Source organism: Pleurodeles waltl, chromosome 7 (assembly GCF_031143425.1).
Source record: "Pleurodeles waltl isolate 20211129_DDA chromosome 7, aPleWal1.hap1.20221129, whole genome shotgun sequence".
Classification (NCBI taxonomy): Eukaryota; Metazoa; Chordata; class Amphibia; order Caudata; family Salamandridae; genus Pleurodeles; species Pleurodeles waltl.
Window position 1 is genome coordinate 1,524,749,073 of NC_090446.1, and position 71,335 is coordinate 1,524,820,407.

General features: G+C 50.4%; 1 protein-coding gene across 1 annotated transcript; it reads right to left on the reverse strand.

Annotated features, from left to right (window-relative positions):
* Nucleotides 1-2,206: 2,206 nt before the first annotated feature.
* On the reverse strand, nt 2,207-59,516 carry ERFL (ETS repressor factor like). Its single transcript, XM_069202087.1, has 5 exons — nt 59,453-59,516; nt 35,757-35,991; nt 28,977-29,163; nt 7,852-7,984; nt 2,207-2,930 (listed from the first exon to the last, which is right to left on the reverse strand). Exons 1-5 carry the CDS (start codon nt 59,514-59,516, stop codon nt 2,359-2,361), a joined length of 1,191 nt encoding a protein of 396 aa, XP_069058188.1. The 3' UTR covers nt 2,207-2,358.
* Nucleotides 59,517-71,335: the final 11,819 nt, after the last annotated feature.

Below are 71,335 nucleotides of genomic sequence, written 5' to 3' on the forward strand. Positions count from 1 at the left end.
ATTTATATAGCGTTTACTACCCCTGGCGAGGCACCAAAGCGCTTTTCGGCGAGTAGCTTTCTACTGCGGAACCCAAGACAAATTAGTGGTGGATTAGTATAGGGAAATATGACTATTGGGTGTTAAACTGGTAATAATGAGGTACAACTAATTTCTGGACTGTGTTAACAAGTTTAAAAATGACAAAATATTGAAGTAATACTATCACAAAATGTGTCACATTATGCAGCATAATTTACCTTGTCCTGCAGCATAATGTACTCAACCCTGCAGCATAATTTAGCCCCCCATCACATAATTCCAGTGGCCCTGAATATACCTCTACTTTGTCCAGTCTACGCTGCTTCCCATTCAGCCACTGAGAGAACGTCTAGTGGGAAAGACTTCTGGAAACCTGAAGACAGCACAGGGAAGACCAGTGGTGGGTCTAAGCGGGGGCCATGGAGACTGATATGTAAGGGGGACACTGAGGACTGGGGTGTACTAAGCAAGGTTGGGGCTGGCACTAGAGCAGAGGCAGGCCCAGGCAATATTGTGTTGCTGGGAGAGGGATGCGGGCCATTCACTGTGGTTGATCTTAAAATGACACCATTATTGGAACTTTGGCTGAAGTTCAAGCAAATGCCCACTACATGTCACTACTGACCAGTGCCATCTACAGTGAAGGGTCTCTGTTCGTACATGTGCCTGTGAAGAGGGTGGCCAATCTTGTACAGTGTGCGTTGTTTTGCTGGTGAATTTTCTCTTTCTGTCCACTAGATGGCAACATTGCCTAAATCATTTCCCTTGGACTAGTTTGGCGGGGGTGCACCAACACGCACACACCATGACTTATCTAATTCGTATTATACTATTGTTTTGGAGGCTTTGGGAGAGGATGTGATGTTAAGGCCAGAGCTGCTGACTTTGGAACTGGGGAACCAGGCTCGAGTCCTGGTATCGGCTCAACATCTATGATTCTGGTCAAGTCACCACCCCTGTGTCTGAAAGACATGATTGTAAACTTGTGCAATGTAACTAGTGCTCATGTAACACACTCCAGTACCAGGCATGCCAATAGACCTGATTCAGGCGGGTGCACCCAACTTCTAAAGCCCAAAATGGCTTTATTTAGGCTGTCTCCTGCCTGAAAATTATTCTGGTTCAATTGGAGTCAATGGAGAAAATACTTTCTCCCTATTATTATTTTTTTTTTTAAATCTCCCACTTTTCTCTGCTGGCATATATATATAATACACATAAAACTGCAAAAAATAAGTTTTTATAATTGGCCACCAGATGTCACCATTGGCCCATGTTATCTCGGGGATGGCCTACTTTGTACACATTGTGAATGATCTTTTCATCGCTGCCATTAATAAAGGTCTATTGGGTGAAGTTTCTTAAACAGCCGCTAGATGTCACCATTGGAACATGCCCCCTTCGCTGATCACAGATTCACTCTTTATCTAAACTGTGCGGCTGAACGGTATTTGTTTTCTAGGCCAAGGGGGCTGCAGAGCCCCCCAGGCGGACCTGGGTGCAGAGCATACGCTTTGGTGATGGGAACGCAGGGGCAGGTACCAGTGCTTTAAATGGGCAGGTACTACCCGGTACCGGGTACCTGCACTTTGATTTGAAAGGGAGAGTACCTGCACTTTTTAACTCCTCTGCAATACATTTAAAAGGACAGTACCCCACGCGTCACCCTTGTTACCCTTCATAGCAAAAAGACCGTTGTGCCTAGAGGCGCCTTGGTGCACAGTGTGCGCTGTGTAAAATGACCATGTGGTAGTCTGAGAAACTATTAAGTGCCGGTAATTACACATGAACATAAAGTGCTGCGATAAAGAGAGAGCAGGTAAGGAAACTGGGAGAGAGGGACCGAAGCGCTACATTTTGGCACTTTAAAAACACATGAATAAATACAGCATTATGGAGTGTTGCGCTTTGTCTGCTCAGTGCTAGGATACTGCGGTATCTTCCGGGCTTCTAGGGGGTGCGTTTTGTGCCCTCTGATCTCTGCTCACTACTGTGTGTTGCGCTGTGCTACAGGTTGTCTACCCTTTGAGATGACACAACACAAAGGGCTGGAAGGGGAAAGGAAATTATTTGAACGGTTGAAAAGGCGCCGGCTGGGATCTGGGAAACTCTGGAAATATACAAGTGAACTTTTCTATAAAAATATACACATTTAGTGAAACCACTCATTTGGGACAGACGCACCATTTAAAATCCATAAAGGTATCTTTCTTATATATGTGTGTGGGTGTGTGTGCTATGTATATATATATGTATATATTGACAGAAAATGTCTATTTTTCAGTTCCCTTTGGAGGGGTGTCCGGCGCGCCTGGCCGGGCCCAGGCTCTGAGTTCTTTAGCTTGACTGGGTCACTTTCTTGGCCTGCGCCTTCCCTGGGAGCTGCTGTTCACTGGTTTCCAGGTTCTTGAGATTCCGCACTGTGTTCTCCAGGGAGCTGAGTTTGTCCCCCAGGCACTCTGGGCTGAAGGCCTCATTCTCGGAGCTGCTGTCGCTGAGGTCGGTGATCTCCAAGTCCGAATCTGACCCAGGATCCTCTCGGATTCCCCTGGCGGTGGGACTGGAGGCTCGCTGCGCCCCCAGATCCCTGGCTGGGTTGACGTCCCCCCTGAGGGGTAAGGAGCCGGGGTGAGGTGGCAGACAGATGCGCGGGACGGCCCCCGACGGCAGAGATGGGCGGTCCAGGGGATCCCCAGGCAGTAGGGAGACTGGGGTGGGAAGGTGTCCCAGAGAGCCGGAGAGTGGGTTGGGGTAGAAATGGGGAGGGTAGAGAGATCCTGGGAGCTTGGAGCCGCTGAGCGGGAAAGTGTTCGACAAGTAAGGGTTGAAGCTCCAGGGGTATTCTGGGAAGGCGGTGTTTCGGCCATAAGGTGTCACCAATCCAGGAGGCTTGGAGTAAGCCGACAAACCTACAAATATAAACATTGAAATTAAAATACCGTAGAGTTGGGGGAAGACCACTTTAAATGAGGCCAGGACTTGAACCCCACGCCCCCGCCGCGAACCACAGCCCTCCCGAAGCGCTCTTTAAACAGATGACAAACCTCACACTGCCCGCTACTGCACTCACGTACAACCCAAACTGATGTGTGCCCACTCAAGTGTACAGTAACAGCAGACAAGGGAGGTGCCCACCATCTTAGGATACAATAGCTAAAATAATTAATGCAAGTCCAGGATAGTGAATTTGTCTAAATTGAGATTAATTTGCATCTTAATATCCTTATCATGGGATTTATCAACCAATTGACAATATCCTAAATTATAACTTTGAAGCTGTGCAACCTAGAATTTTGTAAAACTTCTAAAGTGAGCATTCACCATGTAAGGAAAACCTTTCAAACACCACTTGCTGTTTGTAGGGGTACATTGGAAATGTTTGTTTTTTTAAATTGCAATTATTGTTTTTTTCATTTAGATTAAACAACAATACTCTCCCGAAATAAATATGGATGGTAAACGATTATGCTTATTACATAGGTTGTAAGGTAAGTGTTCATACCTTGTATGTATGTTTATTTCAGTCTGTAACCAAATAAGACCGGTTGATGCTGTGTATGACTTTAGTGGAGCAAAATAACTGAAATAACATCTAGTTTTGCTGTTTTAATAATATATGATATATGAAGCTTGAATTTTGATGTTTCTTTCTTAGTTGATGGGAAACAGCGACTAACATTTATCACAAGAACAATGTTGTGCTAAATGAGATGTTAGTTTACTGAGATGAGTTACAGCACTGAAGTTGTCACAAGTCAACTGGCTACACCAGAAGCTGTTAGTAATGTTTCTGAAAATAAAATAACAAGATTATGTTGTTTATACTAAATCTTTGTGATGTGAATTGTGTTCTGGAGCAATATCTGTAGCATTCAGAGGTGACAGGCTTTAGATTTTGGCTTCAGACTAAGAATCAATAGCTGGAACATTTTGATTTAAAATATGTGTGTGTTAATGTTTATTTGGTGTCTGATCACAATATGCGATACTTTTCCTATTGGTATTTGTACCTATTGGTTAGAAATGTATTTTTTGTTTGACTATTTTTCATTGTACGTGATTTTTCAATAATTAGGGGCATATTTAAGAGCCCCTAGCGCCATTCCAACGCCACAGTAGCATAATCTTTTGATGCTAATGTGCGTTAGAAGGCCAAAAACACTGCGCCATATTTACAAAGTAGTGTAATGCACGCATTGTGCCACTTTGTAAATCCTTGCGACGCATTATGCCTGCGCCAGACGTAATGTATGGAAGGGGGCATTCCCCCCTTAGGGGGACTGCAAAAATGGTGCAGTGGAATCTAACAGATTTGCTTGCTTCATTTTTTTCTGCACTTTTAACGCCTGCTGAGAGCAGGCGTTACAAGGGTGCATGCCATTGGTTACAATGGGCCCCTATGTACTCTGCAGGAGTAGCGCCAACATTTTGGCGCTACTCCTGCAGAGTACATCAATAGCGTAATTTTAAAAATTACGCTATTGCCCCTGCCCTGCGCCATGGTGTGCCGTATTTTAAATATGGCGCACACATGGTGGCGGTAGGGGGCGCTGAGGGGCGCAGGGAAAGTGGGCATGCACTATGTGCAGCGCCACTTTTCTTAAATATGCCCCTTAGTGTATTCATTTTCTTTTTTATTGCACTTACAGCCCTGACGAGGAGGTGACTCCATGGACACGTCTGATATCTCCTTTTTAATACGTAAAATTCTCTTCGGGATTGAACTGGATGCTACTTGGAATCTCTCCATTGATAAAGTAATTTGAAAAAATGTATTCATGGATTTTGGAAAGAATGAGATTGCTTTTGTAATCAAAATATAAAGACTGGTGTAATACATGCACTTTGTAAAAACACTCTATGATTAACCTCCTCAAAGGGAATTATTGTAATTGTAATAGTATTTATATAGCTTTTACTGCCCCTGACGAGGCGTTGAAGTGCTTTTCGGCAAGTAGCACGCTACTCCGGAACCCAAAAGGAATTAGTGGTAGATTAGTATGGGGAAATATGAGTACAGTTTTAGTATTATTATGAGTTAATTTGAGCTGTGGATATGTGAGTTTGTTAGTTGGATTGACTGGAGTAATGGAGGGGTGGAGGAGGAAAGAGATCCAGAAGTGTTAATTGGGGGTTTATGGTAATAGGATTTAGGCTTTGGATGAGTAAAGGGGGGATGGAGGAGGGAAGAGTCTGTGGAAAGGGTTAGGGAGGGGTTTTGGATGAGTTAAAGGTGAGATAAATGAGAGAGAATTTAGTAGGGTTGTTTGGGAGATCATGGTAGTAAACTGAGGTCTGGGTGAGTTAGATGTAGAAGAGAAGGAAAGAGCTTAGGCAGGGTTATTTAGGAGACGAAAGTAGTACAATGGATTTGGGATGAGTCAGAGTGGGAATGGAGGATAGATTGATAGAGACATAGGGTGATGAGGAGACAGAGTAAAGCTTACAAGAGAGTAAAAATATAATAATTTATATTTCTAATTTATATATATATATATATATACACACACACGTTTGCTCATTATTTTTATTTAATTTATTTATGCTTTATTATTATTAATATATATATATATATATTTAGATGTATTTATAATTTGAATTTCATTTATAGATTTTTTTTTCTCTAGTACAGTAGGAATAGAGCAATAAATAAATAGATATGTAAGTACATAATATGGGAATATATATCTAAGGAATTTAATAATGGGTATAATATGAGAAGGAAAGTAGTATTGTATTAAGACAGACTTGTAATATTTGAAGTTAATTAATAAGTGTACTTTTCTAACATTTATTTATCTTTACTCAATTTTTGAATAGCCAAATACCTATGATAATAAACATTTGATCAATGTGATATAAAATGAGAGCAGGGATTCATAAGTATCTAATATAAGAACTTATCTAGGAGCTATGCAATGACCTATGAACATGTTAAGCATTGAATAACACACACACACACACACACACACACATACATATATGTACATACATATACATATTTAAACCATGAGTAAATATACATTAGTTAAACAGGTTTGAAGAGTATGTCTGTAGTTTGACATAGTAGCGATACATATTTTATAAAGAACTATATATATCTAGAATATATACATAATCAGATACAAAATTATTATCAACACAGGCACATGCGGTCCATAGCTGTTTGAATATGGTGGTTATGAAGGAAAGAGCCAACTCTTGAGTAGTTTCCTGGAGACAATTATGCTTGTGTTTGATACATAAAATACCACTGGCTGGGTAGCTGAGAGCCAGGGACTATCTCTGATGCCTCTTGGACCACTCATACTCCCCGCAATGGATGAAAGAACTCAGCCGCTGTTAGTGGTGCAGGAAGGTGGCCTTGGGCCTCAGTGCGGGGAGGTGAAGTTTGTCCCCATTCACCTTTTGGGCAGGAAAGCACAGCTAGACTCCCTATTGCCAAATGCCCTCTCTGAACATGTTTACCTTTATGGGCACTCTCTAGGCCTGAGTGGTTTCTGTAGTTGGGCCAACAAGACACATTGCAGAAATGAACCACATTTTATTGATTGTTTGTTACAACGATTATTATATATTTTATGATACATAAGACATTGCCCGAAATCTTGAAGGGTGACGAATGTTCTTCTGTTTTTTTACTTGTATTTTATGTTTCATGATGTTTTGTAACAATTTTAATTAATTGAAACAAATAAAGTATTACTACTGAAGTGAAGGACAGCTGTGCCTGGGATGTGGTGGTCCCCTCAAACATCTGGGCCCTGGCGCCACCTCCCCTTCGTACTCATGATAGGTGTGTCCCTGGTACACTGCACCCGGCGTACCAACTGCACCGAAACTTCACAGAAATGGGACCTCAGTGCTCCTGACCAAGCACTGGCTCCTCCTCTCTCATAGTGCTCAGGCCGCCTTGCACACTATTCTCACTACACCTCACACTGCGTTCAAACGGAGCTTCACGCACGCACAGCAGTTACTACACGTCTTGTGCTCACTTGATCTCCCTGTGACAGTCAGCACAACACCCATTTCATCAGGAACACACCCAGGCAGATGGCCAAACACTATAACTGTCCCAGAAAACCTACAATGTCTGGCCAACACAGCTACTCTGCACAGAAAAGTGCAGATAATGCACCTATATGACTCAATGCATTCTACAGCGCCTACTTCAGACCCTGCAGTGCTACCAATGCATTCTGTGTAATTCACTCCTGATCCTTCAGCGATTCAAACCCCCATCAACCGCATTAACACTGCCCCACTTGAAACTTACACTGCAGCCTGCAGCTCTCGGAGGGTGAATACGCTGTGCACTTTGTAGAGATTTCCAGCCTAGGTCCACCCGGCACCCTGTCACTCTCACATTCCCACTGGCCTGGTGGACCCAGACAAAGGGCCTGATTTACATCTTGGTGGACCAGTTAGTTCGTCACAACAGTGACATCTATCCCCTTCAACAAAATATAAATCCCGTAAGATATAATGGGATTTATATTTTGGCGAGTGGGATATCTGTCACTGTTGTGACTGAGTAACTTGTCCGCCAAGATCTAAATCGGGCCCTAAGCCTCATATGATTGGCCCATATCTAAAGTGGCACTGAGAGCCTAAACAATGGATTGGAATGTCCTTGAGATTAATGAACAGTGGCTGAGGTTAATTCAAGCATTCCACCCATCACTTTTTTGTTTTCTTCATCAGAAGGGGCGGCATAATGAAGGGAATCCTCTTCATGTGATTGGCCGTTGCAGCCCCACCCTGACCCAAGATGGCGGTGGCATTTCTTTCTAGATAATACTAGTTGTTGCAGTGCATGCCTCTCACCTGATCCCAGGAAGGGGAAAGTTGAGTCCAGCCTCAGCTTGTCGGTCTCAGAGCCTGAGATGTGCCGCTCGAACAGGGGGTTCCGGGTCCCAGGCTCCCCCAGGCGGGGGCTCGAGAACAGGGTCTGGAGGGCCTGCGAGGAAGATGAAAGGCAGAACTTAGAGGGACTCAACTGAATGGAGAGGGAATTTCTTTGTGTTCACTTTGCCTCCATACATTAATTCTTGATTTTAGCATACATTTTCTGTAAAAGGTTCAAATAAAAATTAGAGGAGGGGAGGCAAAGCCAAACGCATTCTAAGATGAATCCACTGTCTTTGGGTTGTCACCACCCACCAGCGGACCCTGGGACAGACGCAAAGAGCTGGTGTGAGGAAGGACATGTCTTTATGAACATTTTATACATTGTAAATAGTTTCACACACTTTCTTAGTCTCTCTTATCATTACAAGAAGTTTAGACATGTTCTTGACACACACAGGCCCTGTCTCTCTCTCTCTCCACACACTACAATAACTAGTGCATTCAGTTCAGTCCTTGATGAGAGTCCATGGTGATGCCATTGTTAAAGACATCTACATCCTGCCAATTTAGCTGTTATAGACCAACCTCTCTGTTGCCGTCCCCTGCTAAGATCTAAGAAAAAGTTGAGAACAAAAATATGTCTAACTTCTTGGAGAATCACACATTTTTGGATACGGCTCAGTCGAGATTTAGCCCAGCACGTGGGCCTGAATCATCACTGATCCCGGTCTGGGACGACCAAGGATGGTGGAAGGCAAAGGGCAGTCCATTGCCTGAGTGCTACTAAATCTATCTGCTGCCTCCGATAAGGTCAATCACGACCAATGTCAGTATGAGTATTAAGCAGCCTATAATGCTGACATCCTCTCTGTAGCACAGGATCCTTAGACTCCTGTTTGGATCCAGAAGGTGTCCCGGACGAAGCAGGAGACCTGCTCGGACAAGAGACTGGATTCTCTTACGAGAGAGTCATTGGCTTCAAGGAGTACTGTGGCCTATCGGTGGTAACTCTGGTCACTGAAGGGATCTGCGTTAAGTTCTATCACAGGACTTGGGACTTAGGCCTGATTTAGAGTTTGTCAGAGATGGTACACCATCACAAACATGGCGGAGTACCCTGTCCGCTAAACCCTCGGTCCGCTCGCTCTATTTAGAGCTGTGCAGACCTTCATCTTTCCGACGGTGGTGCCCCACTGGGCTCTGTCATTGGAAGATTACCCAGAGGACTGATGGAGCAGGGCCAGTCGGAGGAAAAACATCAGATTGCCCACTTTATTTAGAGTACGTGGTCTTGCAGTACTGGGCAGAAAAATGAATTAAATGACCCAAACACCTTGGAATACAATTCTGAGGGTGTGAGGGGTTCATAGTTTTTTTGTATTATAAAAAACATAGCTGCTTTGGGAATTTTTGTATGGAAAATAAAAAAGTTTGGTGGATGGCTACCTGAAAGACTGGGGCCAGGTACAAAACTTGCACTGCCTTCAGAGGAACCGCTGTGAAGGAGTTATTCATTTTAAACCATCCAACAGCGGTTATTTATGGTAAAACAGGGCGCGCCTCACCTCTGTGTTCATAGAAATGTCTTGGACTACGAAGACCCAGATATTGCTTACTGTGACCAGGAGTGCGAAGGGAGAGGTTGTGGTCTCTTGAGACATGTGAAAAGAACTGAGACCGCAACAAACACGTTGCTGTGGTTTAAGAAAGTGCGATGGGCTCCTGCATCTGCCGTCTCATGACGTTTCGACCTCAATGTCTTCATCAGGGCTAAGTTTGACCAGTGCTGAGTCAGCGACTGATTGGGCGCCCTGACTGTTTACAGCATGGACATTTGTCATCTCAAGGTCACCGTGGAGGCAACAGCCTTCACTTTTGTGTTGTCCCTGCAAAGCTTGTTCAAAGGCCTGAGTGCTGCGCCATGGATGTCTCACGCCGCAGGTTCATCCTGTTCCAGGCTGCTCTACAAAGTCCTGAATTTAGGGGCGGGGTCTGTAAAAGTTCAAAGTTCACATCTCAGCACTGAAGTCCTGAGCTTGTGTGCAGTCCGCTGTGCAGGACTGTATCCTTGGCTTCTGCCTCCGGTTCTCATTTGTTGTCATGTCTTGCCCTGTCAGCCTGTCTCTCCGTTACTGTGTTCATGTCGTTGCATCTTCTGTTGGTCACTAAGCCTGTCTGTTGGCCTCTCCTTGTCTCTGTTACCTGGTCTCTCTGCTTTCTCTGTAGCTCAGTGCTGCTTCTCTGTGCATCCGTCACACACTGTGTCACTGTGGAGTGGTGCACGTGGCTCTGAGTGCGGCATTCGATACGGTTGACCTAAACATTCTTAAAGGTGGAATGCGGGGGATTGGAATCTCTGGAGTAGCCTTAGATTAGATCCTATCATTTACTCATGGAAGATCCTTCCAGGTGTTGGACGGATCTTGTATATCCAAACGTATCATAAGCAGCTGTGAAGTCCCACGGGGTTCTGCCCTGAGCCCTCTGCTTTTTAATATCTATATGCTGCCATTAGCGGAGATTGTTCAGTCATTTGGTCTGAACTTAGTATCATATGCAGATGATACTCAACTTATTGTCTCCCTCTCCAACACACAACCGGATCTGGGGACAGCATTAGGTCCCTGCCTAAAAGCAGTTGCTGTATGGATGTCGGGAAGTAAATTGAAGTTCAATGATGGAAAAACTGAGGTTATGTTCTTTGGGCAAACAGAAAATTAATTAACTAATCCAATTATAACAGGAGTGGCCACTCTCCCGCCCAATAAAAAGACCTTATAAAAAGTCTGGGTATGGTTGGACCCCCAACTGTCAATGTCGCAACATGCCAACAGAGTAGCTGGAACTTCCTTTGCCCTCCTTAGGACTTTGAGGAAGGTTTTAGCAATCCTGCCTTTTCTAGCCAGAAGATTGGTTATTCAGGCATTAATAGGATCGCGCCTTGATTATGGCAATGCTCTGTTTGTAGGATCACCAAGATACGTAATACAAAGACTACAGAGGGTGCAAAATGCTGCCGCACGAGTGCTTTTAAAAACACCCAAGCAACAATCCATACGGACCAGAATCTCCTCCTTACATTGGCTCCCAGTAGCCAAAAGGATTCAATTCAAGGCATTATGCCATATTCATAGAGTATTATACAATCAAGGCCCTGAAATGCTCAAAACACTGGCCTCTTTCTGCACACCAGGCAGACCTCTCAGATCCTCCTCAGCTATGTTAGTCACAGTTACAAAAAAGAAGAAAGCAAGATGGGGAGGAAGGTTGTTGTCATATCAAGGTGCTATACTCTGGAATCGGTTTCCTCTTAATATTAGATTAAGTTCTCAAGAGATCCCCTTTTAGGAAGGCCCTAAAACCTGGCTATTCAGAGCGTGATTTCCTATGCGGTTATGAACAGTGATGATTCTGCGTTGCAGTATAAGCGCTACGAGGCCCCTGGGCAGTTTAGGCGCTATATAAGCAATTTTAACATAACATAACACTCGATCAGTCAGGATTTGTAGAGCACATTTATCACCCGTGAGGGTGTCCAGGGGTTGGGATCGGCTGCTCGGGGCTTCAGTCGAAGAGCAGGTCTTGAGTTCCCCTTCTGGATTCCTGGAGGGAGGGGGATGTCCTGTGGTGGACGGGGGAGGCTGTTCCAGGGTTTTGCAGTGAGGTAGGAGAGGGAAGGGCCTCCACTGTTGCTGCGGCAGATGCGTGGGTGTGGGCGAGGGAGAGAGAGGCGGAGCGCAGGGGTCTGGGGTCACTGACCGTCTGTGTCTGTCCCTTTGGGCACCAACCAGTCCCTCTCTCTGCTGTGCTCTCTGCTGGCTTCTGTAGCTCAGTGTGGCCCCCAGTACCTGCCCCTCTGTGCCTTGGACCATCACATCGTGTGCCACAGTACACTGGGGGGGGTGACAATACTCACCGGGGGTCCCCTGTGGTGCACGGTGGAGCTGTGCACTTGACTCTGTCTCTCCGTCAGCACACACACCATTCTCTCCCTGTCTCCCCTCTGTACCTCAGTGGTCCTGTCTACACACAGCCGTCTCCTTCCCTCTCTCTGTAGGGTTTGCCTCCATTTACAGCTGTCTCTTTCCTTCTCTGTCTCACTGTCTGAGACCGTCTTCTTCTCACCGCCTCCCCCGTTTATGCACAGCGAACCCGCGGCCAGAGATTCACCCGATTAACTCGCCTCTAATCCACTGGGAGCTGCTGATCAATGCGATCGATCAACTTCAGATCAAACTCTCCCCATTAGATACAGAGTTTAAGTTGGGATGAAATGGTCTGTCCATCAGCCGCCAGCCCCGCACGCCATCCAAGGTGTCTGTCTGTCCGTCAGCTCATCCTACTGTACGTGTCACCCAAGGGAGAGGTGTCTGTCCCTCTATCCGTCCACCACCTGATCCACTGTACATGGTACCCAAGGGAGAGGTGTCTGTTCCTCTTTCCTTCCACCAGCTGATCCCACTGTACGTGTCACCCAAGGGAGAGGTGTCTGTCCCTCTGCCTACACACCAGCTGATCCCACTGTACATGGTACCCAAGGGAGAGGTGTCCGTTCCTCTATCCTTCCACCAGCTGATCCCACTGTACGTGTCACCCAAGGGAGAGGTGTCTGTCCCTCTGCCTACACACCAGCTGATCCCACTGTACGTGTCACCCAAGGGAGAGGTGTCTGTCCCTCTATCCGTCCACCAGCTGATCCCACTGTACGTGTCACCCAAGGGAGAGGTGTCTGTCCCTCTGCCTACACCCCCGGCTGATCCCACTGTACATGGTACCCAAGGGAGAGGTGTCTGTCCCTCTATCCGTCCACCACCTGATCCACTGTACATGGTACCCAAGGGAGAGGTGTCTGTTCCTCTTTCCTTCCACCAGCTGATCCCACTGTACGTGTCACCCAAGGGAGAGGTGTCTGTCCCTCTGCCTACACACCAGCTGATCCCACTGTACGTGTCACCCAAGGGAGAGGTGTCTGTCCCTCTGCCTACACCCCCGGCTGATCCCACTGTACATGGTACCTAAGGGAGAGGTGTCTGTCCCTCTATCCGTCCACCACCTGATCCACTGTACATGGTACCCAAGGGAGAGGTGTCTGTTCCTCTTTCCTTCCACCAGCTGATCCCACTGTACGTGTCACCCAAGGGAGAGGTGTCTGTCCCTCTGCCTACACACCAGCTGATCCCACTGTACGTGTCACCCAAGGGAGAGGTGTCTGTCCCTCTATCCGTCCACCACCTGATCCACTGTACATGGTACCCAAGGGAGAGGTGTCTGTTCCTCTATCCTTCCACCAGCTGATCCCACTGTACGTGTCACCCAAGGGAGAGGTGTCTGTCCCTCTATCCGCCCATCAGCTGCTCCCACTGCACAAGCTACCCAAGGGAGAGGTGTCTGTCCCTCTATCCGTCCACCACCTGATCCACTGTACATGGTACCCAAGGGAGAGGTGTCTGTCCCTCTGCCTACACCCCCGGCTGATCCCACTGTACCTGTCACCCAAGGGAGAGGTGTCTGTCCCTCTATCCGTCCACCAGCTGATCCCACTGTACATAGTACCCAAGGGAGAGGTGTCTGTCCCTCTATCCGTCCACCACCTGATCCACTGTACATGGTACCCAAGGGAGAGGTGTCTGTCCCTCTGCCTACACCCCAGGCTGATCCCACTGTACATGGTACCCAAGGGAGAGGTGTCTGTCCCTCTGCCTACACCCCCGGCTGATCCCACTGTACCTGTCACCCAAAGGAGAGGTGTCTGTCCCTCTGTCCGTCCACCAGCTGATCCCACTGTACATAGTACCCAAGGGACAGGTGTCTGTCCCTCTGCCTACACATCAGCTGATCCCACTGTACGTGTCACCCAAGGGAGAGGTGTCTGTCCCTCTGCCTACACACCAGCTGATCCCACTGTACGTGTCACCCAAGGGAGAGGTGTCTGTCCCTCTATCCGTCCACCACCTGATCCCACTGTACATGGTACCCAAGGGAGAGGTGTCTGTCCCTCTGCCTACACACCAGCTGATCCCACTGTACGTGTCACCCAAGGGAGAGGTGTCTGTCCCTCTATCCGTCCACCAGCTGATCCCACTGTACGTGTCACCCAAGGGAGAGGTGTCTGTCCCTCTGCCTACACCCCCGGCTGATCCCACTGTACATGGTACCCAAGGGAGAGGTGTCTGTCCCTCTGCCTACACCCCCGGCTGATCCCACTGTACCTGTCACCCAAAGGAGAGGTGTCTGTCCCTCTGTCCGTCCACCAGCTGATCCCACTGTACATAGTACCCAAGGGACAGGTGTCTGTCCCTCTGCCTACACATCAGCTGATCCCACTGTACGTGTCACCCAAGGGAGAGGTGTCTGTCCCTCTGCCTACACACCAGCTGATCCCACTGTACGTGTCACCCAAGGGAGAGGTGTCTGTCCCTCTATCCGTCCACCACCTGATCCCACTGTACATGGTACCCAAGGGAGAGGTGTCTGTCCCTCTGCCTACACACCAGCTGATCCCACTGTACGTGTCACCCAAGGGAGAGGTGTCTGTCCCTCTGCCTACACACCAGCTGATCCCACTGTACGTGTCACCCAAGGCAGAGGTGTCTGTCCCTCTATCCGTCCACCACCTGATCCCACTGTACATGGTACCCAAGGGAGAGGTGTCTGTCCCTCTGCCTACACACCAGCTGATCCCACTGTACGGTTCACCCAAGGGAGAGGTGTCTGTCCCTCTGCCTACACACCAGCTGATCCCACTGTACGTGTCACCCAAGGGAGAGGTGTCTGTCCCTCTATCCGTCCACCACCTGATCCCAATGTACATGGTACCCAAGGGAGAGGTGTCTGTCCCTCTGCCTACACCCCCGGCTGATCCCACTGTACATGGTACCCAAGGGAGAGGTGTCTGTCCCTCTGCCTACACCCCCGGCTGATCCCACTGTACCTGTCACCCAAAGGAGAGGTGTCTGTCCCTCTGTCCGTCCACCAGCTGATCCCACTGTACATAGTACCCAAGGGACAGGTGTCTGTCCCTCTGCCTACACATCAGCTGATCCCACTGTACGTGTCACCCAAGGGAGAGGTGTCTGTCCCTCTGCCTACACACCAGCTGATCCCACTGTACGTGTCACCCAAGGGAGAGGTGTCTGTCCCTCTATCCGTCCACCACCTGATCCCACTGTACATGGTACCCAAGGGAGAGGTGTCTGTCCCTCTGCCTACACACCAGCTGATTCCACTGTACGTGTCACCCAAGGGAGAGGTGTCTGTCCCTCTGCCTACACACCAGCTGATCCCACTGTACGTGTCACCCAAGGGAGAGGTGTCTGTCCCTCTATCCGTCCACCACCTGATCCCACTGTACATGGTACCCAAGGGAGAGGTGTCTGTCCCTCTGCCTACACACCAGCTGATCCCACTGTACGTGTCACCCAAGGGAGAGGTGTCTGTCCCTCTGCCTACACACCAGCTGATCCCACTGTACGTGTCACCCAAGGGAGAGGTGTCTGTCCCTCTATCCGTCCACCACCTGATCCACTGTACATGGTACCCAAGGGAGAGGTGTCTGTTCCTCTATCCTTCCACCAGCTGATCCCACTGTACGTGTCACCCAAGGGAGAGGTGTCTGTCCCTCTGCCTACACACCAGCTGATCCCACTGTACATGGTACCCAAGGGAGAGGTGTCTGTCCTTCTGCCTACACACCAGCTGATCCCACTGTACGTGTCACCCAATGGAGAGGTGTCTGTCCCTCTGCCTACACACCAGCTGATCCCACTGTACGTGTCACCCAAGGGAGAGGTGTCTGTCCCTCTATCCGTCCACCACCTGATCCACTGTACATGGTACCCAAGGGAGAGGTGTCTGTTCCTCTATCCTTCCACCAGCTGATCCCACTGTACGTGTCACCCAAGGGAGAGGTGTCTGTCTCTCTATCCGCCCATCAGCTGCTCCCACTGCACAAGCTACCCAAGGGAGAGGTGTCTGTCCCTCTATCCGTCCACCACCTGATCCACTGTACATGGTACCCAAGGGAGAGGTGTCTGTCCCTCTGCCTACACCCCCGGCTGATCCCACTGTACCTGTCACCCAAGGGAGAGGTGTCTGTCCCTCTGTCCGTCCACCAGCTGATCCCACTGTACATAGTACCCAAGGGAGAGGTGTCTGTCCCTCTATCCGTCCACCACCTGATCCACTGTACATGGTACCCAAGGGAGAGGTGTCTGTCCCTCTGCCTACACCCCCGGCTGATCCCACTGTACCTGTCACCCAAGGGAGAGCTGTCTGTCCCTCTGTCCGTCCACCAGCTGATCCCACTGTACATAGTACCCAAGGGAGAGGTGTCTGTCCCTCTATCCGCCCATCAGCTGCTCCCACTGCACAAACTACCCAAGGGAAAGGTGTCTGTCCCTCTATCCGACCATTAGCTGCTCACACTGCACACCATCGAAGGAAGAGGTGTCTGTCCCTCTGCCTACACATCAGCTGATCCCACTGTACGTGTCACCCAAGGGAGAGGTGTCTGTCCCTCTATCCGTCCACCATCTGATCCACTGTACATGGTACCCAAGGGAGAGGTTTCTGTCCCTCTATCCGACCATTAGCTGCTCACACTGCACACCATCGAAGGAAGAGGTGTCTGTCCCTCTGCCTACACATCAGCTGATCCCACTGTACGTGTCACCCAAGGGAGAGGTGTCTGTCCCTCTATCCGTCCACCACCTGATCCACTGTACATGGTACCCAAAGGAGAGGTGTCTGTCCCTCTATCCGTCCACCACCTGATCCCACTGTACATGGTACCCAAGGGAGAGGTGTCTGTCCCTCTATCCGTCCACCACCTGATCCCACTGTACATGGTACCCAAGGGAGAGGTGTCTGTCCCTCTATCCGTCCACCACCTGATCCCACTGTACATGGTACCCAAGGGAGAGGTGTCTGTCCCTCTATCCGTCCACCACCTGATCCCACTGTACATGGTTCCCAAGGGAGAGGTGTCTGTCACTCTATCCACCCATCAGCTGCTCACACTGCACACCATCGAAGGAAAAGGTGTCTGTCCCTCTGTCTACCCATCAGCTGATCCCACGGTACCTGTCACTCAAGGAAGAGGTGTCTGACCCTCTGTCTGTCCATATATTTTTTTTAAAGGTCCCAGTGGCGTTCGGAGTTCCATTGATAACTCGATGTCTGCACCGATTGTGTCACAGCTGGGATGTTTACACCACTTCACATCATCTCAAGTTCTGAGTGTGTTGAGAGTTCATGTTCACGGTCCCAGACCCCGCTGTTTCTGTTCTTCAGATAAGAAAAGACAGGAACATCACTGTCACATTTCTTAAACACCCCAGTGAAGCGGCAGGCCCGGCGCAAACAGTGTCTCCAACTTCTTACAGGACGCACCAGTTACAGACAGAGCAGAGGTTGTTTGTTTTCATAAAACACACGAGGGTCTGGTGAAAACACACGAGGGTCTGGTACAGGAGCTCAGGACCAGACCATAGTGTTCGGTCTCAAATCATGTCCAGAGAACAAATAAAACTTGCAGTCCCAACATCACTTGCACGTTCATGTGCACTACAAAACCAATGCCACAGCAGGCCACCACCTGGTGAGGGGGGGCTACAAAACCAATGCCACAGCAGGCCACCACCTGGTGAGGGGGGGGCTACAAAACCAATGCCACAGCAGGCCACCACCTGGTGAGGGGGGGGGCTACAAAACCAATGCCACAGCAGGCCACCACCTGGTGAGGGGGGGGGCTACAAAACCAATGCCACAGCAGGCCACCACCTGGTGAGGGGGGCACCGCAAAACCAATGCCACAGCAGGCCATCACCTGGTGAGGGGGGGCACCGCAAAACCAATGCCACAGCAGGCCATCACCTGGTGAGGGGGGGCACTGCAAAACCAATGCCACAGCAGGCCATCACCTGGTGAGGGGGGGCACTGCAAAACCAATGCCACAGCAGGCCATCACCTGGTGAGGGGGGGCACTGCAAAAGCAATGCCACAGTACGCCACCACCTGGTGAGGGGGGACACTACAAAACCAATGCCACAGCAGACCATCACCTGTGAGGGGGGACACACTACAAAACCAATGCCACAGCAGGCCATCACCTGGTTTGGCGGAGGGGGCTTTAAGGAAGGGCGGCAGACTGCGGAGTTTAGGTTAAAACATACGTACCTCCTCCTCCCAAAACACATCTAAGGTTGGGTCACAGGGGAAGAAGGCACCTTGTCTTTGTTAGATCGTGTGTACGATGATTATTGCCTGGACTTTAAAGTGTTTTTGTTGAAAGTAGAGAAGGTCCATTGATGTCAGGTACCTGTGTTTTCTCAAGGGGCCCGCCTTAATGTCTCTGCTTCCTTTTATTGTTCTGATACATTAGGTTAAACATCGTTATCGATTTCTTTCTTGATATTCAGAAATACATTTAAGTATTAAATGGCCCTGGGGAAGTTGGTATATTTAGATACTTAAGAAGGAGACCACATAATAATCCCTATAATTGTGGAGTTGTTGTAGCAGCGCCGAAGCTCGGACTGATAGAATAGAGAGATTTTTGTCTCTGAGCACAAAGGTTGCTTCATTAGCTCACAGTTGGAGGATGTTGGAAGTCACTTAGGACATCTTCTCACTGCTGGAAGCCGCAGCTTGAGGCCGGGTTCACCACAGTTGGACATGTCGTCTGGGGCTCCCTTGGGACCTCAGGTCTTCGCTGGCAGCCATGATTCAAGACCGGCTTTGCTGCAGTTCATGTTGGGTACAAAGCCTAGGGGGACCTCAGGTCTCCACTGGGAACTGCTACTTCAGACTGAGCTCACTGTGGTTGGATGTGTTGGGCATAGGGTCTTGTGGGACCTCTGATTTCAATTACAGCCGGTAGCCACGACTTGAGAAGGGTTCACTGGAGTTGGATGGGTTGTTAGATATGTTCGGTAGGGTACTCTGTGGGACCTCAGCTCTCAGTCTGTAGCCACAACTTGAGAAGGGTTCCCTGAAGTTGGATGTGGTCTCAGATATGTTGGGTAGGGCCCTCTGTGGGTCCTTGGCTCTCAGCCGGTAGCCATGACTTGAAAAGGGTTCACTGAAGTTGGATGGGTTGTTGGATATGCTGGGTAGGGCGCTCTGTGGGACCTCGGCATTCAGCCTGGTAGCCACGACTTGAGAAGGGTTCCCTGAAGGTGTATGTGGTGTTAGATATGTTGGGTAGGGCGCTCTGTGGGATCTCGGCTCTCAGCAGGTAGCCATGACTTGAGAAGGGTTCACTGAAGTTGGATGGGTTGTTGGATGTGTTCGGTAGGGCACTCTGTGGGACCTCGGCTCTCAGCAGGTAGCCATCACTTGAGAAGGGTTCACTGAAGTTGGATGGGTTGTTGGATATGTTCAGTAGGGACCTCTGTGGGTCCCTGGCTCTCAGCCGGTAGCCATGACTTGAGAAGGGTTCACTGAAGTTGGATGTGGTGTTGGATATGTTCGGTAGGGCGCTCTGTGGGACCTCGGCTCTCAGCCGGTAGCCACGATTGAGAAGGGTTCACTGAAGTTGGATGTTTTGATAGATATGTTCAGTAGGGCGCTCTGTGGGACCTCAGTTCTCAGCCGGTAGCCATGACTTGAAAAGGGTTCACTGAAGTTGGATGGGTTGTTGGATATGCTGGGTAGGGCGCTCTGTGGGACCTCGGTTCTCAGTCGGTAGCCACGACTTGAGAAGGGTTCACTGAAGTTGGATGTTTTGTTAGATATGTTCGGTAGGGCGCTCTGTGGGACCTCGGCTCTCAGCCTGGTAGCCACGACTTGAGAAGGGTTCCCTGAAGTTGGATGTGATGTTAGATATGTTGGGTAGGGCGCTCTGTGGGATCTCGGCTCTCAGCAGGTAGCCATGACTTTAGAAGGGTTCACTGAAGTTGGATGGGTTGTTGGATATGTTCGGTAGGGCACTCTGTGGGACCTCGGCTCTCAGCAGGTAGCCATGACTTGAGAAGGGTTCACTGAAGTTGGATGGGTTGTTGGATATGTTCAGTAGGGCGCTCTGTGGGATCTCGGCTCTCAGCCGGTAGCCATGACTTGAGAAGGGTTCACTGAAGTTGGATGGCTTGTTAGATATGCTGGGTATGGCGCTCTGTGGGACCTCGGCTCTCAGCCGGTAGCCACGACTTGAGAAGGGTTCACTGAAGTTGGATGTTTTGTTAGATATGTTGGGCAGGGCGCTCTGTGGGATCTCGGCTCTCAGCTGGTAGCCACGACTTGAGAAGGGTTCACTGAAGTTGGATGGCTTGTTGGATATGTTCGGTAGGGCACTCTGTGGGACCTCGGCTCTCAGCAGGTAGCCATGACTTGAGAAGGGTTCACTGAAGTTGGATGGGTTGTTGGATATGTTCAGTAGGGCCCTCTGTGGGTCCTTGGCTCTCAGCCGGTAGCCATAACTTGAGAAGGGTTCACTGAAGTTGGATGTGGTGTTGGATATGTTCGGTAGGGCGCTCTGTGGGACCTCGGCTCTCAGCCGGTAGCCACGACTTGAGAAGGGTTCACTGAAGTTGGATGTTTTGATAGATATGTTCAGTAGGACGCTCTGTGGGACCTCAGTTCTCAGCCGGTAGCCATGACTTGAAAAGGGTTCACTGAAGTTGGATGGGTTGTTGGATATGCTGGGTAGGGCGCTCTGTGGGACCTCGGCTCTCAGTCGGTAGCCATGACTTGAGAAGGGTTCACTGAAGTTGGATGTTTTGTTAGATATGTTCGGTAGGGCGCTCTGTGGGACCTCGGCTCTCAGCCTGGTAGCCACGACTTGAGAAGGGTTCCCTGAAGTTGGATGTGATGTTAGATATGTTGGGTAGGGCGCTCTGTGGGATCTCGGCTCTCAGCAGGTAGCCATGACTTTAGAAGGGTTCACTGAAGTTGGATGGGTTGTTAGATATGTTCGGTAGGGCACTCTGTGGGACCTCGGCTCTCAGCAGGTAGCCATGACTTGAGAAGGGTTCACTGAAGTTGGATGGGTTGTTGGATATGTTCAGTAGGGCGCTCTGTGGGATCTCGGCTCTCAGCCGGTAGCCATGACTTGAGAAGGGTTCACTGAAGTTGGATGGCTTGTTAGATATGCTGGGTATGGCGCTCTGTGGGACCTCGGCTCTCAGCCGGTAGCCACGACTTGAGAAGGGTTCACTGAAGTTGGATGTTTTGTTAGATATGTTGGGCAGGGCGCTCTGTGGGATCTCGGCTCTCAGCTGGTAGCCACGACTTGAGAAGGGTTCACTGAAGTTGGATGGGTTGTTGGATATGTTCGGTAGGGTGCTCTGTGGGACCTCGTCTCTCAGCCGGTAGCCACGACTTGAGAAGGGTTCACTGAAGTTGGATGTGGTGTTGGATATGTTCGGTAGGACGCTCTGTGGGACCTCGGCTATCAGTCCTGTAGCCACGACTTGAGAAGGATTCACTGAAGTTGGATGTGGTGTTGGATATGTTCGGTAGGGTGCTCTGCAGGACCTCGGCTCTCAGCCAGTAGCCACGACTTGATAAGGGTTCACTGAAGTTGGATGTAGTGTTTGATATGTTTGGTAGGGCGCTGTGTGGGACCTCGGCTCTCAGCCTGTAGCCACGACTTGAGAAGGGTTCACTGAAGTTGGATGGGTTGTTAGGTATGTTGGGTAGGGACCCTCTGTGGGTCCTTGGCTCTCAGCCGGTAGCCACGACTTGAGAAGGGTTCACTGCAGTTGGATGGGTTGTTAGATATGTTGGATATGGCGCTCTGTGGGACCTCGGCTCTCAGCTGGTAGCCAGGACTTGAGAAGGGTTCACTGAAGTTGGATATGGTGTCAGATATGTTGGGTAGGGCGCTCTGCGGGACCTCGGCTCTCAGCCGGTAGCCACGACTTGAGAAGGGTTCACTGAAGTTGGATGTGGTGTTGGATATGTTCGGTAGGGCGCTCTGCGGGACCTCGGCTCTCAGTCGGTAGCCACTGCTTGAGAAGGGTTCACTGAAGTTGGATGTGTTGTTAGATATGTTGGGTAGGGCGCTCTGTGGGACCTCAGCTCTCAGCCGGTAGCCACGACTTGAGAAGGGTTCACTGAAGTTGGATCTTTTCTTAGATATGTTCGGTAGGGCACTCTGTGGGACCTCGGCTCGCAGCCTGGTAGCCACGACTTGAGAAGGGTTCCCTGAAGTTGGATGTGGTGTTAGATATGTTCGGTAGGGCGCTCTGTGGGATCTCGGCTCTCAGCAGGTAGCCATGACTTGAGAAGGGTTCACTGAAGTTGGATGGGTTGTTGGATATGTTCGGTAGGGCGCTCTGTGGGACCTCGGCTCTCAGCCGGTAGCCACGACTTGAGAAGGGTTCACTGAAGTTGGATGTTTTCTTAGATATGTTCAGTAGGGCGCTCTGTGGGACCTCGGCTCTCAGCCTGGTAGCCACGACTTGAGAAGGGTTCACTGAAGTTGGATGTGGTGTTAGATATGTTCGGTAGGGTGCTCTGTGGGACCTCGGCTCTCAGCCGGTAGCCACGACTTGAGAAGGGTTCACTGAAGTTGGATGGGTTGTTGGATATGTTCGGTAGGGCGCTCTGTGGGACCTCGGCTCTCAGCCGGTAGCCAAGACTTGAGAAGGGTTCACTGAAGTTGGATGTTTTCTTAGATATGTTCGGTAGGGCGCTCTGCAGGACCTCGGCTCTCAGCCAGTAGCCACGACTTGAGAAGGGTTCACTGAAGTTGGATGTGGTGTTGGATATGTTCGGTAGGGCGCTCTGCAGGACCTCGGCTCTCAGCCGGTAGCCACGACTTGAGAAGGGTTCACTGAAGTTGGATGTTTTGTTAGATATGTTGGGCAGGGCGCTCTGTGGGATCTCGGCTCTCAGCTGGTAGCCACGACTTGAGAAGGGTTCACTGAAGTTGGATGGCTTGTTGGATATGTTCGGTAGGGCACTCTGTGGGACCTCGGCTCTCAGCAGGTAGCCATTACTTGAGAAGGGTTCACTGAAGTTGGATGGGTTGTTGGATATGTTCAGTAGGGCCCTCTGTGGGTCCTTGGATCTCAGCCGGTAGCCATGACTTGAGAAGGGTTCACTGAAGTTGGATGTGGTGTTGGATATGTTCGGTAGGGCGCTCTGTGGGACCTTGGCTCTCAGCCGGTAGCCATGACTTGAGAAGGGTTCACTGAAGTTGGATGTTTTGATAGATATGTTCAGTAGGACGCTCTGTGGGACCTCAGTTCTCAGCCGGTAGCCATGACTTGAAAAGGGTTCACTGAAGTTGGATGGGTTGTTGGATATGCTGGGTAGGGCGCTCTGTGGGACCTCGGCTCTCAGTCGGTAGCCACGACTTGAGAAGGGTTCACTGAAGTTGGATGTTTTGTTAGATATGTTCGGTAGGGCGCTCTGTGGGACCTCGGCTCTCAGCCTGGTAGCCACGACTTGAGAAGGGTTCCCTGAAGTTGGATGTGATGTTAGATATGTTGGGTAGGGCGCTCTGTGGGATCTCGGCTCTCAGCAGGTAGCCATGACTTTAGAAGGGTTCACTGAAGTTGGATGGGTTGTTAGATATGTTCGGTAGGGCACTCTGTGGGACCTCGGCTCTCAGCAGGTAGCCATGACTTGAGAAGGGTTCACTGAAGTTGGATGGGTTGTTGGATATGTTCAGTAGGGCGCTCTGTGGGATCTCGGCTCTCAGCCGGTAGCCATGACTTGAGAAGGGTTCACTGAAGTTGGATGGCTTGTTAGATATGCTGGGTATGGCGCTCTGTGGGACCTCGGCTCTCAGCCGGTAGCCACGACTTGAGAAGGGTTCACTGAAGTTGGATGTTTTGTTAGATATGTTGGGCAGGGCGCTCTGTGGGATCTCGGCTCTCAGCTGGTAGCCACGACTTGAGAAGGGTTCACTGAAGTTGGATGGGTTGTTGGATATGTTCGGTAGGATGCTCTGTGGGACCTCGTCTCTCAGCCGGTAGCCACGACTTGAGAAGGGTTCACTGAAGTTGGATGTGGTGTTGGATATGTTCGGTAGGACGCTCTGTGGGACCTCGGCTCTCAGTCCTGTAGCCACGACTTGAGAAGGATTCACTGAAGTTGGATGTGGTGTTGGATATGTTCGGTAGGGTGCTCTGCAGGACCTCGGCTCTCAGCCAGTAGCCACGACTTGATAAGGGTTCACTGAAGTTGGATGTAGTGTTTGATATGTTTGGTAGGGCGCTGTGTGGGACCTCGGCTCTCAGCCTGTAGCCTCGACTTGAGAAGGGTTCACTGAAGTTGGATGGGTTGTTAGGTATGTTGGGTAGGGACCCTCTGTGGGTCCTTGGCTCTCAGCCGGTAGCCACGACTTGAGAAGGGTTCACTGCAGTTAAATGGGTTGTTAGATATGTTGGATATGGCGCTCTGTGGGACCTCGGCTCTCAGCTGGTAGCCAGGACTTGAGAAGGGTTCACTGAAGTTGGATGTGGTGTCAGATATGTTGGGTAGGGCGCTCTGCGGGACCTCGGCTCTCAGCCGGTAGCCACGACTTGAGAAGGGTTCACTGAAGTTGGATGTGGTGTTGGATATGTTCGGTAGGGCGCTCTGCGGGACCTCGGCTCTCAGCCGGTAGCCACTGCTTGAGAAGGGTTCACTGAAGTTGGATGTGTTGTTAGATATGTTGGGTAGGGCGCTCTGTGGGACCTCGGCTCTCAGCCGGTAGCCACGACTTGAGAAGGGTTCACTGAAGTTGGATCTTTTCTTAGATATGTTCGGTAGGGCACTCTGTGGGACCTCGGCTCGCAGCCTGGTAGCCACGACTTGAGAAGGGTTCCCTGAAGTTGGATGTGGTGTTAGATATGTTCGGTAGGGCGCTCTGTGGGATCTCGGCTCTCAGCAGGTAGCCATGACTTGAGAAGGGTTCACTGAAGTTGGATGGGTTGTTGGATATGTTCGGTAGGGCGCTCTGTGGGACCTCGGCTCTCAGCCGGTAGCCACGACTTGAGAAGGGTTCACTGAAGTTGGATGTTTTCTTAGATATGTTCAGTAGGGCGCTCTGTGGGACCTCGGCTCTCAGCCTGGTAGCCACGACTTGAGAAGGGTTCACTGAAGTTGGATGTGGTGTTAGATATGTTTGGTAGGGTGCTCTGTGGGACCTCGGCTCTCAGCCGGTAGCCACGACTTGAGAAGGGTTCACTGAAGTTGGATGGGTTGTTGGATATGTTCGGTAGGGCGCTCTGTGGGACCTCGGCTCTCAGCCGGTAGCCAAGACTTGAGAAGGGTTCACTGAAGTTGGATGTTTTCTTAGATATGTTCGGTAGGGCGCTCTGCAGGACCTCGGCTCTCAGCCAGTAGCCACGACTTGAGAAGGGTTCACTGAAGTTGGATGTGGTGTTGGATATGTTCGGTAGGGCGCTCTGCAGGACCTCGGCTCTCAGCCAGTAGCCACGGTTTGAGAAGGGTTCACTGAAGTTGGATGTGGTGTTTGATATGTTCGGTAGGGCGCTCTGTGGGACCTCGGCTCTCAGTCCTGTAGCCACGACTTGAGAAGGGTTCCCTGAAGTTGGATGGGTTGTTAGATATGTTGGGTAGGGCGCTCTGTGGGACCTCGGCTCTCAGTCCTGTAGCCACGACTTGAGAAGGGTTCACTGAAGTTGGATGGGTTGTTAGGTATGTTGGGTAGGGCGCTGTGTGGGACCTCGGCTCTCAGCCTGTAGCCACGACTTGAGAAGGGTTCACTGAAGTTGGATGGGTTGTTAGGTATGTTGGGTAGGGACCCTCTGTGGGTCCTTGGCTCTCAGCCGGTAGCCACGACTTGAGAAGGGTTCACTGCAGTTGGATGGATTGTTAGATATGTTGGGTATGGCGCTCTGTGGGACCTCGGCTCTCAGCTGGTAGCCAGGACTTGAGAAGGGTTCACTGAAGTTGGATGTGGTGTCAGATATGTTGGGTAGGGTGCTCTGCGGGACCTCGGCTCTCATCCGGTAGCCACGACTTGAGAAGGGTTCACTGAAGTTGGATGTGGTGTCAGATATGTTCGGTAGGGCGCACTGTGGGACCTCAGCTTTCAGCAGGTAGCCACGACTTGAGAAGGGTTCACTGAAGTTGGATGTGGTGTTTGATATGTTCGGTAGGGCGCTCTGTGGGACCTCGGCTCTCAGTCCTGTAGCTACGACTTGAGAAGGGTTCCCTGAAGTTGGATGGGTTGTTAGATATGTTGGGTAGGGCGCTCTGTGGGACCTTGGCTCTCAGTCCTGTAGCCACGACTTGAGAAGGGTTCACTGAAGTTGGATGGGTTGTTAGGTATGTTGGGTAGGGCGCTGTGTGGGACCTCGGCTCTCAGTCCTGTAGCCACGACTTGAGAAGGGTTCACTGAAGTTGGATGTGGTGTTGGATATGTTCGGTAGGGCGCTCTGTGGGACCTCGGCTCTCAGTCCTGTAGCCACGACTTGAGAAGGGTTCACTGAAGTTGGATGTGGTGTTGGATATGTTCGGTAGGGCGCTCTGCGGGTCCTCGGCTCTCAGCCGGTAGCCACTGCTTGAGAAGGGTTCACTGAAGTTGGATGTGTTGTTAGATATGTTGGGTAGGGCGCTGTGTGGGACCTCGGCTCTCAGTCCTGTAGCCACGACTTGAGAAGGGTTCACTGAAGTTGGATGTGGTGTTGGATATGTTCGGTAGGGCGCTCTGTGGGACCTCGGCTCTCAGTCCTGTAGCCACGACTTGAGAAGGGTTCACTGAAGTTGGATGTGGTGTTGGATATGTTCGGTAGGGCGCTCTGCGGGTCCTCGGCTCTCAGCCGGTAGCCACTGCTTGAGAAGGGTTCACTGAAGTTGGATGTGTTGTTAGATATGTTGGGTAGGGCGCTCTGTGGGACCTCGGCTCTCAGCCGGTAGCCACGACTTGAGAAGGGTTCACTGAAGTTGGATGTGGTGTTAGATATGTTTGGTAGGGCGCTCTGCGGGACCTCGGCTCTCAGTCTGTAGCCACAACTTGAGAAGGGTTCCCTGAAGTTGGATGTGTTGTCAGATATGTTGGTTGAAGGATTCTTGATGACTGGTGTCAAAGTGATCTGTGGACGCTGCATCTGGTTGTTTCATGATGAACAGATGCGAGTCCTACTGAATAATGGCTGCCAAGGTTAGACAAATGACTGAGTTCTAATGGATTAACTTGGATGGAGGCCAGCTAGATCTCGTTAGACCACTTCTATTTACCGAGATCCTGTTACAGTTGAGGAGGGATGCGTGCGTGCCAAAGGGCTCGGATATCTGCTCCTTTCAGCTGGCGGAGAGATGGCTCAGTGAGTTAAACGTGCGCCTCTGACATCTACTGTGGTCTGCAGGTCACATGTCTGAGTCACTACGGGGCCATCCCGGCCTTCCAAGGTTGGCAAAAGTGAGCGATATTACCTTGGGGTATTTGCAGCGCTTAGAAACCGCACTAGTGGAATGAAACGCTGTGTCAATAATAAAGGGAGCCTAAAATGTAATGGTTTTGACCGAGTGAGTTTTGTGTAAAGTGTTTTAAATTCGCAGTCGTGTCTCTGCTTTGCATGCAATCTTTCCGAGAGCAGCTGCTGTAGAGGACGTGAAGGCAGGGCAGTGAATGTGTGGGTGGTGGGCGGACGGAAGAGGAGCGAGCAGGGGTTGGAGAGGCCCGGGGGCGTTCTGTCTTGTTTTGCACCCCGTCCAGTCCTGGACCAGACACAAATGGCCTCCTACGTCCACCCAAGGGCAGCATATGCTGCTTCTGGAAGAGACACAAAGGCCCCTCCCCCTCTCAGAGAAGGGGGCGGGGCGTGATTACGTTTTACTGCTCAGGTAGTGCTGTGTGAAGTTTTGGAGCTGCCCTGGTCGAGTGAGGTTTAACCTCTAAAGCCATAACAGAGAGCTACAGGGGCCCCGAGAGATGGGAGTATATGTTCTGCCCTTTCAGGTGGGTTGGAAAGAGGCTGCTGTACTGCTAGGAAACTGCACTTCACCCAATAGACCCACCAGGCAGTCTCCTGGGGCGCTAAGTAAAATAGATGGGGCGTCAAATTTTAGGCCTGAGGCCTAGATCTGCACTTGGGGGGTTCGCAGGCTGAGTGGAGTGCATGGACCCCCTAGGGCGCTAGTGGGTGTCCTGGAGCAGGGAACCCACCGGGGAGGAAGGGGGTGACACAGTGAAGAGACAGCGGGGGAGTGTGGAGGGCAGTCACCCTCCTGACCGGGAAATCTGTCTGTCACAACGCACACAGGGAGTGAATGCACAACCAAGAGACCTTCGGATGGGCAGCGGACTGCTGGGGCACTCTCATCTCACCTGTGGATGAGACAGCCCGAGGACAGGCAGAGACAGGTGAAAGAACAGGGCAGGAAAGAGTGGAGTCCTAGTCAGACACCCTGATGACTTCTGTGCAGAGCACCACTGCAGGACAAACAGCCTGTAAAGCCACCTAGTGCCGAACAGACAGCCACAGTATCTACATAACGCCTAGTAGGGATGCTTAGCTTGTTTCAAAGCGCCTCCGGCGATTGCACACTTTCAACAAACTCTTTAATTAATGCACAGAAGCATTTTCAAATGTCTGACTGTAAATGCACAATTTCAGACTTGTGGGGTGGCAGATGGCGGAACAAATGTTTATAGAGCGTGCGCCCCCAGAGGACTCCTGGCGTTACCATGCCTGTCACATTTTTGGGTCACACATTTTAGGGTGTCCAGCTGATTTGCCGCCATTTTTTCTTTTTTTGGCAGAGCGTCCCCTGAACCTTGGCAGAATGAAAAGTGAAAGAGTTTCCGCTGATGGCCTTTTTACCACAAGCTGGTGGCGGTAACGCTAAACCCACCATAATTTCGAGAGACTCCCCGCTACCGTCGCCCTATAAACAAGTCCTTTACGCCAGGATACCAGTTTGGTGACAGTCACGCTCTACATATGTTATAAATAAATAAAATACATTTCTCAGCTCGTGATGGACAGGCCACAGCTCTATGCTGGTGATACCGCACAGTCCCCGGAGAGAAGATTGGATTCACCAAGCTTTTTCCATGTTGCTCTTGGAAATGCATGAGTAAGTCACACCTAAGTCAGTAGTAAGCCGAAACTACTCACACTCACAGCTTTGTAATCAGGCTCCTCCTGGCTGCGGACCCCGCAGGCGCTTACCACTCACCCGCGTGCCTTGCTTACCTCAGGTGTGAGCGGGCCGCAGTCGTGCGCGGCGTGGCTGCCGTGGAAGTGGTTCTGAGCGAGGAGCAGCGCCGGGTTGGCCATGTCCAGCAGCGGGTAGTTGACGAGCACCACTTTGCTGAAGTTGAATTTGTAGGTGAAGCGCTTCCCCTTCGTCTTGTGCAGGATCCGCTTGTTGTAGTAATATCTGTGGAGAGAGGCGGGAGGTAAGGGGTGCATTTTTATAAATTCATCAGCATCGTGGACCACTGTGCGCAGGGAGGGGGGAGCTGCTCACCCCATCACCAAATGCCCCCTGCTGTTTTACCAGAGCAAACATATTAAGGCGGCGTGTTTAGGGAGCTGGGGCCGGTGAAATTAAATGTCACAAGTGATTTGTTGGAAGAGGAGTGAAGGGTATGATTGTCTCAGGCCGAGGGTGGAGAGGGGGGTCTGAATTGTTCGTCTAAGGCAAAATACGGGCACGAAACCGAAGGCTGCGGCGTGCCGCAGCAGAAGCTGGCGTGCCGCTGCTGCACGCATTCAACGCAATATCATTGCTCATCAGGACTCTTTAACCCCGGCCCTACGCCAGAGATAGGAGGGAGATATTAACAAATGAGGGAAATGTGTGGCTTAAGTGCCTTCCTGGGAGAGGCGGAAATAGAGGGTGGAGGTGCGATAGAAGGCGCGATGAGGCGACCGCCTCCTTATTTTCCTTCCACCCTCTTTCTTCTTCTGTTGCTTCTAATTTTGTTTCCTCTACCAGGTTTTTTCATATTCTTCTTTTCTCTCCTTTCTGACAAAATTTCTCCTACGACTCTTAGTCCCATATTTATACTTTTTTAGCGCCGCATATGCATCGTTTTTTGACGCAAAATCTGCACAAACTTACAAAATACACTTGTATTTTGTAAGTTTGCGATGCTTTTGCGTCAAAAAATGACGCAAATGCGGCGCTAAAAAAGTATAAATATGGGCCTTCATTTTTCTCTCTTCTGTCCTTTCTCCTCCCCTCTCTCGTATGCTTTGTCCCACTCATTGAAATCTCACCTCTTTAATTCTTTCAGTTCTTTCTAACCCCTAAATCCTTTCCCCTTCCTTATCTCACCCAGTGGCCATTCTTTGATGTAAATGTGAGCATCTGATGATGTTGAGGATTACACTTTTAGAAGGGAACAGAGGTATATAGAGACTCTGATTTGCTGCAGACCACATGGGTGGTGAGGTGGTGAGCCAGGATTAGAACCCGCATAACAGGGGTCTAAAGCCCACAACGTCCCCACCGGATTGTATCATAAAAATGTTTCTTTTTTAGAAATCCCTTCCGACATGCTCAGCAAACCTAAGGTTGATTTATTCCCATTCTCTTTCTGAAAGAGGGCTGGGGTGTAAACCTCTGAGCACTTTTCAGATGGAAAGAAGTCAGATTTCAGTCTGTGAGTGTCCACAAACATACCTTTTTGGGGGTATTTACAAATTTACAAGGTGAACCGTAAGTTGTAAAACCCACTTCCCACCTCTTGAGTGGAATTTTCTATGGCAGATTAATCTGCACTCGTCAAGGCGAAATCTGTAGCTGTAAAACCATTTGCTTCTGTTAGAAATCCTTGTGCGCACTCCTCACAGATGGAAATGAAGACACTTTCATGTTTACTTCCAAAAATGCCTTTGAGAATCAGGTCAAATATACTTTCAATAAGTCACGCAGTAGAGCAGGGCTGATAGCCATCAGACCACCTTCAAATGAAGCTGAGAACAGGACGATTTCTAATGCTACAGTCCGCAACACACATAGAAAGAGGAAAATGCCTCAAAGGATTGTTTTTGTGTAGGGAGGTGCCCGTTCCGGCACAAAACATCCCGCTCATAACGCAGGCATCCTTGCAGTGTGGTGAAAGGGTGCTTGCTTTGGAGCTAGGCTTCCACAAATGCGCCAGTGCTAGGAGACAGAAGAAATGTGCCTTATCTTAGTGGATACGGCGTGTTTCTGCTGTCTCTCTTTCGCGCAGTGCCGCAAGTAATATTGGTCAATATACCCAGAGTATCAGCTTTAAACATTGTGCCACTGTAGCTATTTGTTTGCTAAGGGTTGGTGTCACACACTCTGTGACAGCAAATATAATTTCTACGCTTGCTTGAAGGGTCATGAAATGGTGATGTGGGTGTTGCTTTTCAGCTCAGGTGACCTTGGAAGGCGTTTTAAGCCCTCATGTGCAGTTGCTGGAGCAGGAATATTGCTGTAAGTTGGTGTTGCTCCTGCCCTGTTAAAGTTCTCTCACTCTCTCTATTTTAGTAGGATCTCCTGGCTCAGCTGCTATACACCTTTGATGCAGTACTCCGTCTGATATGGGGCGCCAGGTCACCATGACGGTTGCTCTGTCCTGTTGAGGGTGAGACAATCATCACTTATTTTTCCAGTGTCCGCCAAGCCCGGACTGGAAAAATATTAAATGCCAACTACATATAGGAAGAAAAAAAGGATCATTTATTTTGTTTTTGTTTAGAGAATACAAACTCTGGCTTTCTGGGTTTGTTTGTTTACTATGAACAAAATAGTTTGCTGAGTGGCTTCTTCAAGCATGCTGCGTGCTCTGCATACCTAGAGTGCCGCGAAGAGTGCCGCGAAGACTGCTGCGAAGAGTGCTGTGGCGAGTGCTGTGGCGAGTGCTGTGGCGAGTGCTGTGGCGAGTGCTGTGGCGAGTGCTGTGGCGAGTGCTGCGAAGAGTGCCGTGAAGAGTGCCGTGAAGAGTGCTGTGAAGAGTGCCGTGAAGAGTGCCGTGAAGAGTGCTGTGAAGAGTGCTGTGAAGAGTGCTGTGGCGAGTGCTGTGGCGAGTGCCGCGAAGAGTGCCGTGAAGAGTGCCGTGAAGAGTGCCGTGAAGAGTGCCGTGAAGAGTGCCGTGAAGAGTGCTGTGAAGAGTGCTGTGAAGAGTGCCGTGAAGAGTGCTGTGACGAGTGCTGTGAAGAGTGCCGCAAAGAGTGCAGCGAAGAGTGCTGTGAAGAGTGCTGCAGCACTGATGCTCCATTCACAGCACAGAGATCCCTGCCAGGCAGGACGCACCCCCAGTGGACTTGTGAACCAGAGTCTAAATAAGGCCCTGAGAGGAGTTCATCCTGGTCAAACTGCACACAATTTTGATTCGGACACTTTTCAACAGATCTGAGAGGCAGTGGGTTTTGCTCAAATGTTAAAGCAGCGAATATGAATGGAATATGTGTACCTCATTACTGCAACCTTAAAGGGCTTGCAATAAAGGGCTTGAGCTTGGGGTGCAGTCTCCATCTCTTACCAAGAGGTTCTGAAGTAGGGGTCCCCCATGCTGATAGCTAGCAGGACTTGAGCTAGAGTTTGCAAGGCTGGAATAGAGGGGGCTCAATCCTTCAAGAATTTACCTCCCAAGGCAGAGCATTCAGGGCTGGACTCCAGATGGCTGACATCTACGAGACCGTGGCCTGCAGAAATGGGGCCTGCAGGGCTGGACTTTCAAAACTGGACTTTGCAGGGTTGGACCATGGTCACCATGGAGCACATAGTACCCCATCTTTTATACTCGTAGGTGGTACTCGCAAAGTCAAGAAGCTTGAGAAGGCACGTTGTATGCTTAAAAAAGGCTCTCTCCCTTGTGTGCTACTTGTCCCCTCCAAATATCCCCGCTCCCCTCATTCTCTCTCCACCCATCACTCCTAGCACCTCTATTGCTCCCCACATCCCTCTCCTCCAAGGCTTTTTTAAATACGAAAGCTCCCCCTCACTCCCTCAAGTGATTCTGTGGCTCTCCCGTGGCATTGCCTCCCCCGGTTTCACTTATTCCCCAAGAGCTCCAGTATTGTTGCTCTCCCAACCCTTCCGCAGCAGCCTTCTCTTTTTTAAGGTTTATTTTTACGTTTTTTTGTAGGGTCGGCAGCTGCCATTTGCTGCTGAGTCTCTCCTTTTAGAAATGCACTTTTGCGTACCTTGAAATTGTTTTTTATTAACTGACAGTTCCAAAATAGCATCCAACATCTTGGAAAAGTACATACAAAATAAACAAAATGGCATCCATGTCATGCCATATACAAGAACATGCGTCGTGACACATACAAGTGCATACATCACTGCGTTAAGCCGCTTTAGCGTTATGATGCATACATACGCATGCATCATGGAGCATGCATGCATTAAATTAATTGCATCTTTTGTACTTCTACATTTCCCTTTTTTTCTTCAGTGGATCCTCAAAAGCTTTTCTTTTTGACGATGCTGAACAGCACTGGCCAAGTCAATAGATCAAATGGAAGACCTTTTGGTTTTACCAATGCTTGTTTTTAGGGCTCGCCTAAGACAATGTGTGCACTGTTTGTTGCAAGACATATTGTGATCTTACAGTGGCCTTGGGGCATTGCTTACCATTGGTTGGATAAGTTGTCACCATCATTTGCTTTATTTGTCAGCTGTGTGGGCTTTCCTACCTTTTGTGCTTGTCCCACCCCGGATGCATTACTATGTCCTTTCACTGCTTGCTTTCTCAGGTGATACTTTTTTCTTTTTGTATGGAACTCTCTAGGAGAGTGCATATGTTTTCCTGCTGTTTCCCCCGTGTGCTTCTTTCCTCCTGTAGTCATAAACAGAGGGTGTTGTGGGCAGGGCATGGCCTGCAGCCAGGTGTAGTCACCCAACCTGTCTGGGCCACTTCTCACATGGGGTTGGGCACAGGGCCTGGACTGCAGCCAGATTCTGTGCATTACTTCCTACTTTCCAAGAAAAGCCAAACACTTATTTTAGTGTTTGGCTTGTTTGTGTTTTTTTACAGAACCTAAAACATGACTGCTGAACCCAGGACCTTATATGCACGCTTGCCAGTGATGCGCTGAAAACAGCACCATGTGTGCTGTGAACTTTCCACTCATCTGGGAACTCACAACCACCGCCCTGGGGTAGGACACCTTTGGGGTTGATCACCCAGAGATGTGCACATTTATTTTTAACAGAGCTAAACATGTGAGTCAGAGGCGACCTACAGGTTTCAGTTTAGATGAAGAAATGCTTTCAGCCCTAATCCAGCCAATCACATCTCTTAAAATTTTAGTCAAGTTCTACTTTTATGCCAAGTTTGGTTTAACTCCTTACAGCGTTTTTGCTACATCTGTCGGTAATTTTTTTTAAGTGAGCTAAAATGAGAAATGACTCCTTTTTCCCCTGTGGACAGGTTTTCACATAACATGGGCGCTGAACCCCCCCTAAGGAAACAGATTGCTAAGGTTTGTGGAAATGCGCCCACACGGTCAAAAGAGATAGACATAACCAAGAAGATCCATTATACAGCCATAGAGGGCCAACGCTAAAGATGGCCAGCCAGAGGGCAGTGTCGGGGGTGCACAGATGCTTTGAAAATACAGGATATTCCTGAGAAAAAAGCATCTTGTTTCAATGTTGTGTGTTGCATCGCATAACAGGAGAGTTTCAGGGTTTTTGGGGGGTTTTGGGTTTGTGTTTGCTGAATGATAACGAACTGTCGTTTTCCGTAAACTTTCTGGATGATGTGCTGCATTCACCTTTCATTTACCCATCCACTACGGCTCATGTTGCAGTTTTGGGTGTGCGCCGAGGGAGGTGGGTGCAGGGCTTGGCGTTCTGCCAGTCCGTCCACCCAACACTCGATGACAGGCAATCTTCAAAGCTTATGGCTTGCGGCACCCAAACCTAGCGGGCGGACTGCTTCCCTACCAGTGCTTAGTTTGTAAGAGAAAGAGTGCCCGTGCCCAAAACCTTACCCAGAAGTCTATGGCTAGTCCAATGAAACATGGGCATGATGAATAGCTTTGCCTTGTAGTCCTGAATGCACCCCAGGCCAGGCACTCCCTCTGTCTTTAGCTCAGTCCTACAGATCCCTGCTTTCTCCCTTCGTGCCGCTCTTCCATCTCTCTCTTCATCCTCCTTTTCCTCGGGAAATGTCCGATCAGGAAACATAAGTGCCGGTGCTCAAGAATATGTGCCGTGGCCCCATCCAGCAACCACCGGCTCAAATTAAGCACTGTTCTAGACAACCTCACTGCACACTGCCTTTGGTTGTGTGTGGCACGGTGTGGGCACTTGGCCTGGTCTTCAGCCAGGTTCTGTGTCTGACACCTGCAGGTGGGCAGTTCTTCTGCACATGGCGGAGGTTGGCTGCAGGGCCTGGTCTTCGTTAAAACCTTTCCACCCACTCCTGTGTATGGCCAATCCCCCTGTGCATATTCTTCATTCTGTGCCCCACAGGAGGGCCTGCTATCTTTAAAAAACATCTCTCATTCTTTTTATGGACTTTGGGGCTCGGTTTTGCGAACTCACATGTGTGGTTTTGGTCCTTGGACCGGAAGTAGTGAGCAGGAGAAAAAACTTTAACATTTTTGTATTTTTGTTTTTATTTGGATCTGAAAACTGTTCACAAACCTGGTTCGAAGACAGATCAAATATTTTGAGGATTTTGAATTTGTATCCTTGAACTGTTTTTGAGCCAGAGTTGAAGGACAGTTTGAGGATTCTGGGATGGTGACCTCAGTCATGGGGTTCACAAACTCTTCATTAAACACCATTTTGTCTTGTCAGCATGAACCAGAGGGTTGGGGGATGTCTTCCTACCCCCTAATTCCCTTTTATTATGTTCTCATCGGGCATGGAAGTTGTGCCTTGCATTCTATGATGACACACACAAGAGAAAGTGTTGCCTCCCTGGGTCCAGCATGTGGTCTATGTGTAAGGCCCACTCTTGAAGCCAGCCACTAGCTCTATGAGCAACACTCATACCATGAATTTCACATCCACTCCTTAGGTTTGCCACTCACCGTAGGGCCCTGCTCAGCTTGTCGTAGTTCATGTGGGGTTTGCACTTGCGGATGCCCCAGAGCCGGGCCACCTCGTCGGGGTCCTTGATGACGAACTCGCCGTAGTCGCCCTGCCAGGCGATGACATTCTGGTATTCATCCTTCTGCAGCAGCTCCAGGATGAAGTGCCAGAGCTGGATCTGACGGGAGCCGGGGCTGGACTCGGGCTTGTAGGCCCAGTCGGGGAAGGCAAAACCTAAATGGGTTTAAGAGAGAGGTCACCATGATTAGACATCCGAAGGTTAAACAGCCTCTAACACAATGGCTGAACTAGGCGCTGCAGTTAGAGTGTTGCCTTTGCAACAAAGGTGACTTTACCACGCATTCCTTTACCACACATGGCATTATGACACGCCTTAGGGAAAGTGGCGTTGGAGTTTAAAATCCAACACTTTCCCTACTGTAGTGCAGACTGGAGCTGGAATAGTAAATTATACCTCTCCAAAGCCCAGCGCCTTCCTTAAGGCTTGTAGTTGAAAGGATGTGCGTGGTAAAGGTATGCATAATACAACGCATTTGTTGTAAGAAATGCAGAGTAACGACATGCATGGTAAAGGCAAGCGTTGTTCCGAAATACGACCATCAGAAGTGCCACAACTGAACCACTGTGATTGTTTTACCTCAACTCATTGCTACCAAGCAACCACCATGACTCAACAACTACAGAACAATTATGACACATTTACCATGATTGATATACGTCGACTCATCTATCACAATGCAACCACAACTCATTTCCTTCAATTCGTCCACAATGACATCAACTACAATTTATCGACTAAGACTCATCTAGATCTACACAACCACTGTGACTCATCTACCACAACCATTCTGCTGTGACTCATCTCGCACAATTACTGATCTACTATGACACAACTCATCTGCCCAGTCAAATCCTCCCACTCCTCAAGAAATGCACACTAGACCCTGACTACCTTGTCAACCTCCGACCTATCACTTACATACCCTTCATCGGGATGATCATCGGAAAAGCAGTATAAGCAGAATGTTATAATCACATCAATGCCAACCATCTTCTTCGGGACCATGCGTCTGACTCCCGACCATGCTGCAGTATGGAGTTGTACTACCAATCGCAGATGACACTCCCTCGCCACAGATGAAGATGAATCCTGCCTGCTGATAATACCCCACCTCTCAGTTGCCTTTGGCACCATCGACCACCCACCTCTCATCCACACCTTGAATTCCCTGATGGGATCCACTGGAAACATCCTTCATTGGTTTTCCTTCGACCTATCCAACAAACACTAGTTTATTTGCATGGGCACCACCGGGTGCCAGAAGATGCCAATCACCTGCAGAGTTCCTCGATGCCTTATTTTGTGTCCTGCCATCTGCAGTCTATACACGAAGCCACTTCGGCATTATTCATATAATAACATCAAAATTCACAAATACGCTGATGGCACACAACTGTATCTGACAATAATCTTAGTTCCTCTACCAATCCAAAGTGTCAAACACCATCTGTACCTAATCTAGACCTGGTTGTTCAGCATGTATCTGATGATTAATCCCAACAAAAAAGAATTGCCATTTGCAAATAACAACAAGCAGCGACTAGTCCAGGTCTGGCTCAACAACATGAACCAGGACGGATTTGAATCCCAACTTCCCCACAATGTCAAGTTGATCAGATTCACCATGGACACTAATCTCTCCCTCAAGGAACACATTTTCAACAAATCCAAGGTGGCCCGGAACCAGCTTTCTGTACTTAAGGAAGTGAAACCATTCCCCAACAAACATGACTTTAGAACTGCTGTTAAAGCCCTAGCACACGTGCATTCGGTTAGTGACAGTGCGCTGCTTCATGGCCTCTCACACTCCATACTGTCATGGGCATCATACATGCTGTTGTGCACCTCTTTGAAGTCCTGAACATATATGACCACATCCCTCCCACTCTGATGGAACCCCACTGGCGCCCATTGTCAGCCCGCACTGTAGGAGGCTGGCCTGGCTTGTAGTGGGTACCTTGTGGTACTTACACCCAGTGCCAGGTCCAGTTATCCCTTATTAGTGTAGAAGAGGTGTTTCTTGCAGCTTAGGCTGATAGAAGGTAGCTATAGCAGAGCAGCTTAGGCTGAACTAGGAGACATGCAAAGCTCCTACTATACCACTGGTGTCACATGCACAATATCATAAGAAAACACAATACACAGATATACTAAAAATAAAGGTACTTTATTTTTATGACAATATGCCACAAGTATCTCAGTGAGTACCCTCAGTAAGAAGGTAAGTCATATACACAAGTTATATGTACACAAACCCAAAACAGGTAAGTAAGAGTAAGAAAAGTAATGCAAACAGTGTAGAATTACAATAGGATGCAATAGGTGAACATAGGCCTAGGGGCAACACAAACCATACACTCCAAAAGGGGAATGCGAATCACGAATGGACCCCAGACCTATGGGAGCTTGTAGAGGGTCACTGGGACTGTAAGAAAACAGTCAGGGTGTCCAAGATACCCTACCCCAAGACCCTGAAAAGTAGGAGTAAAGTACACCTACTACCCCAAAAGGACACAATAGTCGTGATAGGGGGATTCTGCAAGAACCGCAAATACCAGAAAAGCACTGAAGATGGATTCCTGGGCCTGAGGACCTGCAAGGCAAGGGGACCAAGTCCAAGAGTTGTGTTAGTGTCCAGGGGGGGCAGGAGCCCAGGAAACCCCAGATAAAGGTGCAAGGAAGCTGCCTCTGGATGGAAGAAGCTTAGGATTCTGCAACAACGAAGAGAGCTAGGAACTTCTCCTTTGGATGGATGATGTTCCACGGAATGCTGGAGGTTGCAGAAGTGTTTCCATGCAGAAATACCACAAACAAGCCTTGCTAGCTGCAAGGGTCACGGTAGAGGTTTTTGGATGCTGCTGGGGACCAGGAAGGACCAGGATGCCGCCCCTTGGAGGAGGGGACAGAGGCGGTACTCAGCAACTCAGAGAGCCCCCACAGAAGCAGGCAGCACCTGCAGAAGTACTGGAGCAGGCACTTGGAAGATTTGTGAACCAGAACTGGCTAAGAGTCACAAAGGACGGTCCCACGACATCGGAGTCCAACTCAGACGGTTGAGCACTGCAGGATGGAGTGCTAGGGACCCAGGCTAGGCTGTGCACAAAGGAATCCTTGGAGGAGTGCACAGAAGCCAGAGCCGCTGCAAATCACGCAGTACACAGGTTTGCAGTCTAGCGTGGGGAGGCAAGGACTTACCTCCACCGAACTTGGACTGAAGGATTACTGGACTGTGGGAGTCACGTGGATAGAGCTCCTGTGTTCCAGGGACCACGCTCGTCAGGATGAAAGGGGACCCAGAGGACTGGTGATGCAGTCTTTTGGTGCCTGCGTTAGCAGGGGGAAGATTCCGTCGACCCACAGGAGATTTCTTCTTGGCTTCCAGTGCACGGTGAAGGCAGGTGACCCCCAGAGTATGCACCACCAGGAAACAGTCGAGAAAGCTGACAGGATTAGGCGCTACAATGTTGCTGGTAGTCGTCTTGCTACTTTGTTGCGGTTTTGCAGGCGTCCTGGAGCAGTCAGCGGTAACTCCTTGGCAGAAGTCAAAGAGGGAAGTGCAGAGGAACTCTGGTGAGCTCTTGCATTCGTTATCTGAGAAATAGCCCAGAGGAGAGACCCTAAATAGCCAGAAAAGGGGGTTTGGCTACCAAGAAAGGAGGATTGGCTACCAAGAAAGGTAAGAGCCTATCAGAGAGGGTCTCTGACGTCACCTGCTAGCACTGGCCACTCAGAGCAGTCCAGTGTGCTCCCAACACCTCTGTTTCCAAGATGGCAGAGGTCTGGGACACACTGGAGGAGCTCTGGGCACCTCCCCTGTGAGGTACTGGTCAGGGGAGCTGCCTAGACCCAAGGAGGGCAGAATCCTGTCTGAGGGGTTGGCAGCAGCTGCAGTGGAAACCCCGGAAAGGCAGTTTGGCAGTACCCAGGTTCTGTGCTAGAGACTCGGGGGATCATGGAATTGTCACTCAGGCTGCAGTGGCAGGCCTGTGTAAGAATTGTCTGAGCTCCCTATGGGTGGCAAAAGAAATGCTGCAGCCCATAGGGATCTCCTGGAACCCCAATTCCCTGGGTACCTAACTACCATACACAAGGGAATTATATGGGTGTACCAGTGTGCCAATGAGAATTGGTAAATTTAGTCACTAGCCTGCAGTGACAAATTTAGAAAGCAGAGAGAACATAACCACGGAGGTTCTGGTTAGCAGAGCCTCAGTGATACAGTTAGGCACCACACATGGAACACATACAGGGCATACACTATGAGCACTGGGGTCCTGCCTGGCAGGATCCCAGTGACACAAGGGCTAAAACAACATACATACAGTGAAAAATGGGGGTAACATGCCAGGCAAGATGGTACTTTCCTACACGCACCATCTTCAAAGCCAGCGGTATCATCCACAAAACCATCACTACCCTGCCTACCTGGCTGATAAGCTCACCAGCTCTGGTGGCTCTTGGCACATGGTCAGCTAGGACACCATCAGCCTAGAGAAGAAGTCCTAAAAGGAAGAAACAAAGCAACACTCCTTCATCTATGCACCAAGACCCTGAAACAATAACTCCTTCTCGTTAAGGATCTTTACATTACGATGTAATATCACTCCTCCTAACACATTTTGACGCTGGGTGTGATGTAGAGTTTGGCGGGCGGGATTGCGCCGCCAAAACGTTGACAGCTATCCCATCCACTATCTTACAAGTCCCATAGCCTATAATGGAACTGTAATACGACGGAAGGGATATTCATCACATCTGTGACGGAGTAACCCACTCCACCAAACTCTTTTGCCAGACCCTTTGTGGCACCTATTGAGGCAGGAAGAGGGTGGAGCTGGAAGCACTCTAGCAGGGGCAGCAAGAGGCAAACACAATGGGAGGAATGAAGCACCCTCTGCCAGTGGATGCTGAACCTCACCAGAGGGACGCTCTCGGAGGGGGGAACAGAGTGTGGTAATGCTGACACGTAGGCTAAACAAAGACCGGCCCAGTCTTACCCAAGCAACAGTGTATATTCCCTTCTGCGCCCAGCCAAACATACAGACAGGATTCACTCTCACATGTGCCAAACATACAGACAGGAAACACTCTCACATGTGCCAAACATACAGACAGGATTTACTCTCACATGTGCCAAACACACAGACAGGATTTACTCTCACATGTGCCAAGCATACAGACAGGATTTACTCTCACATGTGCCAAACATACAGACATGATACACACTCACATGTGCCAAACATACAGACAGGACTCACTCTCACATGTGCCAAACATACAGACAAGACTCACTCTCACATGTGGCAAAGATACAGACAGGATTCACTCTCACAAGTGTCAAGCATACAGGACACGACATCTTTTAAATAGGGTGGAGTGACAAACTCAGCTTAGGGGGGGCTGCAGAACCCTTTAAACAAGGGAAGCAGACGATGTCTCACCGTGATGGTGTCCGGAACGAAGGCCTGTCCCTTCCACGGCGGAGCATGGTGCCACTACTGCAAGTCTCACAAAGCCTGCGAAGAAAGAGGAGGTGGCCACTCTTTAAAGAGGGGCCCACTCTGGGTGCCTCTAGAACCAAGAGCCACCCTGGGGTCTCAAGTCTATGCAAACAGGGAGGTCCCTGAGTGAGCATGTGTGACTGCTGTGTTCACCAAAGTGAAAATAGAAAAGAAGCTCCCACTGCACAGAGGTAAATACCCCTGCAGCATGCAGCACTCTCACCAGACTCATACAGGGGGGGTCCTTTCCAAACTCCACGGCTAACCCAAACAGGTGATCCTACAACCTTCACAAACCTTGTACATTCCTTCTAATGCTCGCATATGGTGCAACAGTGTTCCTGCAATGAATGTTTATAAATCAGGGCTTTAAGTGGGATGAAAAAACTGGAGGGTCTCTCAAATGGGCGTGGCCAGTGTAATTAGGGGTGTGGCTTTTAAAACAGGTAATCGAAAAATCTGTGCTTAGCCTAGAGTGTCTCCAACTGGTATTTTGCTGCTTTTTTCTGTCATTGCATCTAGATATATAATATAACAAGTAACATTGCACCTACAACAAGCCAGGGCTATAGGCTTTGTCAGTGGTGGTTAGCTGCATAAGATAAACCAGCAACAACAATTGATTCATTGTATAAGACATTTAAAATGCTTCAGTTCTGAAATGATGAGACAGTGAAAGAAATATAACAAATCTCTTTGATGTTACATCAAAGTGATTGCAAAGTGGTTCTGCTGCAAGGTCAAGATTTTTTTTCACCCTGAGTGTGGACCAAAAATGGAGAACCCGACAGGGTCCCGTCTCAGCACCTGCTTTTTAGAAGTGCTGGTGCTGGGCACCGAAGGACCTGTCCCACTTAAAGCCCTGTTATAAATATTACCTTTACTTAAAAAAAAAATCTTACTGGTATAGTAAGCAAGAGCGAAGCCCCCGAAAAAACATTTTTCCTTTGTCCCCGAGAGTGCCCCTATCTTTGGTAACAACTTGTGGGGCCTGTGATCCCAAGGGACCCTTCAAACTACAAGCACATGCTCCTCAGGGCTACTCTTTTAATAAGTACCTGAGACCAGAGACTGAATGGGCCTCCCCACCCTGCAACGTGCAATGGGCTGAGTGAGGCCTCTTGAAACTTCTGCTCGGGCCCTGTTAGTGGCAGCTCATTCTTCCTTTTGGGGTGAACAGCTGCACACACACGAGTTGCCCATCAGTCTTTCTGTTTAAATTAAGGCCTAGGGTAGGCGAGAGCCACTGTGGGCCTCATTTACAAGGCCTGTGGTGTAAGGCAGTGCAGCAAGTGCCTTGCCGTGCCACCCTGTGCCACCAGGAATGGGCAGAAATGTGTCATATCTGCAAGATACAGTGCATTTCTGACCTCTCCCCCTGCTCTAGTGCACAAATTGGTGCCATGTGCCAATGCAGACACACTTGTACCATGGTGCAAGGGTGCCTGGTTGTGGGGTTTTTTGCAGGAAGGGACCACATCCTGCACAAAAACAATCCATGGATACATTTTCCACTTTCTATGTTTCTGCAGCACACATAGAAAGAGAGAAAACAAGGAGAAATTAAGATATTTCTCCGTGTTACGCCTCCCTGGGGGTGGTGTACAGTTTTGACTCATTCCCGGGTTCACAGGTCCTTGTAAACGGGGGCATGTGCCAAAACCCATGGGTGTTGCGTGGAAAATCCCACCGCAGCACCCATGGAATGCCCCCGATGCAGTGTAAGACAATGCAGCGACTTGCTCTGCGTTGCGTTACACCATATCTACCAGGCCATGAAAAAGCCTTGTGTGGCCTCGGAGATACGGATCTGCATCCTGCGCCTCCGGAGCGTCAAAAAAAGTGACGCATCAGCCGTGAAAAGGGCTTTTAAATAAGCCCTTTTGTCTTTAGTGAGTGCTGTGCCTTCCCTCACTCCCTTGTTGCAGGGATGTGTATGTTCATATAAAGGCATTGTTTGAACCTTTACACACACTGGCGCTATTTGATGAACTCCACAAAACTTTCCGAAACTTTGGCCCCTGTACATTACCTTAATCCTTGATTTTTTTGAGAAGGACCATCTGGGGAATGTCAAAGGTTATAGGGGGTGAGGATCCCAAAAGTGTTTAACCTCAATTCATGTAGATGAAATTTCTGTGACAACTGCAGCAAAAACGCTGGATGAATTTTCACCAAACTGGGAAGAGGGGGCTCAACTTGTCGTATTTTTGTAGTTTGGTGATATTCTGTTCAACATATTTCACAAAAAAGTCCCAAAAAGCTAGGAGTGAAATGAGTTAAAATCAGGTGCTTCCTAGATGGAGAGCCAACTGGGATTTGTGAATTCTGTCACGCAGATGTGGAACAATATAAGGATCCGACTGCATGAAGGAGCATTTTTCCTTTGCTCAATGTAGATTTGCGTATCATGTGAGGCGACCATGGGAGGATGAGAGGCACTGAAGCCTGCACCCTGGAAGGAGGAGTCTGGAAACACAGAATGGGGCAGGAGAAATGTCCCCTCAGCCCTGGGTGATGTGCAGTGGGGTTCCAGAGAGACAACTGAAATTAATTCCTGTTTTTGTCTTCAAATATGAAAATTAACCCGATGTTCCAGATTGAAACATTTCAATTCTAGGATACAGATTCAAGTGCCACAAAAACGAAATTTAATATAAATACAGTCCACTGGGGTGCGTGAAAGGCACAGTTGGTCTGTGTGGTGGAAGCAGCATCTGTGCATGGGCCAGACCCTTGCTCCACAGTCTTCCGTGCATGACCTATGACTATGCACAGCTGCAGTGTGTGGGATGGAGCCTGGCGAAGGTCTTGGCTGGAGGTGAGGTGCTGTGCACAGAGGTCACAGCTTGTACATTGAGACAGGACCTGGCTGGAGGTCAGGTGATCACAGCTTGTGTATTGAGACAGGGCCTGGCTGGAGGTCAGGTGATGTGCACAGAGGTCACAGCTTGTGCATTGAGACAGGGCCTGGCTGGAGGTCAGGTGATGTGCACAGAGGTCACAGCTTGTGCATTGAGACAGGGCCTGGCTGGAGGTCAGGTGATGTGCACAGAGGTCCCAGCTTGTGCATTGAGACAGGGCCTGGCTGGAGGTCAGGTGATGTGCACAGAGGTCCCAGCTTGTGCATTGAGACAGGACCTGACTGGAGGTCAGGTGATGTGCACAGTGGTCACAGCTTGTACACTGAGACAGGGCCTGGCTGGAGGTCAGGTGATGTGCACAGAGGTCCCAGCTTGTGCATTGAGACAGGGCCTGGCTGGAGGTCAGGTGATGTGCACAGAGGTCCCAGCTTGTGCATTGAGACAGGGCCTGGCTGGAGGTCAGGTGATGTGCACAGAGGTCCCAGCTTGTGCATTGAGACAGGACCTGGCTGGAGGTCAGGTGAGGTACACTGAGTCACAGCTTGTACACTGAGACAGGGCCTGGCTGGAGGTCAGGTGGTGTGCACAGAGGTCCAAGCTTGTATATTGAGGCAGGGCCTGGCTGGAGGTCAGGTGATGTGCACAGAGGTCCCAGCTTGTGCATTGAGACAGGGCCTGGCTGGAGGTCAGGTGATGTGCACAGAGGTCACAGCTTGTACATTGAGACAGGGCCAGGTTGCAGGGAACAGCGAATTTGGGTGGACCAGGAGCACAGGCCAGGCTCAGCCCCCAAAGACCAAGGAGCATGGTCAAAGGCTGTGCACAACCCACTTGAGTGGGATGAAGTCTGGTGCAAAGCCTTCCCAGTGGTAGGGCCTGCGTCCAGAGGTCACTGAACATGGCTGAAACCGTATGCATGTAGTCTAGTGGGATGGGGCCTGGGCTTAAGAGGCCTTCTGTACATGACTGAGGGCTGTGGCAGCTGAGTCGAGTGCAAGGCCATGACCAGAGTCAGCTGTGCAACTGAGTTAGGTGAGACAGGACTGGCAAAGGGCCGGTCAGATGACCAGTCCCTGCTCTCAGATGATGCTGCACAAGGCTGTGAGCAGCTGGCTCGGGTAGAATGGAGGCTGCCACAGGGCCTGGCCTCCAATCCCTGAAGGATGCTAGACCCACAGCTCCCTTGTAGGGGGTGGGTGACAGAGGCCGGATGCAGTATATCATGACAAAATAACTTTGTTCAAGAAACTGTATGCTACCTTCGCTTATGACAAACTAATGTTTGTTTATTTAAAAGAAAAAGTAAACAAATGTTAGTTTTTGTGTTCAAACTTAAACGTACTCACTTAAAGTGATGTGGATACAATGCAGAACTATAAAATCACTGAAATTCCCAGGTACTGTAACTTCTTGATTGATAACTCAGAGCTGCATCACCTATCAACAAAGACATCATGAATGACAAGGTACATAAAAGGATAATGTGTGATGCATTGTGGGTTCTTGAGAAGAAATGACAGGAGATGTTTGCAGAAGCCTACAACGAAATAAACACCAGACAGTGGTATCTGCAGATGGGCCTAAGAAGGGAACCCGTCTCCCCTGAGTCCAGCCCCAGCCCTCTCTCATGGCCCCCAGTATCTGCACACAGCCTTCAGCCATGCACAGTTGGTTTGGTTTGGGAGGTAACATTCTGGGGCAGTTGGATGCACGCCCTTGAGTTCTGTGCAGCTAGTACGGTTTTTGTTTTCAATAACCACTTTAATTGTGAGTCCACACTGTGCCTTTCCCTCCATATTGCTTCTGTGACTAAGTGGGAACCTGGGAATCCTTATGAGGCCCTACACCCCGCTGCAAAATCCTGGAACAGCCTCCCCATCACCTTCGGGCCTCCTCCCTCCAGGAGTTCAGAAGTGGACTCAAAACCTGGATCTTCCACTGAAGCCCCCGAACAGCCTGGACCCAGTGCCTGGACAACCTCATGGGTGAGTAGCGCGCTCTACAGGTCCTGATTGATTGATCCACCCCCCACTTTCCTGATTTTGGTACTGTCCAAGGTGTCTGCTTCTGGTGTGATCTTAAATTCTGCCATAACTGCTCTACGTCTGACAGCGGATTAACTTTGATAAACATTATACATTGATGTTAACCGAACATGGCTACGTAGGGGCCACCTTCAGCCATCTAGTCCGTTTTCACATTCTTGGTTGATTTAAATTAATTGAATAACTACTTCCCGTGGGCATCCTGGAATTGTGAAAGGGCTAAGGCTGCCAGCTCCTCCCAGATGCAGCTGTGGCACATTTGTGGCTCCACGGTCAGTGAGTACTAAATCATTTTTGATTTGCAAATAACATTGGCACTGTTTAATGAATCTGCATGAACTTTTCCCAAAAAATAAGTTGTTTTTGTTTTTCTCTGTGAAGTTCTTGTAGATTGGTAAAGGGTTCAGAAGTTATACGGGGGCACTTTTGGAAGGGTGTACATGACATTTCCAGGTTATTAGGGTCGAGTGTGTGCGAGCACTCTGGACCATGTTGTAATCTCTCTGTGGGCTTCTAACCACGCCCATGTTACGCTTGTGACTTTCATTGGTTCGTGGGCTTGCCTTTTAAAAATCGATTGATTCCATTTGTAAAAGCCATGCGTAAGTCATGCCTGTTCCTGTGTTTAGCCCTCCTCGAGAGCACCGGTAAACTGCTGAAAACATACGAGGATCTGTGTTTTCTGCTGGTTTCTGGGTACTTTATGTTTTAATTTCCTGAGCAGCGCGATCTCGCTGGAAAGTAGTTGAGCGCTTTGCATGACATCGACCCTGTTACATGGATAATTGCACTTTTGCTGGTTACATGGATAATTGCACTTTTGCCGATAAGTTTCACTGCGTGCAAACTTCTGTTTCCTTTTCTGTGTCCTTCATGCTCATGGCGACCGTCGGCTTGCATATGTGAAACTGTTTTACTTTTCATTATTAGTTTATGTGGCAAGAAGCTAGGAGTTCACAACCCGTTGCATTGGAAATGGTTATATTTTTCTATGCAGCGCAATCCAGCTGGAGCTGTGCGACCCAGTCTGGCACGTGCACAAACACGTGAGGGGACGTCATTCAGCATGTGTAGGTAATTTGCATAATGCAAAGATGTGTGACAAAGCCTTAAGGAGGTGCATTTCATATACATTACATCGTTAGGCTCACGCAGCGCTTTGCAGATGTGAAAGTGAACAGATTGCCCGGAATGTAACTATACACCATAACATTAATTTTTCCCATCATCCATTGCAAGGGTGAGAAACCCGAAAACCTCTAAAACCTGATTGGTAGCTCAGGCCGGCTCTGCTCCCGTTGCAAAGCAGTGAGTTTGCAAACTCCGTGGCACAGACCAGAGGCCCCGTGGATGGAAGGAGGGCACATTCCGGCCCCATGAGGTTCAGGGGTGCCTCGGGGGGCACAGGGTTCACAGGTCCTATATAATGGCCCTTGAGGAGCATCCGTGGGGCCGCAGAGGCCAGTGGCGGTCCGTGGGCCACCACAGGCCATGGTCACATCCAGGCTGCAAACCTAAAGAAGGTAAACAGGTTTTTGCGTGTGACGTGTCCTCAACAAAAACATTAAAATCAGTTGTAATAAATAAATAATGCGAATTTTGTCATTGATTAACATATTTACACCTTCAAAGTCTCCCGTGAAATAGCGTTTTCATCAGGGAGAGGACACTCTTTCCCTGCACCCGGATCCCCCTCAGTGCACGGCTGTGTTATCACCCCTGCTCGATGCTATCTGTACTCGACTCATGAGCCTTGAATGGATAAAAGGAGCGCGCCTTTAATGTGCCTCCCCAGTGAGCAGCAGGTAGGTCAGCACCGGGCCCCGGGGACCTCGTTAATGACCCCAGGGCCTTGGATGCAGTTCACGACCCCGAACACAGGCCTGACCACTTCCGGGGTGCTGCCCTCCTGTTCGCAACTTCCGGTGCCCCTCCAGCGGGCGCTGCTCCCGGCTGCCCCTGCTCTGTCCACCAGCCGGGGCCAAACTACACGGTTAATGCCCGCGCCCTGAGGGAGCCCAGCTGTGGGTGGACTCGGTGCATAAGACAGGGTCCTTTCTGGCCAAGAACTTCTGAGCAAGGGTTTAGCTGGACACCTCCAGCCATCCAAGAGGGTCCTTTCTGGCTAAGAACTTCTGAGCAAGGGTTTAGCTGGACACCTCCAGCCATCCAAGAGGGCCCTTTCTGGCTAAGAACTTCTGAGCAAGGGTTTAGCTGGACACCTCCAGCCACCAAAGAGGGTCCTTTCTGGCTAAGAACTTCTGAGCAAGGGTTTAGCTGGACTCCTCCAGCCATCCAAGAGGGCCCTTTCTGGCTAAGTACTTCTGAGCAAGGGTTTAACTGGACACCTCCAGCCACCAAAGAGAGTCCTTTCTGGCTAAGAACTTCTGGGACACCTCCAGCCACCAAAGAGGGTCCTTTCTGGCTAAGAACTTCTGAGCAAGGGTTTAGCTGGACACCTCCAGCCATCCAAGAGGGTCCTTTCTGGCTAAGAACTTCTGAGCAAGGGTTTAGCTGGACACCTCCAGCCATCCAAGAGGGTCCTTTCTGGCTAAGAACTTCTGGGACACCTCCAGCCATCCAAGAGGGTCCTTTCTGGCTAAGAACTTCTGAGCAAGGGTTTAGCTGGACACCTCCAGCCACTCAAGAGGGCCCTTTCTGGCTATGAACTTCTGGGACACCTCCAGCCATCCAAGAGGGTCCTTTCTGGCTAAGAACTTCTCAGCAAGGGTTTAGCTGGACACCTCCAGCCATCCAAGAGGGTCCTTTCTGGCTAAGAACTTCTGAGCAAGGGTTTAACTGGACACCTCCAGCCACTCAAGAGGGCCCTTTCTGGCTAAGAACTTCTGAGCAAGGGTTTAGCTGGACACCTCCAGCCATCCAAGAGGGTCCTTTCTGGCTAAGAACTTCTGGGACACCTCCAGCCACCCAAGAGGGTCCTTTCTGGCTAAGTACTTCTGAGCAAGGGTTTAACTGGACACCTCCAGCCACCAAAGAGAGTCCTTTCTGGCTAAGAACTTCTGAGCAAGGGTTTAACTGAACACCTCCAGCCACTCAAGAGGGCCCTTTCTGGCTAAGAACTTCTGGGACACCTCCAGCCACCAAAGAGGGTCCTTTCTGGCTAAGAACTTCTGGGACACCTCCAGCCACCAAAGAGGGTCCTTTCTGGCTAAGTACTTCTGAGCAAGGGTTTAACTGGACACCTCCAGCCACCAAAGAGGGTCCTTTCTGGCTAAGAACGTTCTCTAGTCTCTGTTATCTAATGATTACATGGTCATATTTATAACGGTAAAGAAAGCAACAGTTACTGTAATAGGTATTGTTTACAGAGATACTAATAAAAGTGTTAGTAAAATATTATTATTATTTGTAGTATTAATAGCATTAGTGTATTGGTATGAGTAAGTAATAGCATTAGTAAGATTAGTAGTATTCATGTTTGTAGTATTAGTAGTAGTAGCATTGGTATCATTATTAGTAATAGTATAATTATTAATATTAGTATTCGTAGTATCAGCATTAGTAGTATTAGTACAATAAGTATTAGTGTTAGCATTCATTTTAGTTTTCGTAGTATTAGTGGTATTAGTAGCATTAGTATTATTAGTGTTCATAGTATTAGTATTATTATTGCTACTAGTATTTGTAGTATCCGTATTAGTAATATTAGCAGTAATATAGTATTATTGGTATTAGTAGTATTAGTATTAATATTATTAGTAGTAGTAGTAGTAGTATTCGTAGTATTATTAGTACTATCGGTATTAGTGGTTATAATATTACTAGCAGTATTGGCATTATTAGCAGTATTATTAGTATTGTTACTTTTGAATTCTATTCATTGCTACTGCTGTGGCGCTGCTGTGTTGTTTTGCTCGCGAGGGCAGTAAGAGGTCACGCGCTGCCCTCTGCCCTCCCAGTAGTTACCCCGTGCGCCTTCCCTCAGTCCTCCTCACTCGCGGCGCTTTACCTCCTCCGCGGTCAGTGCGCGAGCTCTGCGGGTCACTCAAGTGTTTTTCTTTAATAGTCCGATCCCCTCGGGGTGTCTCGAGCATCGGGGTACAGTCGGGCGGGCGCCACAGCAGTCACTTCATAAAACTACCCCTCTTGCTGCTTGGAACAAGGGATATGAAATGTGGAAACGCGAACCAAGAATATTCAGATTTTTTTCAAATAAATCGATGGACTGAAATGTAAAACAAAAGCGATCGGTGGTACTTTTCATTCCAAGCGCCTAGAAGCGCCGCGACAGCGCACAGGCGCTGTACACAGCCGGGCAGGGGGAGCGGTCGTGGGAGCAGAGCTGGTCTCCTTGCCGCTGAGATCAGTCTTAACGTTGAGATCAGTCTTAACGCTGAGATCAGTCTTAAGGAGGGACCCGCTCCTCGTTTGCGATATTATCCATATTTAAAAATACACAATTTACAATGTTAGAAACCCGGGTCCGCGGGCAGCTTTGTTTATTTCCTTCAAACGCTCTAAGTCGCTTCATCCCGGAAACATCTTTCTAACGCGGCTTCCAAAGGACGGGGTTGGATGCATCGTTTATTCACACATTTCCTCCAGCAATTTAACTCGCGGTAAAGCGAATAAATGCGATTTTTTAAACAGTGTATTATATTATGCGCGAGACCATATATGTCAACAACGCAAGGGAAATACGCAGCCCGCAATGAAGGAGTTCACAGGGAAAAATAATACAGCGATATTTCGTTTTTAAAAATGAACAAATTCGAAACTACCATAATACATTTATATTTTCGAATTTTTAAAATAGAATTTCGCAGACAGTTTATGGTTAAAGAAAAGGAGTAAAAAAATATAACGAGTAAAATTCCACCTGAAATATGTTGGTTCGCTGCGGCGACGCAAACAAAACTTCACGTTTTTGGGGTACAAATTACCCGACAAAGGTGCCAGTTATTCAGCGAAAAGAAAGAGCGCAAAGTTCGTCCCAAGCAGAGCAGACGCGGATCACATCATCTGCAAACACGTCCTTGAGGAGCAAACACGAAGCCGAGAAACTGCGAGAAATCCTGAGCGCAAACACAATATCCACGAAATAACTGAAATACGCGTTCCCGTAGACAAAGAAAAAACAGAATTCAACTCTATAAAAATACACACATTATAATTAGTGCAACGGGTGCAGCGGTACCGGGACTCGGGCGCGAGTGACCACTGCAGCCAAATGATGGCTGTTTTTACTACTAAACTGGTATCTTTTTTGGATGCATCAGGGGCCGCATTAACCTAGATCCGCCGCTGTACATGACTAACAAATGCGAAAATAAAATTATTTTACGATTGGACAATTTAACCTGTTATCTTCCCATCAGCAGATTGTGTGTGTGTCCCGGCTGGAGAGGTTGGGTGGGGGGGTGTTGTAAGGGGTGACGGTGTCTTTAGGGGGTTCGGGGTTAACACAGACGCCTCGCGCGCAGGGACGGAGGGTGAATCCTACATTTGGATGACACATGCGTCCAGATCCAGTTGATGCTGGTTCCGTCGGTTTAAAGCGCTTGTTATACCCGCCCTTCTCTTCACACAACACTACAATCACTCAAAAGTGCTTCAAGCAGACACATGTCCGGCCGTGATCCGCGTGACACCCGCGTGACAAGGTATCCCCAGCCGCGTCCACAGCGCACCAAGGCCTTGATTTATACTTTTTTTGCGCTGCATTTGAGTCATTTTCTGACGAAAAAGCGGCGTAAACTTACAAAACAGTTGTATTTTGTGAGTTTGCGCCGCTTTTGCGTCAAACAATGACGCAAATGCGGCGTAAAAAAAGTATAAATAAGGGCACAAGTCCCTCGATAACCACCGGGTCTGTGTCCCCCCTCCAGCCCTGTCTGCCCCTCGCTGCTTCCGGTCAGCACAGGTGTCCCCCGATAACCAAGGACCCGGTGTGCCCCCATCTAGCCCTGCCCTTCTCCGCTGCTACAAGCTGCCAGAGGTACCCCCCAATAGCCACAGCGCCCCGGGGCTCCATGGACCCCTGAAGTCCCCCCACTGGTATATGCTGCCGCAGGCACCCAGATATCCACAGCGAACCTAGTCTCCCCAGGCCCTTGTGCTCCCAGCACCTCTTTGGTGCACTGGCACCCCTGGACATCCGGGTCCCCCCCCCCCAGGTATCTCCAGGTGTCCCGGATGTACACAGGAGTCACCTGTAGCCAGGATACATGTCCTAAAAAACAGAAGCAAGGGGACTCCCCAAGTTAGGCAGTATGCAAGTGAGAACGTGACATCACAGCTCATGACATCACAGCTCATGACATGGCACGTGGCATCACAGGAAGTGACATCACAAGTGACATCATAGCTTAACACCTCACTCATATGTTTAGCAGTTCTATCATGAGTACGTTTAAGCGCTTTCAAGATTGAACACTTGAGATTTTGTTTTGGGGTTGTGCCAGAAAAGTGATGCAACCCAACGCAAAATCTGGGCCTCGACTTATTCATCTATTTTTTAAAAACTCTGCCACAAAGAAACTGGCAACAAGGAGAAACGTGGCAGTAAATCCTTTCTACTCAATTGAGTGCGACTACATTTTAAAATATTTCTTGGGGTTGAGACACCTCCTGCAGAGATCTTCGAGTGCCCGGTGAGTCTCAGGCAACTCTGCAGCTTAACACATTTGCTGGAAATATCTGTGTTTTGTTTAGTCCCAGTTTTGAGTCAAAGTAGCATAGAGGGTTAATGCATGTCCTGCTAAGCACATCATGTGACACGCAGATGACAGATATTTATTGTATGTAGGCAGGTAAGTGGTTACTGCTTTTAACGCTGAGATCCTTTTGTTACTTGCAGTTCATAAATCATAATCCTTCTAATATTGCGCAGTGAGCTATGAAGGACACGCGACTCCTACGCCTCACTGCCCTACGTAACAGATCCTGTACATTGATTTACACATACATATGATTTATTGTCATGTAAGACGCTCTGACGCCTGGCGCTGGGATGAGTACTGCTGTAAAAGAAGTAAAGCAAAATATTGGAATTTAAATTGTTATTTGTGTAAATACTGCGACAGACCTACACAGCTGGCACTTTTACAGTGAATGCATAACTCTTATATACAGGGACAGAAAAAAGTCAAAACAATGCCTCTCTTAAGTACTTGTGAAGTAATGAAAAGCTGTGTGCCTTTGTGTCTCCTCAAGAGCACTTGCGTCGAGGTGTGAGGCTCCAGATGACTCTCAGCCAGGATACTCCAAGAAAAGGATGGCTAATGGCCCCTTAACTTTAGCCTTTGTTTTGTGCCCAGCTGGAATTTAAAATAACAAATTCCCCTCGCTGCCTGCACATTGCTGCTCCCAACAAAAGCAGACCACTTGCGGGTGCAGCTGAATGTGCCCTGGTGTCTGCAAATTGCACCGGGACAAGTTCAGTATATTTCCTGGGGCCCAATTTCTTGGCAGGTGGATGGCGTCTATCCTGTGAAAATAGTGGGTAGACACTGCCTACCCACGTGTACCACCGACTTGTGCCTTTACTGTAGCCACAGGTGCCTCACCTGTTGTGCCACAGGTTTCCCAGCTGCATCCAGCATCCTCTGGGACCCCCAGGAGACCCTTCCACTCCAGCTGTCCTTGGCTCAACCGGGTACCTGCAACTGCTTCCACTGCCTACAGCTGCCCCCGTGTACCTGCAGCAGACCCAGGTGACCCCAGCTGCCCCCGTGTACCTGCAGCAGATACAGGTGACCCCAGCTGCCCCTGTGTACCTGCAGCAGACCCAGGTGACCCCAGCTGCCCCCGTGTACCTGCAGCAGACCCAGGTGACCCCAGCTGCCCCCGTGTACCTGCAGCAGACCCAGGTGACCCCAGCTGCCCCCGTGTACCTGCAGCAGACCCAGGTGACCCCAGCTGCCCCCGTGTACCTGCAGCAGACCCAGGTGACCCCAGCTGCCCCCGTGTACCTGCAGCAGACCCAGGTGACCCCAGCTGCCCCCGTGTACCTGCAGGTGTTCAATGTGTCCAGAGCCCCCCGTGTATCTGCAGGTGCACCATGTGTCCAGAGCTGCCCCCGTGTATCTGCAGGTGCCCCATGTGCCCCGAGCCCCCCCCTGTGTATCTGCAGGTGCTCCATGTGTCCAGAGCTGCCCCTGTGTATCTGCAGGTGGACCATGTGCCCCCAGCTGCTCCTGTGTGTCTGCAGGTGCTCCATGTGTGCAGAGCTGCCCCAGTGTATCTGCAGGTGCTCCATGTGTCCAAAGCTGCCCCTGTGTATCTGCAGGTGCTCCATGCGTCCCCTGCTGCCCCTGTGTATCTGCATGTTCTCCATGTGCCCCCAGCTGTCCCTGTATAACTGCAGGTGCTCCATGTGTCCAGAGGTGCCCCGTGTATCTGCAGGTGCTCTATGTGTCCCCAGCTGCCCCTGTGTATCTGCGGGTGCCCCATGGGTCCATGGCTGCCCCTGTGTACCTGCAGGTGCACCATGTGTCCAGAGCCCCCCGTGTATCTGCAGGTGCTCCATGTGCCCAGAGCTGCCCCTGTGTATCTGCAGGTGCACCATGTGCCCCCAGCTGCTCCTGTGTGTCTGCAGATGCTCCATGTGTGCAGAGCTTCCCCAGTGTACCTGCAGGTGCTCCATGTGTCCCCAGCTGCCCCTGTGTATCTACAGGTGCTCCATGTGTGCAGAGCTGCCCCAGTGTATCTGCAGATGCTCCACGTGTCCAGAGCCCCCCCTGTGTATCTGCAGGTGCTCCATGTGTCCAGAGCTGCCCCTGTGTACCTGCAGGTGCTCAATGCGTCCCCTGCTGCCCCTGTGTATCTGCATGTTCTCCATGTGCCCCCAGCTGTCCCTGTATAACTGCAGGTGCTCCATGTGTCCAGAGGTGCCCCGTGTATCTGCAGGTGCTCTATGTGTCCCCAGCTGCCCCTGCGTATCTGCGGGTGCCCCATGGGTCCAGGGCTGCCCCTGTGTACCTGCAGGTGCTCCAGGTATCCAGAGCTGCCCCTGTGTGTCTGCAGGTGCTCCATGTGTCCCCAGCTGCCTCAGTGTACCTGCAGGTACTCCATATATCCAAAGCTGCCCCCTTGTGTCTGGAGGTGCTCCATGTATCCCCGTGTTGCCCCGTGTATCTGCAGGTGCTCCGTGTGTCCCCAGCTGCCCCCGTATACCTTCAGGTGTTCCATGTGTCCAGGGCTGCCCCAGTGCATCCGCAAGTGCTCCATTTGCCCCAGCTGTCTCCGTGTGTCTGCAGGTGCTCCGTGTGCCCCGAGCTGCCACTGTGTATATAAAGGTGCTCCGTGTGTCCCCAGCTGCCTATATGTACCTGCAGGTGCTCAGTGTGTCCAGAGCTGCCCCTGTGTACCTGCAGGTGCTCTGTGTGTCCAGAGCTGCCCCTGTGTACCTGCAGGTGCACCACCTGTCCCCAGCTGCCTATGTGTACCTTCAGGTGCTCCTTGTGTCCCCAGCTGCCCCTGTGTACCTTCAGGTGCTCCATGTGTCCCCAGCTACCCTGTGTACCTTCAGGTGCTCCATGTGTTCCCAGCTGCCCCTGTGTACCTTCAGGTGCTCCATGTGTCCCCAGCTGCCCCTGTGTACCTTCAGGTGCTCCATGTGTCTCCAGCTACCCCGTGTACCTTCAGGTGCTCCATGTGTTCCCAGCTGCCCCTGTGTACCTTCAGGTTCTCCATGTGTGCCCAGCTGCCCCTGTGTACCTTCAGGTGCTCCATGTGTCCCCAGCTGCCCCTGTGTACCTTCAGGTGCTCCATGTGTCTCCAGCTGCCCCTGTGTACCTTCAGGTGCTCCATGTGTCCCTAGCTTCCCCTGTGTACCTTCAGATGCTCCATGTGTCCCCAGCTGCCCCTGTGTGTCTGCAGGTGCTGCCTGTGTCCAGAGCTGCCCCTGTGTATATAAAGGTGCTCCATGTGTCCACAGCTACCTATGTGTACCTGCTGGGGCTCCTTGTGTCCAGAGCTGCCCCTGTGTATCTGCAGGTGCTCCTTGTGTCCAGAGCTGCCCCTGTGTACCTTCAGGTGCTCCATGTGTCCAGAGCTACCTATGTGTACCCGCAGGCGCTCCTTGTGTCCAGAGCTGCCCAATATGTACCTTCAGGTGCTCCATGTGTCCCCAGCTGCCCCTGTGTACCTTCAGGTGCTCCATGTTTCCCCAGCTGCCCCGTGTACCTTCAGGTGCTCCATGTGTTCCCAGCTGCCCCTGTGTACCTTCAGGTTCTCCATGTGTGCCCAGCTGCCCCTGTGTACCTTCAGGTGCTCCATGTGTCCCCAGCTGCCCCTGTGTACCTTCAGGTGCTCCATGTGTCTCCAGCTGCCCCTGTGTACCTTCAGGTGCTCCATGTGTCCCGAGCTTCCCCTGTGTACCTTCAGGTGCTCCATGTGTCCCCAGCTGCCCCTGTGTGTCTGCAGGTGCTGCCTGTGTCCAGAGCTGCCCCTGTGTATATAAAGGTGCTCCATGTGTCCACAGCTACCTATGTGTACCTGCTGGGGCTCCATGTGTCCAGAGCTACCTATGTGTACCCGCAGGTGCTCCTTGTGTCCAGAGCTGCCCCTGTGTACCTTCAGGTGCTCCATGTGTCCCCAGCTGCCCGTGTACCTGCAGGTGCACCATGTGTCCCCAGCTGCTCCTGTGTGTCTGCAGGTGCTCCATGTGTCCCCAGCTGCCCCTGTGTACCTTCGGGTGCTCCATGTGTCCCTAGCTGCCCCTGTGTACATATTCTCAGCTGTCCCAGAGGTCACCGGTTGACCTTATGTTCTCAGATGTCCCCAGGTGCGCCAGGTACCACACCTGCCTCGTGCGTCCTCAGCATCTCCTGGTGTCGCCCTCTGTGTCCTGTGCTGCCCAAGTGAGTCTGCTTGCCTCACGGACCCGGAGCTCGCTAGTTGCCTCTAGTGTCCCTAGAGGCCTCAGTGCTCAGTGTCCCTAGAGGCCTCAGGTGCCTCAGTGCTGAGTCTCCCTAGTGGCCTCAGATGCCTCTTGCGCTGTGTTGCTAGAGGTGTCAGGTGCCTCGAGTGGTGAGTGTCCCTATGAGCCTCAGGTGCCTCGTGTCCTCAGTGTCCCTAGATGCCTCCGGTGCCTTAGTGCTGTGTCCCTAGTGGCCTCAGGTGCTTCGTGTCCTCAGTGTCCCTAGAGGCCTCAGGTTCCTCGTGTGCTGTCTCCAGAGGCCTCAGGTGCCTCAGGGCTCAGTGTCCCTAGATGCCTCAGGGGCCTCAGTGCTCAGTGTCCCTAGAGGCCTCAGTGCTCAGTGTCCCTAGAGGCCTCAGGTGCCTCGTGAGATGAGTGTCCCTAGAGGCCTCAGGTGCCTCGTGTCCTCAATGTCCCTAGGGGCCTCAGGTGCCTCAGTGCTCAGTGTCTCTAGAGTCCTCAGTGCTCAGTGTCCCTAGATGCCTCCGGTGCCTTAGTGCTGTGTCCCTAGTGGCCTCAGGTTCCTCGTGTGCTGTCTCCAGAGGCCTCAGGGGCCTCAGTGCTCAGTGTCCCTAGAGGCCTCAGTGCTCAGTGTCCCTAAAGGTCTCAGGTGCCTCGTGAGATGAGTGTCCCTAGAGGCCTCAGGTGCCTCGTGTCCTCAATGTCCCTAGGGGCCTCAGGTGCCTCAGTGCTCAGTGTCCCTAGAGGCCTCGGTGCTCAGTGTCCCTAGAGGCCTCAGGTGCCTCACTGCTCAGTGTCCCTAGGGGCCTCAGTGGCCTCAGTGCTCAGTGTCCCTAGGGGCCTCAGTGGCCTCAGTGTCCCTAGGGGCCTCAGTGGCCTCAGTGCTCAGTGTCCCTAGGGGCCTCAGTTGCCTCAGTGCTCAGTGTCCCTAGGGGCCTCAGTTGCCTCCCGTGCTATGAGTCCTCTGGGGCCTCGGGTGCCTCCTGTACCCCCGGTGTCTCCATGAGCCAGAGGTGCCCGTGTACAGCTTCTGTCCTTAGCGGCTCAGGAGCCCCGTGTACATCTCGGGGTGTCCCGTGTACATCTCGGGGTGACCCGTGTACACATGCTCTTCCCCAGAGACCACGTTTTTCGTGTCACTTTTCTTTGTTTAACTCTTCATTCCTGCGTTTTTTAAAAACTTTTAATATACTTTATTTTCCATTCTTTGGCCCCCACTCACTGGTCACTCTTTTGTCACCCCCTCTTACACTTCCTCCTTTCCCCCGGCCCTCCTGCCTCCTCTCTCTTGGGCTCCGGTCCCTACCCACGGGGGTCTCTGTAGCTCTTCCACAGAACAAGCTCAGCGTGTCCCTTCAGTACTCAGGAGCAGCGGCTCTCACGCGCGCGCGCACGCCGTCACGCACGCACACGCCTGCCTGGAGCGGGCAGCCTATGCCTTGCGTGTCTTTCACTTGTGTCTCTCCTCTTTCTTTCTTTTTCTTCTTCTTTCTCGCCCCTTCTTGACATATACCCTCCCTCGTTTTGTTTTACTCGTCCTTCTGTTCTGTCTGGCTCCCCCTTCTCTTTCTTTTATTTCGCTCGGGTCTCTTTGCCCATTTTTCTATCCTCGCTCCCCTCCCCGTCTATTTCGTTTCCTTCTTTTTCTCTGCTTTTTATCCCTTACCAAGTCGCTCCTATTGTTGTCTTTCTCTATCTTTTGCGCTCTTTTTTGTTTTACTGTCTCTTATATCGCTCACCCCTCGTGTATTCCGCTGCTCTTGTTTCTTACTCCGCCTTCCCCCAGCGCAGCCTTCTCTCCCTCTCTTTGGGCTCTTTCCCTCCTTCGCCTCCAATCCCTTCCCACGTGTTTCTCTCTTCCCTCTTCATTCTCCCTCTTCATTCTCCCCTCCCCTCTTGTTTACACTTCTGCTTCTCGGCTTCCTTCGTCTGCCCTCCTCTCTGTGCCCTCCTCTCTGCGCCCTCCACCCGGACCTCGTTGGGTCCTCTCCCCTACCCTCATCTTTCACATACACCTCTGTGTGTTTCTGCTACCTGCAGGTGAACAAAGACAAACTCCAGCAGACAAATGCAGAACTCAACTAATGCCCCCCCCCCCCCAGCAACCTCCAACCCCCCCAGCACTCCCCAAGACCCCATCTCCCTCCAAGCCCTTGTGGGGTGCTCTCTTACACCCCTGCCTTTCAGATACACACCTGTATCTCGTCTACTCGCAGGTGACTCAAAGAAACTCCGACAGACCGTTCTGCAGCTCAACCAGCGCCCCTGTCCCGCCCCAGCTCCCTCCGAGCACCCCAGCTCCCCCGAGCCCCCCAGCTTCAGCAGTGACGAGCAGTTTGTAAATCCAAAGCCTGTACCTGGAGTCCAGAGCGCCGGCACGGAGGGGGCCAGGAGCAGGTCCGACACACAGCTGCAGTCCATGGTGTCCGGGCTCCGACCTGCGGGGGCCAGGGGGGCGGAGAGGGAGGTGCGGAGGGAGGGATAAAGACAAGGGAGGGGAGGAGGGGCATGAAGGGGAGGAGTAGAGAGGGAGGGGCGAAGGGTAGAGAGAAAAAGACGAGAGAAGGACGGGAAGACGAGAAGTGATAGGAGGGGCGGGGGGGAAGAGAAGAAGCAGAAAGCAGGAACGGAAAGTGAGAAGTGAGAAGAACGTGTGATGGTGGACGCCTCTCTCCCCCCAGCGAGGGAGAGAAGGGGGCACCGTGATAGGAGAGGGCGGAGGGCCGGGAGCGCGGGGTAATACGAGGAGGAAGAGTGTGTGGGGGGGGGGGGGGGGGGGGCAGAGAGAGGGGAGCACGTGGGTTCGAGAAAAGAGGGGCGAGAAGAGGTGGGGGGTGAAAGGGTTGGGGTAGAGCGCAGAAGAGAGGGACGAACGGGTGCGAGAGAGAGAGGTGGGAAAAGTTGTAAAAGTTCAGGAAGTTCGGAGGTAGGAGGGTGGGTTGGGTAGAAGTGAAAGCAGAGGGGGGGGGTGATGGGGGGGGGGGCAGACACGGAAACAAGAGAGAAGAGAATACAGTTAGTTATACAGAGGTGGCCTTTACACACCGGCGCGCAAAGCAGCTGGTGCGGAGGGTGCGACCTGCCTTTCTACCCCCCACCCCATGTGTTGGACCTCTTCCCCCCCTCGCAGACCCTCATCACACAGCAGCCTCCTGCCCCTGTAGCAGGAAGACACCCTCTTAGACACCCCTGTCCGCCGCAGCCTTGTTTGGGGGCGTGTGGTCATCAAAGTCATGTGCAGCGTCTGGAGCCTTGGAAGCCCCCCGCCCCCCCCCTTGATCCCTAGGGGGGCAGTGAGACACTTATGTCCAAGGAGGCGGCCAGGGTCCGTTACACCACACCCCCGTGGGGTTCCTGCAGCCCCCAGTTCCCCTTACCTCATGCCCCGGGGGCGGTCAGGGGCCCTCACACCAGACCCCGTGGGGTTCCTGCAGCCCCCAGCTCCCCTTACCTCATGTCCTGGGGGGCGGTCAGGGGCCCTCACACCAGACCCCGTGGGGTTCCTGCAGCCCCCAGTTCCCCTTACCTCATGCCCCGGGGGCGGTCAGGGGCCCTCACACCAGACCCCGTGGGGTGCCTGCAGCCCCCAGTTCCCTTTACCTCATGCCCCGGGGGCGGTCAGGGGCCCTCACACCAGACCCCGTGGGGTGCCTGCAGCCCCCAGTTCCCCTTACCTCATGCCCCGGGGGCGGTCAGGGGCCCTCACACCAGACCCCGTGGGGTGCCTGCAGCCCCCAGTTCCCCTTACCTCATGCCCCGGGGGCGGTCAGGGGCCCTCACACCAGACCCCGTGGGGTGCCTGCAGCCCCCCAGCTCCCGGCTGCCTACGTCCTCCTCGCCTGCACACGGGTCTGCGCCTTCCTCCCCTCACAGTTATTTTGTTATCTAAACGCTACTCGCCCCAGCCCCCGCATCCTCCGCTCCGGGAGGGGGAGAGGGAGGCGCTGGCACTGTGTCAGTTCGTGCCCCCCTCTCCTACCCTCCAGCTCCAGGTCACCCGAGGACGACGAACCCCCCAATAATCCTCATTCGTGGCAGATGGGGGGCGTGGGGGGCTACAGCCCGGGGAGGGCTCTGCCGGAGGAGTCTTTACACTGGAGTGTGGGGAGGGGATGACTTATTTATCAGTTCGCCCCCCAGACCTGGAATAAGGAGCCCCAGAAGACCAACCCCCCCCTCGCTGCTATAGAGCTGAGAAGGGTTTGAGGCTACAAGGGGAGGGGGCGAGCCGAAGGAGCGTCTCACTTCGTCTTCATTAACTGGAAGGACGGCGATCTGTACTCCTTGTTATTCCGCCCGCCCCCCAGCCCCACCTGCGCCACACACCGCTCCGACCCGGCGAGGGGGGCCCCATGCAGCGGAAGCCGGTACTCAGGCGGGTGAAGGATATTACTATTAATAATAATTATATTATTAGAACTATGACCCATTATTTTTGGTACTCGCAGGGTCGCCCCAATTCCTTTCAGGCCCACCATCTAGGCCAGTCGCTCCCCCACGCGCAGGCAGAACTCTCTCCGGATGCGAAATTCCTCCAGAACTGAGGGAATGTGCTTCCCCTTGACTGATTCAAAAACCGAGGACAGCGGTTTCCTCAGGTTTAACTACAGACCCCCCAAGGGCAGCAGCCCCCTCTGGTTTAACTACAGACCACTGAGGACAGCAGCCACCTCTGGTTTAACCATAGCCCTCCTGAGGACAGCAGCCCCCTCTGGTTTAACCACAGACCCCCAGAGGACAGCAGCCCCCTCTGGTTTAACTACAGACCACTCAGGACAGCAGCCCCCTCTGGTTTAACCACAGACCCCCGAGCACAGCAGCCCCTTCTGGTTTAACTACAGACCACTCAGGACAGCAGCCCCCTCTGGTTTAACCACAGACCCCCGGAGGACAGCAGCCCCCTCTGGTTTAACTACAGACCTCCGAGGACAGCAGCCCCTTCTGGTTTAACTACAGACCACTGAGGACAGCAGCCCCCTCTGGTTTAACCACGGACCCCCTGAGGACAGCAGCCCCCTCTGGCTTAACCACAGACCCCCAGAGGACAGCATCCCCCTCTGGTTTAACTACAGACCCCGAGGACAGCAGCCCCCTCTGTTTTGCTTTCAATAATCGTGACAGCAGTCACGGCGTCTTTCACTTCAGGACCCTGGACAGCACATTTTCATGGCTTAACTCTCTAACCGAGGACAGCAGCCCCTCTAGGGTAACTCCACACGCCCCTCCACCCCGAAGACAGCAGCCCCCTCTGGTTTAACTACAGATCCCTCACATAGGTACAGCCCCCCTCCCGAGGACAGCAGCCCCCTCTGGTTTAACCCCCACTACCCACCGGATAGCAGCCCTCTCTGGTTTATTGTCAGACGCCCTTTCCCCACCCAGTACATCAGACCCCCTTTGGTTTGTTTTTAATACAGCAGTCTACGGTGTTTATTTCAGGACACTGGACAGCGCCCCCCTCCCCCCCAAAGACTCTTAGACAACAGCCCCCGCTAATTTCAGCCTTCTGGACAGCGGCCCCTCTTGTTTATTTTCAGTACTCTGGACAGCAACCCCTCTTGTTTACTTTGAGTACTCCTGACAGCAGCCCCCCTTGTTTATTTTCAGTACTCTTGGCAGCAGCCCCTCTTGTTTATTTTGAGTACTCTGGGCAGCAGCTCCCTCTTGTTTATTTTCAGTACTCTGGACAGCAGCTCCCTCTTGTTTATTTTGAGTACTCTGGGCAGCAGCCCCCTCTTGTTTATTTTGAGTACTCTGGGCAGCAGCCTCTCTTGTTTATTTTGAGTACTCTGACAGCAGCCCCTTATGTTTATTTTGAGTACTCTGGACAGTAGCTCCCTCTTGTTTATTTTCAGACTCTGGACAGCCCCCCCTATTGTTTATTTCGAGTACTTTGGACAGCAGCCCCCCCTCTGGATTACCTCCAGAAACAAGAGCACGTCCCTCTTATTTAATTCCAGACCAAGGACAGCAGCTCCCTCGTGTTTACTTTCAGTACTATGGGCAGCAGCCCCTATTGTGTATTTGGAGTACTCCGGGCAGCAGCCCCTATTGTGTATTTGGAGTACTCCGGGCAGCAGCCCCTATTGTGTATTTGGAGTACTCTGGGCAGCAGCCCCCCTCTTGTCTATTTCGAGTACTCTGGCCAGCACCCCCTCTTGTTTATTTTTAGACTCTGGATAGCACACACTCTTGTTTATTTTCAGTACTCTGGACAGCACCCCCTCTTGTTCATTTTTATAACTCTGAACAGCAGCCCCTCTTGTTTATTTCGAGTACTCTGGGCAGCAACCCCTCTTGTTTATTTTTAATACTCTGGACAGCAGCTCAATCTTGTTTATTTTGAGTACTCCTGACAGCACCCCCTCTTGTTTATTTTCAGCCTCTGGACAGCAGCCCCTCTTGTTTATTTTCAGTACTCTGGGCAGCAGCTCCCTCTTGTTTATTTTGGGTACTCTGGGCAGCAGCCCCCCCTTGTTTATTTGTTTATTTTGAGTACTCCTGGCAGGAGCCCACTGTTGTTTATTTTCAGTATTCTGGGCAGCAGCGCCCTCTTGTTTATTTTGAGTACTTTGGACAGCACCCCCTCTTGTCTATTTTCTGTCTCTGGACAGCACCCTCTCTTTTTTATTTTTAGAACTCTGGATCGCAGCCCCTCTTGATTATTTTGAGTACTCCTGACAGCACCCCTCATGTTTATTTTGAGTACTCTGGGCAGCAGCCCCCTCTTGTTTATTTTGACTACTGTGAGCAGCAGCCCCCTCTTGTTTATTTTGAGTACTCTGGGCAGCAGCTCCCTCTTGTTTATTTTGAATACTCTGGGCAGCAGCTCCCTCTTGTTTATTTTCAGTACTCTGGACAGCAGCCCCCTCTTTATTTTGAGTACTCTGGACAGCAGCCCCGTCTTGTTTATTTTCAGTACTCTGAAGAGCACCCCCTCTTGTTTATTTTCAGTACTCCGGACAGCAGCTCCTTCTTACTTGATTACAGGGGCCTGGGCTGCAGCAGCACCTTCTTTGTACCTTCAGGACCCTGGACAGCAGCCGTCCCACCGCCCGTGTAATTTCAGAGCCTTCAGCGGTAGCAGCGCACTCTGGTCAAAGTTCAGCACTCTGGACAGCACCCCCTTGTTTATTTCCAGTACTCTGGACAGCAGCCCCCACTCTCTGGATCAACTCCAGAAACAAGAGCACGTCCCTCTTATTTAATTCCAGGATCAAGGACAGCAGCTCCCTCGTGTTTACTTTCAGGACCCTGGGCAGCACCCCCTATTGTGTATATGGAGTACTCTGGGCAGCACTCCCTGTTATGTATATAGAGTACTCTGGGCAGCAGCCCCTACTGTGTATTTGGAGTACTCCGGGCAGCAGCCCCTATTGTGTATATGGAGTACTCCGGGCAGCAGCCCCTATTGTGTATATGGAGTACTCCGGGCAGCAGCCCCCTGTTGTTTATTTGAGTACTCTGGACAGCAGCCCCCTGTTGTTTATTTGAGTACTCTGGACAGCAGCCCCCTCTTGATTATTTGGAGTGCTCTGGACAATGGTACCCTCTTGGTTATTTGGAGTACTCTGGACAACGGTACCCTCGCGTTTATTTGGAGTACTCTGGGCAGCAGCTCCCTCTAGTTTAACTCTAGAACCGATGACAGCTTCTCCCTCTGGTTGAATTTCAGCACTCTGGACAGCACCCCCCTTGTTTACTCTCAGCACTCCGGACAGCACCCCCTTGTTTACTCTCAGCACTCCGGACAGCACCCCCTCTTACTGAATTACAGGATCCTAGGCTTGAGGACCCGCCTCTTTGCACCTCGTTTAATTTCACTACTCTGGACAGCCCCCCACCCCCTGTTTAGCTCCAGAACCAAGGGAAGTAACTCTCTTTTCTGTTTAATTTCTGAACCGAGGTCGGCAGTTCACTCTTGTTTTATTACAGGGACGAGAGGAAGAGACCCCCCCCCCCCCCTTGTTAAACGTCAGACCCCCTGCACCGTAGCTGCCTCTGGCTTATTTTTAAACCCCAGGACATTGGCTCTCCCGGGGGGGGCCTTCTGGACCCTGGGCATAGGTCACTGACTCGCAGGAGCCCCCTACTGCCCCAGCAGGGAGGAGGGAGTCCTCACCTTTCATACAATCCCGAAGTGACCCATTCAGCAACAGCACTCCCATCCCCCCCAACACCCCTGCGCCCCCTGGCAGCAGCCCCCTTGTTAGATGTTCAGCCCCTTCTACAACCTCCTTGGTTTCAGTGAGTCTTTCGGTTTCTTATTAGTGACAGGCGTCGGTTCTTTCCCGTCTCTTCTCAGTGAGCCCTCTCTTTTGTGGCAGCCGCTTCTCTTAGCACCTCAGCTCCTTCTTTCCTGATCATCAGTGAGTGCTGTGAGCGCGCCAAGTCTCAGTGATTTCAGTGTGCCCTCAGTGACAGTAGAAGCACGCTTCCCCCAGTCTGTCTCATAAGTGGGTCATGCTAGTAGGCTGCACCCTCCCTATTTTCTGTAACTATTTATGCTTTCTAGCACCCTTGCTGCCAGCACACTGTGTATTCAGTGAGCTTGTAGCCTTACTAGCAGTATCTCGTGTGAGTAAGTGGTCTATCTTTTTGTTTCAGTGAGTCTGTCTTATTCCTAAACAGTATAGTGATGTGTCTGATGGCTCCATGGGCTGATGTGTACCCCAGATAGATCTGTCTCTGTCTCTCTCTCTCTCACACACACACACACACATATATATTATTAATTTTATTAATTTTTTACACTGAAAAATTCCAAAGGATAAAGTGATGTTATAGTTAGGAGAAAATTATTTTGCCAGCATAATGTTTTAAACTTACAAAAACATTGGCATTCACTGGTTATAGTTATCTTTAGTAACTATCACTCATGTCCTAAGGTAACTATAACTTGAGCCCCCCACCACGCACAGTGTTGTTATCAATGATGATAGCAACAAGGGGACCAGTTCATGTGGAAAATATCTGTTGCAAAACATTTTCTGTAGGAGTAGGCGATGCACAAGTGTGCACACACACACCCGCACACATGCTCACACACTCATACACACACACAGTCACAAACCTACACACAAACACATACACACTCCTACAGTGAGCAAAAACGTAGCACTTATGGTGACTTCTTCTGCAAAGGGCTTCTTTCCCTCCTGTGGTGACCCCTCATTCTCAGGGGTACGGTGAAAGAACATCACCCTGAAACTGTGTTCTCAGTGACTCGGCCTCTCGTATCAGCGAATGCGGTCATTAGTTTCGAACTTTGTTATAGTAAAGTTGCTTCATTCCAGTGGTGACCAGGTACCAGCAATTTACTCCCCGTGTTTTCAGTGAGTGTATCTATTTCCTGTCAGCGAGTACGGCGCGACCTTTGCCCTCCTTGCAGTCAGTGAGTGTGTCCAGCCCTTTCCGTCCCGTGTTTTCAGTAAGTGTGTCTCGTTCCTGTCAGTGAGTGTGTCCAGCCTCTTACTCCCTGTGATTTCAGTGTGTGTCTCCTTCCTGTCAGTGTGTTCAGCCCTTTACTCCCTGTGATTTCAGTGTGTGTCTCCTTCCTGTCAGTGAGTGTATCCAGCCTTTTACTCCCTTTGATTTCAGTGTGTGTCTCCTTCTTGTCAGTGAGTGTGTCCAGCCTTTTACTCCCTGTGATTTCAGTGTGTGCCTCTTTCTTGTCAGTGAGTGTGTCCACTCTTTACGCCCTATGGTTTCACAATGTGTGTCCTTATTGTCAGTGAGTGTGTCCAGCCATTTACTCCCTGTGATTTCAGTGTGTGTCTCCTTCATGTCAGTGAGTGTGTTCAGCCCTTTACTCTCTATGATATCAGTGTATGTCTCCTTCTTGTCAGTGAGTGTGTCCAGCCCTTTACTCCCTGTGTTTTCAGTAAATGTGTCTCCTTCCTGTCAGTGAGTACGACCTCTCGTTCTCTCTTTCATGTCAGTGAGTGAGGCCCGTATTTTACTCCCTGTTTTATTAGTAAAAGTCGCTCCTTTCTTTCAGTGAGTGAGGCTCGACCTTTGCTGTCCTTGGAGTCAGTGACTGTGGCCAGCTGGTTGCTCCTGAGTGTTCAGTAAGTGTCTCTTTCCTGTCAGTGAGTGTGGCCTGCCCTTGAGTCTCAGTCAGTGACTTATTGTCAGTGAGTGTTGCCTGCCCCTGAGCCTCTGTCAGTGATATATTGTCAGTGAATGTTGCCTACACTTGAGTCTCAGTCACTGACTTATTGTCAGTGAGTGTGGCCTGCCCTTGGGGCTCTGTCAGTGACTTATTGTCAGTGAGTGTGGCCTGCCCCTGAGCCTCTGTCAGTGATTTATTGTCAGTGACTGTTGCCTACCCTTGAGTCTTAGTCACTGACTTGTCAGTGAGTGTGGCCTGCCCTTGGGGCTCTGTCAGTGACTTATTGTCAGTGAGTGTGGACTGCCCTTGAGTCTCAGTGACCTGCTGTCAGCAGTCCGCTCCCTGTGTTTACAGTGAGTCCAGCCCCCAGTCTATCCATGTGACTTCATTCACAAGCGTCAATGCCTATCTTTGATTTTAGGACAGGGGGGACATCGCCTTTCTGACACGTCATCTCACTAATTGCCCTCATTGTGTGCCCTCCCCCCCCCCCCAGAATTTACTTCCCAATCCCCAATCTTCTCTCACTGAGCCGTGTTTGCTTCTCGGTTTGTTTCAGACCCCTCCACCCCCCAACCCTTTTCTGAAGTTCTCCCACAACTCCCCCCCACTCCCGCCCCCGGTTGTTAGTAAAGTTACTTCTGCTCTGCAGCCGTTTTCCGTTTGATTTCGGAGGTAATGCATTTTTTACAAATCAAAGAGAAAAAGGCCCCGAACCCCCCCTCGTGCCCCCAGGACCCGGGACCCCTGTGAGCCGCACAAATCATTTCCTTGTTAGTTTTGATTTCAGTAAGTGCGGCTTTCAACTCTGCCCGATCTCCCGGAGACACGTTATAACAAGTAGCCGAGGGATTACCCCTCCCAGCCCCTGCCCCCCACCGCCCCCTGCTCGTCCACCCCTCCCGCGCCCCCAAACCTGGCCAGAGAGCCCGCGTTTCATCCCAGCAAAAACCAAACAGCGCCGCGAAGCCCACAGGTAAACAAACGCTGAATTAAACACGCACACAAAACACCTTCTTCGTTTAAAATGGTAATTCTGCCAGGAACACCGGTGGGGGGGACTTTGTGAGCAGGCGGGGAGGTATATCTGTGCAATCTGAAAGGATATGTTGCAAGTTAAATCGATATTTTAAATTATTCATTGTCATTAATTATCGATTTGGATATCTGGAGGCTGCGTTTGCAGAAGTTGAAAGGCTTTGCAGTGTTTCCCCAGCTCCCGAGCCTCCGCGCATTGTTTCATACCCCGGGGCTGGGGGGCCGCCGAGGATGTCTGGTGCCCGGGGCCCCCGGCTCCTGTTAGGGCAGAACTCGCCGGATCAATGGGGAGGCATCAGCGCCCCGCCAGGGAGGAGGCTTTGATCTGGAGCCTGAGATCAAACCGCGGTACCCGATAGCGGCAGCGAGCGGGGGGCGCGGGGGCCCGGGGACCCCTGCCGGGGAGGCAGGGCAAATATTTAACGTGCCAATTACCTGCCCGCGCTGCGGTGGGCGAGCGAGTACGGGTAACATGAAGCGCTCTTCAATCGTCCAACATTATCTCTCTGTGTGGATAGGCACACATAAAAAGATAGATAGATAGATAGATAGATAGATAGATAGATAGATATGCCCCTAAGAAGATAGATAGACAAAGATAGATAGATAGATAGATAGATAGATATGCCCCTAAGAAGATAGACAAAGATAGATAGATAGATAGATAGATAGATAGATAGATAGATAGATAGATAGATAGATAGATAGACAGATACATAGATATGCCCCTAAGAAGATAGATAGATAGATAGATAGATAGATAGATAGATAGATAGATAGATAGATAGATAGATATGCCCCTTAGAAGATACATAGACAAAGATAGATAGATAGACAGATATATAGATAGATATGCCCCTAAGAAGACAGATGGATGGATAGATAGATAGATAGATAGATAGATAGATAGATAGATAGATAGATATGCCCCTTAGAAGATACATAGACAAAGATAGATAGATGGATAGATAGATAGATAGATAAATATAGATAGATAGACAGCATAGACAGCAATCATCTTTTTATTCTCTAAAGTAAATAAGAACTGTAGACAATTCAGACAGCAGTAATGTCCAGAATTTTAATTTTTTTGCAGAGTGATATTTAAAAAAAAAAAAAAAATCCCCCTGCCACTCGTGTTGTAGATTTATTCAACAAAAGCTATTAATTATTCAACTAAATTTACGGAAAAAAATAAAATAAAACACGTTCCTTGCGCTGTTCTGGCCCCTCATTATGACATGAAAGTTTGCATTCCGACATATGAACGAAATACGTACAATTATTTGCCGATCGCGCATAAAATGCTGGCACAGCGCTTTATATGATTGTTTTATGTATTTATAAGGCTGTGTTATAATATTAACGTTCTCGCTGTGTTCGATTTTATATGATTTCCCTAATTGACGTGTACATTTATTTGTATTATGAGTTCTCTGTTAGTCTGAGTTGATAAGTCATATTTACAACGCTTTCACAATAATTTCTTAAAATTCACTAGCCATGTTTTGTATTTTCCTTTCGACGTAGCACAAACCCCAGAAATCATGGTTTTGGGTGGGTCCCGCCGCTAGATGCTTGCGCGCCGGGGTGCGGTTGGTGGGGCTGGGGCGGGGAGGGTGCGGCCTGTGCCCCCGCACACTCCCTGCGCCCCACAGACCCGCAGCAGGGCGGCCCGCGCTCTTCTCAGCTGCCCGGGGCTTCCTCCGAACATCAGTGCCTATGTATGTGTGTGACGTTTAACACACCTGGTGCCTCGACGCCGCTTCTCGGCGCTTTCAAGAAAACCTAGCAGACATGTAGTAATTTGCGGTTCCGGCCTCATTATGTCCGCATCCGACAAGGGGCCCGGGGAGGTAGGGGCGGGACGGGGGGGATACGGGGCGCATTAGTCTACGGGGGTCCCGGTGGCTGCGAGAGATAGCGCTGCCTGCAGGTTTGGCGCGCTGGAGGCGCTCTAGCAGGGGTCACGGCGGACGCACGCATCTCTCTCACGCACACACAGGCTCTTCTCATTCACACACACACGTGCAGAGCCCCAGAGCCCAGGCCCATGACCCGGTGTCTCACTGCGCCCGTGAGCAGTCTGTGCGGGTCTCAGCAGCACCAGCAGTCACACGCAGTATTACACGGTCTGCTGACAAACGCTGAGTTCATTACCCATCGCATCACAACGACCGAGTCACCACAACTCTGGAGAACATCGCCGGACAGTGAGATATACTGAAGGTTGTGCTCGTCAGTGCACGAGGCCTTTCAGAAGATGCCGAGGGTGTCACTAGCACGAGGTAGTGTAGTCTGTGTGTCACTACTTGCTATGTGTGTGCCACTAGGGACTCTTTGTCACTTGGTGTGTCCGTGAGCCTGTCTGTGTCTGTGTGTCTGTCACTCGGGACTGTGTTTGCATCACTTGGTGTGTCTGTGAGTAGACGTCTGTGTTTGTGGTATATGTGCTTCAACAAAGAGTGAATGTGAGTTGGTGGTGTGTAGCAGTATATGTGTGAGTCAGTAGAGGGTGTGTCAGTATATGTGTGAGTCAGTACATGTGTGGATCAGTAGAGTGTGTGTCAGTATATGTGTGGATCAGTAGAGTGTGTGCCAGTATATGTGTGGTTCAGTAGAGTGTGTGTCAGTATATGTGTGAGCCAGTAGAGTGTGTGTCAGTATATGTGTGTGTCAGTAGAGTGTGTGTGTCAGTGTATATGTAGGTCAGTAGAGTGTGTGTCAGTATATGTTTGGGTCAGTAGAGTGTGTGTATCAGTATATCTGTGAGTCAGTAGGGTATGTGTGTCAGTATATGTGTGAGTCAGTAGAGTGTGCCAGTATACCTCTGAGTCAGTAGAGTGTGTGTCAGTATATGTGTGAGTCAGTAGAGTATGTGTCAGTATATGTGTGGGTCAGTAGAGTGTGTGTCAGTATATGTGTGAGTCAGTAGAGAATGTGTCAGTATATGTGTGAGTCAGTAGAGTGTGTGTCAGTATATGTGTGGGTCAGAAGAGTGTGTGTCAGTATATGTGTGATTCAGTAGAGTGTGTGTCAGTATATGTGTGGGTCAGTAGAGGGTGTGTGTCAGTATATGTGTGGGTCA

What these genes read in the sequence shown, in the direction of transcription:
- ERFL (XM_069202087.1), bottom strand. Translation starts at nt 59,516, where the DNA reads ATGGACTGCAGCTGTGTGTCGGACCTGCTCCTGGCCCCCTCCGTGCCG. An exon ending in GCGGCCCGCTCACACCTGAG is followed by an intron (nt 7,985 to 28,976) that starts GTAAGCAAGGCA and finishes TCTTCCTCGCAG; the next exon opens with GCCCTCCAGACCCTGTTCTC. An exon ending in TTTCCCCTTCCTGGGATCAG is followed by an intron (nt 2,931 to 7,851) that starts GTGAGAGGCATG and finishes TTATATTTGTAG; the next exon opens with GTTTGTCGGCTTACTCCAAG.